The 72,089-nt window shown below is 42.3% G+C and overlaps 1 protein-coding gene and 2 long non-coding RNA genes across 3 annotated transcripts; 1 reads left to right on the plus strand and 2 right to left on the minus strand.

Moving 5' to 3' along the window:
- Positions 1-18,603: 18,603 nt before the first annotated feature.
- On the minus strand, positions 18,604-40,307 carry ccndbp1 (cyclin D1 binding protein 1). The gene is made up of 11 exons (XM_021568442.3): positions 39,249-40,307; positions 38,859-38,918; positions 38,631-38,710; positions 38,109-38,190; positions 36,792-36,888; positions 33,387-33,460; positions 30,989-31,065; positions 30,291-30,544; positions 21,585-21,645; positions 21,216-21,262; positions 18,604-19,281 (listed from the first exon to the last, which is right to left on the minus strand). Exons 1-11 carry the CDS (start codon positions 39,334-39,336, stop codon positions 19,173-19,175), a joined length of 1,029 nt encoding a protein of 342 aa, XP_021424117.3. The 5' UTR covers positions 39,337-40,307; the 3' UTR covers positions 18,604-19,172.
- LOC149975865 (uncharacterized) lies at positions 40,082-42,398 on the plus strand. The gene is made up of 2 exons (XR_016487816.1): positions 40,082-40,377; positions 40,992-42,398. It is a non-coding gene; the product is annotated as an uncharacterized LOC149975865 (long non-coding RNA).
- Positions 42,399-49,920: 7,522 nt separating this feature from the next.
- LOC149975866 (uncharacterized) lies at positions 49,921-52,617 on the minus strand. The gene is made up of 2 exons (XR_016487817.1): positions 51,612-52,617; positions 49,921-50,725 (listed from the first exon to the last, which is right to left on the minus strand). It is a non-coding gene; the product is annotated as an uncharacterized LOC149975866 (long non-coding RNA).
- Positions 52,618-72,089: the final 19,472 nt, after the last annotated feature.

A 72,089-nucleotide genomic window follows, 5' to 3' on the forward strand; every position in this document is an offset into this window, starting at 1 on the left:
CTATCACAGTGCCATCCGTGCCAAGCCCCATATACTTCCCACCACTGCGACCTGTATGCTCTCGTTAACTGGCCCTCGCTACCAAGTCTTTTCTAGGTAAAGTCCCGCCTTATCTTAGCTCACTGGTCACCATAGCAACACCCACCTGTAGCACGCGCTCCACCATTTATATTTCACTGGTCATCCCCAAAGCCAATACTTTCTTTGGCTGCTTTTCCATCCAGTTCTCTGCTGCCAATGACTGGAATGAATTGCAAAAATCACTGAAGCTGGAGACTTATATCTCCCTCTCTAACTTTAAGCATCAGCTGTCAGAGCAGCTTACCGATGGCTGTGTACAGGTACAGTGAATCTGTAAATAGCACACCCAACTACCTCATCCCCATATTGTTATTTATTTTTGCATTTTGCACCCCAGTACCTCTACTTGCACATCCATCACTCTAGTGTTAATGCTAAATTGAAATTATTTTGCATCTATTTATTGTCTTACCTCCCTAATCTTCTATATTTGCACACACTGTACATATAGATGTTTCTATTGTGTTATTGACTGTACCTTTGTTTATGCGTAACTCTGTGCTGTTGTTTTTGTCGCACTGCTTTGCTTTATCTTGGCCAGGTTGCAGTTGTAAATAAAAACTTGTTCTGGTTAAATAAAGGTGAAATCACATTTTTTTAAATGAAATAGGTCAAAACCTCAAAATTCTACCTAGTGTTAATAGGGTTAGTGTATATTTTCCAAGCTGCTAGAAGGAGAGACAGGAAAGATGTCTATCCTCAGCGTCGGATGGATACATCCTCCCCATCTCTACCCCCAGTAGATCGCACATACCATCCCTCACTCCATACCATTCTCCACCCTCAAAATACACCCCTCTTCCCAAGTCCATCATGGCGCAGGTGCCTCCGGACCCCTGGCTCCTCCCCTCTCCCTCCTTTCCAGTCTGCTGATTGCTGCAACCGCCGTTTCATGCCATTTCATGACCGACTCTACTTCGCTCTCGGATGCTTCCAGGCGGCACGGATGCTTCCAGACGGCAGCTGATGAACAAGAGCACAAATGGTTGCAAATTTGTGAAAATGCAGTTGCAACAGGGTGAATGGAATACTGTAAAATGTAATCTTTCAAAAAGAGTTTTAGATACAAAGTTGAATGAGACTTACCAGTATCAGTTTGAAATCAGCCCCCTGTTGTTTGATTTCTACTTGTCAAAACCAGAATGTAGGGGATCTAGTTTCAGGCGTTTATGTTATACCTGCTATTTTGGGTTAACGTCAATGCTACCATGAATATGCATTATGGTTAATTATGAATTAATTGTGAATGATCAACAGTGAGGAAGTTACTGAGGGACAAAGATCATATCCCTCCCAAAACATTTAAACAAACCATACTAATCTCCCTTGTCATTGGTAATGGTGAGAGGTCAGCATGTGTTGCAGCTTCTGACTTTCTCACTCATCATTATTCATACCTAATTTTTCTTAATCATGGCATTATCATGATTTAGAAGTGTTCAGAAACATCTTACTTTATAAACTCACTTAAAAATAAAATGAGTCTAGTCATCATTCAGTTCAATTGGACAAAACATATCATAACCCAAAACAAACTGCAAAAGTCGAGTGTGTAGTCACAAGCTGTAGTCATTGCGTGCCAGGAATATGGGACTTTATTAAACTTTGAGTGAATTTGTCCAAATATGTATGAGTTCTTCAAATAGGGTTACTATACTGAACAAAAATACAAACGCAACAATTTCAAAGATTTTACTGAGTTACAGTTCATATAAGGAAATCAGTCAATTGAAATGAATTCATCGGGCCCTAATTTATGGATTTCACATGACTGGGCAAAGGCACAGCCATGGGTGGGCCTGGGGAGCTGTTGGCAGCCAGGCCCTCCCACTGGGGAGCCAGGCCCATCCAATCAGAATGAGTTTTTCCCCACAAAAGGGCTTTATTACAGACAGAAATAATCCTCAGCACACAGTCAGGCGATCCCGCAGGTGAAGAAGCTGGCTGTGGAGGTCCTGGGCTGGTGTGGTTACACATGGTCTGCGGTTGTGAGGCCGGTTGGAGGCACTGCCAAATTCTCTAAACGACGTTGGAGGTGGCTTATGGTAGAGAAATTAATATTAAATTATCTGGCAACAGTTTTGATGGACATTCCTGCAGTCAGACTGCCAATTGCACGCTCCCTCAAAACTTGAGACGTCTGCGGTGTTGTGTGACAAAACTGCACATTTCAGAGTGCCTTTTATTGTCCCCCAGCACAAGGTGCACCTGTGTGATGATCATGCTGTTTAATCAGCTTATTGATATACCACATCTTGGCAAGAAGAAATGCTCACTAACAGGGATGTAAAAAAATTGTGCCCCAAATTTGTGAGAAATAAGCTTTTTATGCATATGGAAAATGTTGGATCTTTAATTTTAGCTCATGAAACATGGGACCAACACTTTACATGTTGCCTTTATGTTTTTCTTCAGAATAGATATGTAAAGTGCTTTCATATGTATATAGTGGATATGTACAAATTAATATGATATTTGAGGCTCTCTTTCCCCAATTGATAGTACAATGTACTACACACATACACTACCAAAAGTATGTGGACACCTGCTCGTCGAACATCTCATTCCAAAATCATGGGTTTGGAGTTTGTTCCCCCTTTGCTGATATAACAGCCTCCACTCTTCTGGGAAGGCTTTCCACTAGATGTTGGAACATTGCTGCGGGGACTTTCTTCTGTTTAGCCACAAGCATTAGTGAGGTCGGGCACTAATCTGCATTCCAATTCATCCCAAAGGTGTTCGATGGAGTTGAGGTCAGGGCTTTGTGCAGGCCAGTCTAGTTCTTCCACACCGATCCCGACAAACCATTTATGTATGGATCTTGCTTTGTGTACAGGGGTCTTTGTCATACTGAAACAAGAAAGGGCCTTCCCAAAATTGTTGCCACAAATTTGGAAGCACAAAATCATCTAGAATGTCATTTTTTGTTATAACGTTAAGATTTCCCTACAGTGAAACTAAGGGACCTAGCCCGAACCATGAAAAACAGCCCTAGACCATTATTCCTCTTCAACCAAACTTTACAGTTGGCACAATGCATTCGGGCACTTAGTGTTTTCCTGGCATCCGCCAAACCAAGATTCGTCCATCGGACTGCCAGATGGTGAAGCGTGATTCATCACTCCAAAGAACTGCTTCAGAGTCCAATGACGGTGAGCTTTACACAACTCCAGCTGACGCATGGCTTTGCACATGGTGATCCTAGGCTTGTGTGTGGCTGCTAGGCCATGGAAACCCATTTCGTGAAGCTCTCGACAAACAGTTATTGTGCTGATGTTTCTTCCAGAGGCAGTTTGGAACTCGTTAGTGAGTGTTGCAACTGAGGACAGGCAATTTTTACACGCTACGTGCTTCAGCACTAGACGGTCCCGTTATGTGAGCTTGTGTGGCCTACCATTTCGCGGCTGAGTCTTTGTTACTCTTAGACGTTTCCACAATAACAGTACTTACAGTTGCCCGGGGCAGCTCTTGCAGGGCAGAAATTTGACGAACTGACTTGTTGAAAAGTTGGCATCCTATGACGGTGCCACGTTGAATGTCACTGAGCTCTTCAGTAAGTTCATTCTACTGCCAATGTTTGTCTTTGGAAATTGCATGGGTGTGTGCTCGATTTTACACACCTGTCAGCAACGGGTGTGGCTGAAATAGCTGAATCTGCTAATTTGAAAGTGTGCATATCTGCACATCTGTAATCCCAGTCATGTGAAATCCATAGTGTTAGGTTCTAATTTTGAGTAAATAACTCACGGACACTAGAGAAGCTTAACCAAGTTGAATTCTTCCCAAAGGGTCGATACAGCTGTAAGTCAAATCAAATCAAATCTATTTGTCACATACACATGGTTAGCAGATGTTAATGCGAGTGTAGCGAAATGCTTGTGCATCTAGTTCCGACAATGCAGTAATAACCAACGAGTAATCTAACCTAACAATTCCAAAACTACTACCTTATACACACAAGTGTAAAGGGATAAAGAATATGTACATAAAGATATGAATGAGTGATGGTACAGAACAGTCAGACACAGACATGGCTTCCCCCGTGGTAGTATACATACCCCACTTGGGGTGGAGTCTCCTTATCGCTACACATTGCATCATTATTGCTAAGCAGGGAGTTAAGTGATATGAGCCTTCAACGGTTTCTCCCCTTATCAGTACTGCCACATGCAATCGTTTCCCTGCACTCAACACATTCCAAGCTTAATTGCACCCACTATATACCTTCCTCCTATAACACTTAACTTCTGGTGTAGACCCTCTAAACCTTAGCACTCCATCAGTGACATAAGTATATTTCATATTCTCAGAACCCAACAATAGATTAGGACCTAATGAATGTATTTCAATTGACTGATTTACTTATATGAACTTTAACTCAGTAAAATCATAGAAATTGTTGCATGTTGCGTTTATATTTTTGTTCAGTGTAGTTAGATTGCATCATATCAGCTTTCAAAATTAAATATCAACTTTTAATAATATGCACAGGTGTGATAGTTGTGTGAATTAATCACAATGCAAGCCTACTCCATTAGAAAAAAAACATTAGCAGTACTAATGCAATATTAGCTTCATAGTGAAACACCACTATTCTGACTATTAATCATTCTTAAACAGTCAGTAAAATAACTTATTTAGCTTAAAAAAATCATAGCCTGTATGATATCATGCATGCAAGCTTACCTGTCATGTCCACAACGATGGATGTATTCAATGTGATATGGCTTAGAGGAAAAACATAGAATAGTACATATATTGCATGCAGTCATATATAGAGGGAGACAAAAAAAAGAACCACCAGCAACAAAAATGGTAATAGCAATACTGTATTTCTAATACTGAAGACTTTCTGTTACCTCCTTATTTGACGTGATGTGGCTAGCCTATACTTTATTATACTGCACATCATAGTATCTAAACAACAGTTATTACAACCTGTTAACTTCACTATTACATTTTTTATTATTAACAAATTCCATAATTTATTTTAAACAAAATTACTTTTCACTATATCAAAATCAAATACAATTTTATTTGTCAGGCCTCCCGAGGGGCGCAGTGGTCTAAGGCACTGCATCGCAGTGCTAGCCGTGCCAGTAGAGATTCTGGGTTCGAGTCCAGACTCTTTTGCAACCGGGAGACCCATGAGACGGCGCACCAGCGTCGTCCGGGTTAGGGGAGGGTTTGGCTGGCAGGGATGTCCTTGTTCCATCGCGCACTAGCGACTCCTGTGGCGGGCCATGGCGCAGTGCACGCTGACACGGTCGCCAGGTGTACGGTGTTTCCTCCAATACATTGGTGCGGCTGGCTTCTGGTTTAAGTGGACATTGTGTCAAGAAGCAGTGCGGGCTTGTTTGGGTTGTGTTTCAGAGGACGCACGGTTCTCGACCTTCGCCTCTCCCGAGTCCGTACGGGAGTTGCAGCGATGAGACAAGACTGTAACTACCAATTGGATATTGGGGCGGAAAAGGGGTAAAAAAAAAAATCTTTGTTGCATGCTTCGTAAACAACTTGGCTATATACACAGGGTATCAGTACTGAGTTGATGTGCATGGTTACGAGATGTTTGAGATAGATATGTACATATATACAGTGCCTTGCGAAAGTATTCGGCCCCCTTGAACTTTGCGACCTTTTGCCACATTTCAGGCTTCCAACATAAAGATATAAAACTGTATTTTTTTGTGAAGAATCAACAACAAGTGGGACACAATCATGAAGTGGAACGACATTTATTGGATATTTCAAACTTTTTTAACAAATCAGAAACTGAAAAATTGGGCGTGCAAAATTATTCAGCCCCCTTAAGTTAATACTTTGTAGCGCCACCTTTTGCTGTGATTACAGCTGTAAGTCGCTTGGGGTATGTCTCTATCAGTTTTGCACATCGAGAGACTGAATTATTTTCCCATTCCTCCTTGCAAAACAGCTCGAGCTCAGTGAGGTTGGATGGAGAGCATTTGTGAACAGCAGTTTTCAGTTCTTTCCACAGATTCTCGATTGGATTCAGGTCTGGACTTTGACTTGGCCATTCTAACACCTGGATATGTTTATTTTTGAACCATTCCATTGTAGATTTTGCTTTATGTTTTGGATCATTGTCTTGTTGGAAGACAAATCTCCGTCCCAGTCTCAGGTCTTTTGCAGACTCCATCAGGTTTTCTTCCAGAATGGTCCTGTATTTGGCTCCATCCATCTTCCCATCAATTTTAACCATCTTCCCTGTCCCTGCTGAAGAAAAGCAGGCCCAAACCATGATGCTGCCACCACCATGTTTGACAGTGGGGATGGTGTGTTCAGCTGTGTTGCTTTTACGCCAAACATAACGTTTTGCATTGTTGCCAAAAAGTTCAATTTGGGTTTCATCTGACCAGAGCACCTTCTTCCACATGTTTGGTGTGTCTCCCAGGTGGCTTGTGGCAAACTTTAAATGACACTTTTTATGGATATCTTTAAGAAATGGCTTTCTTCTTGCCACTCTTCCATAAAGGCCAGATTTGTGCAATATACGACTGATTGTTGTCCTATGGACAGAGTCTCCCACCTCAGCTGTAGATCTCTGCAGTTCATCCAGAGTGATCATGGGCTTCTTGGCTGCATCTCTGATCAGTCTTGTCCTTGTATGAGCTGAAAGTTTAGAGGGACGGCCAGGTCTTGGTAGATTTGCAGTGGTCTGATACTCCTTTAATTTCAATATTATCGCTTGCACAGTGCTCCTTGGGATGTTTAAAGCTTGGGAAATCTTTTTGTATCCAAATCCGGCTTTAAACTTCTTCACAACAGTATCTTGGACCTGCCTGGTGTGTTCCTTGTTCTTCATGATGCTCTCTGCGCTTTTAACGGACCTCTGAGACTATCACAGTGCAGGTGCATTTATACGGAGACTTGATTACACACAGGTGGATTGTATTTATCATCATTAGTCATTTAGGTCAACATTGGATCATTCAGAGATCCTCACTGAACTTCTGGAGAGAGTTTGCTGCACTGAAAGTAAAGGGGCTGAATAATTTTGCACGCCCAATTTTTCAGTTTTTGATTTGCTAAAAAAGTTTTGAAATATCCAATAAATGTCGTTCCACTTCATGATTGTGTCCCACTTGTTTTTGATTCTTCACAAAAAAATACAGTTTTATATCTTTATGTTTGAAGCCTGAAATGTGGCAAAAGGTCGCAAAGTTCAAGGGGGCCGAATACTTTCGCAAGGCACTGTACATGGGTAGAGTGACTCGGCAACAGGATAAATAAGCACTAGCAGCAGCTTATATTGTTGGTTAAGGGCTTGTAAGTAAGTATTTCACTGTAAGGTCTACTACACCTGTTGTATTCGGGGCATGTAACAAATACAATTTGAATAGATTTGATTTGAAAAGGGGCTCAATGCAGATAGTCCGGGTAGCTATTCGTTGAACTATTTAGCAGTCTTATGGGTTGGGGGTAGAAGCTGTTCAGGGTCCTGTTGGTTCCTGACTTGGTGCATCGGTACCCCTTCATGTGCGGTATCAGAGAGAACAGTCTATGACTTGGGTGGCTGGAGTCTGACAATTTTTAGGTCCTTCCTCTGACACTGCCTGGTATAGATGCCCTGGATGGCCGTACGCACTACCCTCTGTAGCAGCTTGTGGTCAGATGCCAAGCAGTTGCCATACCAAGTGATGATGCAGCCAGTCAAGATACTCTCAATGGTACAGCTGTAGACCTTCTTGAGGATGGGAAAACATGTTGTCGTGCCTTCTTCACGACTATGTTGGTGTGTGGACTATGTTAATTCCTAGGTGATGGGGATACCTAGGAACTTGATGCTCTCGACCCGCTCCACTACAGTCCCATCAATGTGGATGGGGGATTGCTCAGCCCTCCGTTTCCTGTAGTCCACGATCAGCTGACGTTGAGGGAAAGTCTTGCTGACGTTGAGGGAAAGGTTGCCCCCTGGCACCACACTGCCCCTGGCACCACACTGCCAGGTCACTGACCTCTTCCCTGTAGGATGTCTCATAGTCTTCGGTGATCAGGCCTACCACCGTCGTATCGTCAGCAAACTTAATGATGGTGTTGGAGTCATGTGCCGCCATGCAGTTGTGGGTGAACAGGGAGTACAGGAGGGTACTAAGCACGCACCCATGAGGGGCGGTAGTGTGATACGAGGCAATAGTCATTTAGACAGGTTACCTTGGCCACAGAGACATTGGTGGTCTGCTTGAAACATGTAGGTATTACAGACTGGGTCAGGGAGAAGTTGAATATGTCAGAGAAGACACTTCTGTGCATGCTCTGACTACACGTACTGGTAATCCGTCTGGCCTTGTGAATATTAAAAGTCTTACAATGCCTATGGAGAGCTAGATCACACAGTCGTCCGGAACAGTTGGTGCTCTCATGCATGGTTCATTGTTGCTTGCTTCGACGTGAGCATACACGGCTGGTTTACCTATGAAATCTGGGATAGTTTGCAAGCCCTGCCACATCCAACAAGCATATTTTTTATGGTGGTGGGGGTAATTAAAGAAAAGAGAAACAAAGGAAGGTGGGCCTACACTCCCAACTCCCCATTCCATTCCCCCAGCCCAACACGTCTCCGTTCAACTCCCTGCATTTGCCAAAGGGAGGGTGAGGGAGAGCCTTGTATGTGTTTCTGTTGTGAAGTAAAGGTGATCAAGAGTTTTGTCACCTCTACTTGCACAGGTGACATAAATGAGGTAAAACAGATTTCAGTTTCCCTGCATTAAAATCACTGGCCACATGAAGCGCCGACTCTGCATGTGCATTTTCTCATTTGCTTAGTCTTAGTGCCAGCATCGAAAATATAGATGAAAACTCTCTTGGTAAATAGTATGGTATGCAGTTTATCATGAGGTATTCTAACTCTGCCGAGCAAAACCTTGAGACTTCTTTAACATTAAAGATTGTGCACAAGCTGTTGCTATCAAAAGAGACACACCCCTCCCCCCTACCAGAGGCTGCTGTCCGGTCTAGATGATGCATGGAATAACCAGAGAGATGTACCAGTCAAAAGTTTGGACACGCCTACTCATTCCAAGGTTTTCTTTATTTTTACTATTTGAGAATCTCATTCTGGATAATGTCTCTGCACTCAATCTAGGAATTATTTTCCACTGCCATAAATCCATGTTCAAATGATGCTGTTTACAACAGCAACAAAAATATGGATTTATGGAAGAGTGGACATATTTTTCTAAAATTGAGTGTGAACTTCCCCATTAATGTCTATCACTGACGTATGACTGAAATAATCAAAATTATGTTTTCTATTAGTGTACTTTAGGATCACCACCTCTGAACCTCAAGATGGCGCTCAATACCTTTTTTCTGCCTGGGGACATTTACACACGTTCATTCACATTACCTGAGGCCCTATGATAGTATAAGTTAGTATAAGTTATAAGTTAATGATCAAATAATGTATTGAACCATGAAATAAAACTAAAACCGTAAGGAGAGTCGTATACCTAAAGCAATTAAATCTCAATGCTGCACTTAAACTCACATCTCTGGTTTAATATGAATGCTGATGTGGTGATATTTAATATGTAGCCTACTGGACACCTCATCAAACCACTACCTGGTCACTGTCTTCAAGCAGAACAATATAAGCCAGAAGCTATTAGAAAATAATATCAATAAAAATGCAATTAAAAAGGGAGCCTATGTTGATTAATGCTCATAAACTGTACATTTAATGATCTAGGACCTAGGTCATGCTATGTCTTCAATATTGAGCGTAGCCAACTTGCCAAGGGCAAGACCATTCCTGTCCTGTTCTGCATGAGGACCATTTCCTGCAAGGTAAGAAAGGGTGTGTACATTTCTAACTCTATGACGTTAGAGACATTGTTGTGATATGGGTAGGGCTCATTTTAAAAGCTCTGGCATCCTTTCACTACAGTACTATGACAAGCAACTCGCTCCACTTGCAAACATAACCACGTGACAGATGGCTTGAATGGATTTTGGTAAATCAACTAGTACTGCTCTTCACAAGATTAAAAAAAAAATCTAATTCAGATAATGGAAAATGTGGATATTGAAATGTCAACGTAGTCTATATCATGTTAAGTGACAGAGGGTCATATAGTACAGTGGCTGGGCAATTGGGTGACATGAAAAACTAATACTGAGTATGGTAAAGGTGTAGAATGTCACATTTCCTTACACCAATAAGGATTTAAATATTTTGGATGTTCTGTTCATTTAATGATTTCTGACAGCAGTCATTTTAATGTTTTATTTATTTATTTATTTATTTACTGAGCCTTAAAAAAAAATGTTTTTAAAAGGCCTGTACAGTATATTGCAGAGAACTATATACTATTTACAGATATGGGCAGATCAGCAAATTATGTTACAGCAGGACATAACATGCGGATTTGTTCCTGTGTCTGTACATACTTTGTATAGTTACACTGTAGTTCATTATAAAATGTTATCAGTACAACCTTCCTTTTTTGAATGCTTCCTGCCGTTTAGGGCCGTTAATTTCCTCACTGCCATAATTTTTTATTTATTTTTTTAACTTGAATTAAATGTCATGGGCTACTCTGCAAATTTTTTTTACAAATAGATTGCTTTTTCATACTGTCCCAAGGTTCTCTTTCACCTATTTTTATGCATATTGTGCATGCATTAAGCATGATGAAAGGCGAAATGTTTCTCATTCCAATGGTCTCGACCAGCCTGACTGACAACCTGTTTCTGCTTTGCTGCTGTCAGGCAAAACTTTGACGTACCGATTATTGGAGGACCAAAAAAAAAGCCGATGCCGATTTTTAAAAAAAATGTATTTGTAATAATGACAATTACAATAATACTGAATGAACACTTATTATAAATTAATATAATACATCATCCATTTAGCCTCAAGTAAATAATGAAACATGTTCAATTTGGTTTAAATAATGCAAAAACAAAGTGTTGGAGAAGAAAGTAAAAGTGCAATATGTGCCATGTAAAAAAGCTAACGTTTAAGTCCCTCGCTCAGAACATGAGAACATATGAAAGTTGGTGGTTCCTTTTAACATGAGACTTCAATATTCCAAGGTAAAGGTTTTAGGTTGTAGTTAATATAGTATTTATAGGACTATTTCGCTCTATACCATTTGTATTTCATATACCTTTGACTATTGGATGTTCTTATAGGCACTTTAGTATTGCCAGTGTAACAGTATAGCTTCTGTCCCTCTCCTCGCCCCTACCTGGGCTCGAACCAGGAACACATCGACAATAGCCACCCTCGAAGCATTGTTACCCATGCAGAGCAAGGGGAACAACTACTCCAAGTCTCAGAGCGAGTGATGTTTGAAACGCTATTAGCGTGCTCCCCGCTAACTAGCTAGCCATTTCACATCGGTTACACCAGCCTAATCTCGGGAGTTGATCGGCTTGAAGTCATAAACAGCGCAATGCTTCAAGCACAACGAAGAGCTGCTAGCAAAACGCACGAAAGTGCTGTTTGAATGAATGCTTACGAGCCTGCTGCTGCCTACCATCGCCCAGTCAGACTACTCTATCAAATATCAAATCATAATAACACACAGAAATACGGTCATTAATATGGTCGAATCCGAAAACTATCATTTCGAAAACAAAACGTTTTATTATTTCAGTGAAATAATATTTTATCTAATATTTTATCTAACGGGTAGCATCCCTAAGTCTAAATATTCCTGTTACACTGTACAACCTTCAATGTTATGGCATAATTACGTAAAATTCTGGCAAATTAGTTCGCAACAAGCCAGGCTGCCCAAACTGTTGCATATACCCTGACTCTGCGTGCAATGAACGCAAGAGAAGTGACACAATTTCAACTGGTTAATATTGCCTGCTAACCTGAATTTATTTTAGCTAAATATGCAGGTTTAAAAATATATACTTCTGTGTATTGATTTTAAGAAAGGCATGGGTGTTTATGGTTAGGTACAGTCGTGCAACGATTGGGCTTTTTTCGCAAATGTGCTTTTGTTAAATCATCCCCCTGCGTTGCATCGATTATATGCAACGCAGGACACGCTAGATAACTACACATGGTTGATGATATTACTAGTTTAACAAGTGATTATGATTGATTGATTGTTTTTTATAAGATAGGTTTAATGCCTGCTAGCAACTTACCTTGGCTACTTACTGCATTCGCGTAACAGGCAGGCTCCTTGTGGAGTGCAATGAGAGGCAGGTGGTTAGAGCGTTGGAATCCCAGAGCTGACAAGGTAAAAATCTGTCGTTCTGCCCCTTAACAAGGCAGTTAACCCACCGTTCCTAGGCCGTTACTGAAAATAAGAAAGTGTCCTTAACTGACTTGCCTAGTTAAATAAAGGTGTAAAAAAAAAAGGGGAAAAAAAGAAAATCGGACAAATCTGTGTCCAAAAATACCGATTTCCGATTGTTATGAAAACTTGAAATCGGCCCTAATTAATCGGTGGACCTCTACAAGACAATGACAAAAACAGATTGATGTCCACAATGCACATTTTATGTGTTTGCAGACCACATTCATGTTAAACATTGCATTTGTTGGCTCAATCGGAAATTACCTTTAAATGGTGCATTGTCCAAATCAGCAATCGGATTGAATCCAGACCTACATTTTATGATCAGGACAATATAGAATCAGTATTTTGGCTAAGGGATACCTTTCAATTATATGGAGGATAAATGTCAGAAAAGCAGGAATTCATGATTAATTTCTACTTTGGTAGTTGCGACAAAAAAAATACTGATCTTTTTATTAATTTTCTTTTTTGAAGACTTTGGTAAAGTGGAGCTCCACTGTAAGAACACAACACCAAAAGCCCACAACACCAATGACATCTCAGTGGTCCTTCCTGGTCACCTTTGACCTCCATGGCCCTTTCAGGCCCCCTGTGTTGACCATGGAGACAGGTAGCAAGCTCTGCTATACTATATATAGTATTGCTGAGATCTAAGTAACGCGGACAGAAAATACTGTTTATTTTTGGACAGATAGTACCTCACCATTTCATCCATTTTTGAAAGTTTTCCATTTCGTGCCTACTGAGCACAACCTTAAACTAATCCCCCACCTCCATCCAGGGCCCCAGCCTTCAGAGACGTTGGGGAGCAAGTCTGTGTTCGGGCTCCCTGAGGCCGTGGGAAGTGTCAGTCACCTTAAGTGTAACCAGCCCAGCAAACACCCCAGTGGGAGAGTACAGCCTGTATTTAAAGACAGGGGCCACTGCCACAGAGGGCACAGAGGGCACCACCCTGTAATGGTTTTACTATTTAATACATTTGCAAAAATAAGAAATAAACTTTTTGCTTGGTCATTATGGGGTTATTGTGTGCAGCTTGATGAGCAAAAAAAAACATTCATCCATTTTAGAATAAGGCTGTAACGTAACAAAAATGTTGAAAAAGTCAAAGGGGCTGAATACTTTCCAAATGCATTGTAAGTAAAGTTTTACAGTATTAGCACGTTCAATGTCGATTCCCCACTGAGCATTTTAGAAACAAAACAGATTCTTAAGGAAACGTTATCATTTCAACATTATTTTCCTTGCCCAGATCAGCGCTAACGATGACAGAGGTGTCCTGATGGGGCGGTGGGATGGTCAGTACATTGGTGGCATATCTCCCACTCACTCGAACGGCAGTGTGGAGGTACTAAGGCGTTTGGCTCAAATATGGCGGCCATCCAGTCAAGTATGGCCAGTGTTGGGTGTTCGCAGGTGTAATGTGCACAGGTAGGCCAATCACTGTCTCTAAACCCTCTAGACATAGACATATCTGACAGTCAACTACTTTTGAATCTGATCCCATAAGGCCCATGATAATGTATGGTAAGTGCTATATGAGGTCATTATGGCTACTTAGAGAGGTGTCAATTGGATAAGGTCTTAAAGACTGTTGTGTTTCTGCTCAGGACATACCATGTGTGGATGGAGACTGCCTGATCTCTCTGGAGACTCCTTATGACGGCTGGCAAGCTGTAGCCTCCACCCCACTGAAGAAAAGCACTGGTACGCTCCAACTTCCATCTCATCTCACACTCCTGGGGTATTTTTTGTTTTTATTGCGCAGATTGACCTCAAGCTTGTACTGAAAAGCAACCACCGTGTGACTCAGATACTACTAATCCATGTCAACACATAAGGTACACTGGCATCCCATCCTTCCAGATAGACCGAATTGAAAGAACAGGAGATCCGTCCTAACCAAGGTAGAGTGACAATGTCGCCTGAACTCTTATGAGTAGGCCATTGGGAAACTCTTCTCAAAACCACATTACAGCTATTAACTTTTAGAAATCTTTGTCACCATCCTGGGTTTGATGCATGCATCAATCTAAATGATTGATTATGACAAAAAGGTGGTGTATTTCAGGAGGGCAAATAGTGAAGGTCTTGAAAAGGTCACTAACGTTGTCCTGTGACCTCCACAGTATGTTGGCCTGTGATACCATGACATTGAAATACATAATCTGTGGACAGATCTGACTATCCCCATCTCCTTCTGTGTACGGTGAGCACATGCTGGAGAACAACAGCATCAAGGTTTTGGCTGTGGTCACAGACAAGGTCAATAGTGAGAAAGTGTATATCACAGAGAAAGACATTGCGCTAGAGAGGCCTTCCCTCGCCATCAAAGAGAGTACAGTCCTGACATTTTGTAATTTCGCAATCTGTCAGATCCTTCAGCCACTCCAATAACTTCCCTAGAACAACAACATTCTCTGAGTGACATGGAACAAGCCCCAAGGCTCTTTACATACTCTTAGGTAACCATTTTAATTTGTAGGTGGCAAACATTCTAGTAGCGAGAATAACAATTTGCAAGGGAAATAAACTTGTTGCGAGACTGAAAAGACTGAAAATCAAAAGTGTGTTAGACTGTCATCTGAACAGTTGATCTAGTAAATACCATCCCAATATCAGTAACACCCACTAGATAAATGGTTTATTCAGTGTAAGTTTATTCAGTACTTTAAAAAAAAGTTGCAGGTGAAAGACATTGATTATCCCGGACCAGGGCTTAAATACTTGAAAAGGGCGCTATAGAAGGTTGCGTGCGGGCACCCTGATGAAATTACGGTGGCAAATGAATAAATCACCTCTATCCTCTGTTCTATTGCTGAATGTGCAATCACTAGAGAATAAACTGGACAAGTTCCATTCGAGACTATCCTATCAACAGGACATTAAGAACTGTAATACACTATGCTTCTCTGGACATGGCTAATATACATCTAGCTGGTTTTTCTATGCATCGGCAAGACCGCACTCAACGAGCTGTATAGGGCCATAAGAAAATAAGAAAATGCTCATCCAGAGGCAACGCTCCTAATGGCCAATAATTTTAATCAGCATGTCACCTGTGCAACTAGAGGGATAAAAACTATAGATCACCTTTACTCCGCATACAAAGCTGTCCCCACCCTCCATTTGGCAAATCGGACCATAACTCTATCCTCCTGATAAGCAAAAACTCAAACAGGAAGTACAAATGAAGCGCCAAATATGGAAGTGGTCCGATGAAGGGGATGCTAAGCTACAGGCCTGTTTTGCTAGCACAGACTGGAATATGTTAAGGGATCATCTGATGGCATTTAGTTCAGCACTACCAGTCTGTAATACTTACATGTTTCAAGCAAACCACCATAGTTCATGTGCCTAAAATTGCCAAAGGTAACCTGTATAAATGACTACCGCCCGGTAGTGCTCACATCTATAGCCATCAAAGGCTAGTCATGGCTCATATCTACACCATCATCCAAAAAAACATGGATCCACCCCAATTCGCATACCGGCCCAACAGACCGACAGATCACTCAATCGCTATTGCACTCCACACTGCCTTTTCCCACTTGGACAAAAGGAACACTTGCATGAGAATGCTGTTCGTTGACTGCAGCTCAACACTATAGTGCCCTCCAAGCTCATCACAATTCTGACTTGTGCTCGGATTTCTTCGCTCGTAAAAGCCTGGGTTTTCAATTGAAAGTGTGGGTTCACAGCTCCAATCTAGATGTTGGTCATTACTGAGACGTGGTTAAAGAAGAGAGCTTTAAATGTTGATCTTAACCTTTCTCGGCAAGATAGATCGTTAACAAAGATCATCTTCAGCGCTCGGTTGTCTCCACCAAGTCTGTCCAAACAATTTGATTTGCTGGTTTTAAGCGTTAAACTTTTAAATAGCTCTTTGTTGACTGTTGTTGGATGCTATTGTCCTCCATCAGAATCAGCCTATACCCTACCTCCAAACACCCAGAAAGTGCTACTTTCCTCAATGTTATCCACAAATAATCCTGATAGGTATCAGTCTGGTGTTTTATGTAATGATCTTAGTAATCACTGTTTTACAGCCTGTGTTCGTAATGGCTGCTCAGTGAAAGGACCTGTCAGACGCTTTAATGAGCAAGCCTTCATGAACAGGCCTCTGTAAAATGGTATAGAATTAGCTTGAAGTGGGGGAGATAAAGCTGATCCTTTATCAGGTCTATTTCTATTTGCCCTGTTTATCAAAAGTGTAGGAAAAACTTGTCAATAATCAACGGATTGGCTTTCTTGATGTCTTATAGTATTCTCTCTGGTATGCAATCTGGTTTTCACTCTGGTTATGGATGTGTCACTGCAAACTTAAAAAGGTCCTCAGTGTCACCACCATTGCCCTTGATTCTAAGCAATGTTGTGCTGATATTTTTATTGACTTGGCCAAAGCTTTTGATACGGTAGACCATTCCATTCTTGTGGGACAGCTAAGGAGTATTGGTGTCTCTGAGGGGTCTTTGCGCTGGCTTGCTAACTATCCCTGGAAGAGTGCAGTGTATAAAGTCAGAAATTGTTGTCTCAGCCACTGCCTGTATTCACCAAGGGAATACCCCAAGGCTTGATCCTAGGCCCCACGCTTTCAATTTACATCAACAACATAGCTCAAGCAGTAGGAAGCTCGCTCATCATTTATATGCAGGTGATAGTCTTACAGTGCCTTGCGAAAGTATTCGGCCCCCTTGAACTTTGCAACCTTTGGCCACATTTCAGGCTTCAAACAAAGATAAAACTGTATTTTTTTGTGAAGAATCAACAACAAGTGGGACAAAATCATGAAGTGGAACGACATTTATTGGATATTTCAAACTTTTTTAACAAATCAAAAACTGAAAAATTGGGCGTGCAAAATATTTATTATTAACTTGTAGATTCCATTTCAAAATCAACCAAAGCTTGAAACTCTAGGCCTATATGTGATCTATTTTTAGTGTAAACCTGGATTGAATTTAAAAAATGTTAATTACTTCCCAAATGCTATATCGGACAAATGGCATCCATCACTGATGCTAGACGATTGATAAAGTAAAGTTACATTTCACTTGCTCTGTTGAACCTACCCTTTGGAATAACTTCAATAGCAACAGTGAATCTATTAAGTGGAGATTCCTCAAATCATTCTCACAATAGCAGATTGGTAATAGTCAGTGACAATATCAAAGCTAAATAGTGCTGGGCTTAGTTAAATCCATGGATGGGACACTGAAGGAATAGCTGAAGAGAAAATCTCCAGTACGAGGTGCTGCACACCGTTTCTTTCCTTAACGTGGATATTACATTGAAGATCTGACGTTGTTTCAAAAATGTACACATAGAAACCTTGTAGAAAATTGGTTACCATGACAATCACAGATTAAATGTTACCCTCAAAACAGTTTACTTTCAAATCCAATGTATTTGCTACAGATTCTACATCACAATACATTGACAAATTGTGTTGATTTAACCAGTTTGTGCCCAGTGGGATGTGACACTTCTCTGCTGGCTTTACGAACTAGGTTTCAGTTTGTCATAAAACCTAAATATCCATGTGGAACCAATTTAGCTCTTAATCTTGGAAACACAGAACTAAAGTCTCACGGAATTTCCTCAGATGCTTGATTAGGTTCTGGCGGGAGAAATACTAAACGAGACTAGCGAAGTCTCCACCCCTCTAAACAGAAAATGTCAGCCAACACCCCCCCCCCCCCCCCTTCCAAAAACTTCCTGCTTGAAATCCCTTCACCCACTTTCAGCACTACCTTCACACAATCCTTGTGTCTAAATAACCAGTGACAGAAAACCAAAGCACCTGAACTACGATTGCTCATTAGTTGTCATATCTCAATCTTTTGACAATACCATTTATGTAGTCTGCCCATGAGAGATTATTGAGCTCTTGGCTAAACTTGAAAGGACATGCATTCATCCATGGATTGGTCATGTGGTTAAAGCTTTGAGTTCTCTCATCTGTGATATTTTACACACAACCTTGTGTGTTTGTAGTTTAGAAGTCTAGAAATGTTTTGGAGGTATAATTTGTACATGTCTCAGATTTTCTCTGCTAAAACCAGGGCATCAGGTACGTGTGCAGGTGCCCTTCACTCCAAAGAAGCTAGTGGCCAATTCACAGATATTAAGGCAAGCTGCAATGTGACCGGTGTCTACAGGCAGAGACCGTAAAGCCCTCGTGAAGAATAACGAAAACCACTTCTGAAAAAGAAATGTAATCCTGCTCATGTTTGAGTGCAAGGCGAGTTACTTTTATTTTGTATTTACAAAAGTGCCGGTCATTGTCATTTAATAAAATCATATTTTATAGCATGGTCTTCATTGTTGAACAATATTCAGCAAAAATTCTAATTTCCAAAAGTGGGCAGCAGAAGTACACAGAAATCGCTTTCCCTCAATGTATAATACTGTAGTTTGACTGTGTACAAATTCTATGCAAACGGCATCTTGTTATTGTTCTTTGCAAAGTCAAGCCTGTTGATTAAAGATCTCCAAACAGACTTATGCCACTGCAAAACATCCATCTAGATGAGTGGTAAAGCCAAAATTAATCTATAAATATTTATACACACATGAAGCAAGATTTTTACATTTTGCAAATATGTCTGCTGTCTTAATGATGTATAGAGTGTGTACACAAGGGGGAAGTAAACACACTTGCGTAACATTCAACAAAGTCCATTGAGCTCAGGGTCAGAGAGGATGGCCCCAGTCCTCTTCACACATCTTCCCTTTCTCCATAAACGTATACACACACCTTTGTCTCCATTCACCTCACGCACACCCTCCACTCATCATCTAGCTGGAGCCTTGAATCAGACCTTTGATCTTCTGTAGGTTGTGATCCAGGGCCCCGTTCAGAAACTGCACCCAGTTCAGGTCTGCTTCTAAACACACGTGACTCACCCTGAGGGAGGAGGACAAGAAGGCTGTGTCAAAGTAGAGTACACTAAAAAGCAATACTTTTCTTCCTTCCCTCATTCATCCACTTATCAAATCCTCTCAGACTGGTCCCCTTGATGAAAAACTAATAATATTGAGACAAAGAGTTTAAGTGAGATGTGATTTAAAGAGCAACTTAAGTCATTATTTCTCTCATGAAAGTGTGATGGCTGGCTTCCTCCCTACAACTATGATGCATCAGAAACTAGTGGTTCTCGGTAGACTGTAGCTCATCCGCTACCATTGTACAGTCGTGGCCAAAAGTTTTGAAAATGACACATTAATTTTCAAAGTCTGCTGCCTCAGTTTGTATGATGGGATTTTGCGAATACTCTAGAATGTTATGAAGAGTGATCAGATGAATTGCAAAGTCCCTCTTTGCCTTGCAAATGAACGAAATCCCCAAAAACATTTCCACTGCATTTCAGCACTGCCACAAAAGGTTACAGCTGACATGTCAGTGATTCTTTCATTAACACAGGTGTGAGTTGATGAAGACAAGGCTGAAGATCACTCCGTCATGCTGAGTGAGTTCGAATAACAGACTGGAAGTTTCAAAAGGAGGGTGGTGCTTGGAATCAATGTTCTTCCTCTGTCAACCATGGTTACCTACAAGGAAACACGTGCAGTCATCATTGCTTTGCACAAAAAGGGCTTCACAGGCAAGGATATTGCTGCAAGTAAGATTGCATCTAAATCAACCATTTATCAGATCATCAAGAACTTCAAATTGTTGTGAAGGCGGCTTCAGGGCACCCAAGTTCAGCAAGCGCCAGGACCGTCTCCTAAAGTTGATTCAGCTGCGGGATCGGGGCACCACCAGTACAGAGCTTGCTCAGGAATGGCAGCAGGCAGGTGTGAGTGTATCTGCATGCACAGTGAGGCGAAGACTTTTGGAGGATGGCCTGGTGTCAAGAAGGAAGCCACTTCTCTCCAGGAAAAACATCAAGGACAGACTGATATTCTGCAAAAGGTACAAGGATTGGACTGCTGAGGACTAGGGTAAAGTCATTTTCTCTGATGAATCCCCTTTCCGATTGTTTGGGGCATCCGAAAAAAAGCTTGTCCGGAGAAGACAAGGTGAGCGCTACCATCAGTCCTGTGTCATGCCAACAGTAAAGAGACCATTCATGTGTGGGGTTGCGTCTCAGCCAAAGGAGTGGGTTCACTCACAATTTCACCTAAGACACAGCCATGAATAAAGAATGGTACCAACACATCCTCCGAGAGCAACTTCTCCCAACCATCCAGGAACACTTTGAAGACGAACAATGCTTTTTCCAGCATGATGGAGCACCTTCCCATAAGGCAAATGTGATAACTAACTGGCTCGGGGAACAAAACATTGATATTTTGGGTCCATGGCAGGAAACTCCCCACACCTTAATTTCATTGAGAACTTGTGGTCAATCCTCAAGAGGTGGGTGGACAAACAAAAACCCACAAATTCTGAAACTCCAAGCATTGATTTTGCAAGAACGGGCTGCCATCAGTCAGAATGTGGCCCAGAAGTTAATTGACAGCATGCCAGGGCGGATTGCAGAGGTCTTGAAAATGAAGGGTCATCACTGCAAATATTGATTCTTTGCATCAACTTCATGTAATTGTCAATAAAAGCCTTTGACACTAATGAAATGCTTGTAATTATACTTCAGTATTCCATAGTAACATCTGACAAAAATATCTAAAAACACAAGCAGCAAACTTTGTGGAAATTAATATTTGTGTCATTCTCAAAACTTTTGGCCACGACTGTCATTAGAAGCCAGTTCTATCAGGTCTTTTCTTAAGAATAATTTATAGATAAGCCTTGCCAAGTGGATGTTTCAGTAGCCAACAGGTAAAAACATAACACTGTCTACGTGGCTCACACAGACAAACAGGCCCTTCTATACACACCTGATGATATCCAACACTTTCTTTAGCACCAAGGTCAGTTTACATGCCTGGAACGAAGACAGAGAGCGTTTGGAAGAAACATAAAAGTAAATGTTGCTTTAACAATACAAGCCATCCCAAACATACTTAAACAGAAAATAAATTAAGTGTATGTATACAACATGCCAAGTTGTCTGTCTCCTCCGCTATTGTGTTTCAACTACTTCAACAAAGCCTTTCAATAAGGAAATCCTAATAGCATTAACAAAGTAAAACATTTAAATAATGGTATTATTCATTTGGATCCACCACTTCCAATTAAACGTCATGACTGAGGTACAATCACTTAATTATATACACTGTCTGGCACAAATGATCCAAGCGCCTTACGTTTTGATCCACTCCTGAGTAATCCATGGGTGGGTAGAGACTGAGTACCAGGTCATCAACACTGGAAGCACACAGAGAGAGTCAGAGGTCAACCCCATAAACAAGCGTTGGTTCCTGAGTTAAGCGTATTTCAAAGATTACTAGATCGATCATATACTGTGACCTTGTCCCCAAGGTCAGTGTCTGGTGTGGGCATTATATACACTTTGGCTAATGATGCACAAGCATGAGAACAAACTATTCTCAGTCATTACATGAGCATATCTGGTATTCAGTGTAGTTGTATCAACCTGCTTCCTAATTGTGCACCAATTGGCTACCAATGTGCACTCTTTATTTAAAAATGACTTTTGCTGCTTCATGTACTTGATGGCAAGGGGCTTTGGAGGTACTAGGAACCAACAATTTATTAAACTTCTGCAGAGTAATGCCAAAACCCGGTTTCCTTGAATGTTGGTGTGTCTATGGTTGCAAAATTCCAGAAATTCACTCCAAATTCCCAGAAATCCTGCTCATTGGACTCCAGATTACTTGCTCCTGATTCTGGCAATATTCCAACCGGCATTTCTGGAAAACAGTGGAATTTTGGGAAAGTTACCACCGCTCCTGCACTTTTAATTTCTCCTTTATATAGATCTGTCAATAGCCCACGGATCTAATCTCTTGAGTCTTGAGTCTGATTGTAGTGGGACACTAGCTACACCACTGCATTCAGAAGAAACTACTCCTTTGATTTGGTAGACATATTTTATGCCACAAACAGCTTGTCTGTACTTGTTTTGGAGTATAAGTATATGGAGTAGCCAGCCAAATCGAAAAAAATAGCCAGCCAGGGAGTTCCGGGCTGGGGGGGGTGTAATTGGATTCCATCTGAAATAAACAGCAAAATTATTGAATACTTGAATTACTTTACCTCCCAGATTGGTCAAATTTGTTGTGTTATTGAGTAGAAAGACATGACAATTATTGAACATTTATTAATTGAGTGTTGTTTCAGATATTGTCTAGGCCAGGGGTCTCGAACCCTGTTCCAGGAGGGCTATCCTCCTGTAGGTTTTCGCTCCAACCCCAGTTGTAACTAACCTGGTTCAGTTTATCAACCAGCTAATTATTAGAATCAGGTGTGCGAGATTAGGGTTGGAGTGAAAACCTACAGGACCGTAGGTCTCCAGGAACAGGGTTGGAGAGCCCTAGTTTAGGCACAAAGTTGGTAAGGTTTCAGACCTGTCAAATCTCTGGTTGAGACTTTGAGGGAAGACGGTAGATAATTAATCTAGTCAGAAAAACTAGTCTACTGTTTCGATTTAGTTTGTGGCAAAAATGTAAGAAAACATTTGTTTTCTGTCAAGTAAACATGGATTCCCTGTTGAGAAACATAGAATTGCAGAACATTTGTGTTAAAAATGCAACCCCCCCCGCCAGATTGTAGAAAAGTGGGTGTGGACAAATCCAGGCGCCCATGAACTACAATTATGATTGAAGAATGAAGCAGGTGTTAAACATGGGCTTTGCTGCACAGAAAGCAGCAGTTAACTGCATTGTTGACACTAATCAAAATCAGTAGGCCTATATCATAATAAACTCGGCAAATTGAGTTTTTTTTCCAGAAAAAACTTAACATAACTTAACATGTGTAAATATTTGTATGAACATAAGATTCAACAAGAGACAAACTGAACAAGTTCCAGACATGTGACAGAAATGTGTCCCTGAACAAAGGGAGGGGGGGGGGGGGGGCACTTTGAGATATCAGATGATGTAAAAAGGGCTTTATAAAAAAATAAATAGATTTGATGTGGCCACAAGCTGTGTTAAGTACTGCAGTGCATCTCCTCCTCGTGGACTGCACTAGATTTGCCAGTTCTTGCTGTGAGATGTTACCCCACTCTTCCACCAAGGCACCTGCACGTTCCCAGACATTTCTGGTGGTATGGCCTTAGCACTCACCCTCCGATCCAACAGGTCCCAGACGTGCTCAATGGGATTGAGATCCGGGCTGCGTGAACATTGTCATTGCAGGCAATCTCAACGCAGTGCGTTACAGGGAAGACATCCTCCTCCCTCATGTGGTGCCCTCCCTGCAGGCTCATCCTGAGATGACCCTCCAGCATGTTCTGTGCGTGACTTCCTGCAAGACAGGAATGTCAGTGTTCTGCCATGGCCAGTGAAGAGCCCGGATCTCAATCCCATTGAACACGTCCAGCAACGGTGGGTTTGTGCCCATAGGCGAAGTTGTTGCCGATGATGTCTGGTGAGGACCTGCCTTACAACAGGCCTACAAGCCCTCAGTTCAGCCTCTCTCAGACAGTCTGAGCACCAGTGGAGGGATTGTGCATCCCTGGTGTAACTCGGGCAGTTGTTGTCATCCTGTACCTGTCCCGCAGGTGTGATGTTCGGATGTACCGATCCTGTGCAGGTGTTGTTACACGTGGTCTGCCACTGCGAGGATGATCGGCTATCCGTCCTGCCTCCCCTGTAGCGCTGTCTAGGCGTCTCAGTACGGACATTGTAATTTATTGCCCTGGCCACATCTGCAGTCCTCATGCCTCCTTGCAGCATGCCTAAGGCACGGTCACGCAGATGAGCAGGGACCCTGGGCATCTTTCTTTGTGTTTTTCAAAGTCAGTACAAAGGACTCCTTAGTGTCCTAAGTTTTCATAACTGTGACCTTAATTGCCTACCGTCTGTAAGCGTCTTAACGACCGTTCCACAGGTGCATGTTCATTAACTTCTTGGTGACAGGGGGCAGTATTTTCACATCCGGATGAAATACATGCCCAAATTCAACTGCCTGCTACTCATCCCCAGAAGATAAGATATGCATATTATTAGTAGTTTTGAATACAAAACTCTGAAGTTTCTAAAACTGTTTGAATCATGTCTGTGAGTATAACAGAACTTATTTAGCAGGCGAAACACCGAGGACAAACCATTCAGATTTTACATTTTTCTTTTGAGGTCACTCTTTTCAATGGGTTTTCATTGGGAATCCAGATTTTTAAGGGACCTTCTTGCAGGTCCTACCGCTTCCATTGGATGTCAGTCTTTGGAAATTGGTTGAGGTTTTTCCTTTGTTTAATGAAGAAGTCTTTATTTAAGTCGGCTGTTCAGAACGAGGGTAACTTGAAGTGTACTGTTAGAGGCGCGTGACCAGAAAGCTAGCTACAGTTTGTTTTCCTCCCGTATTGAACACAGATCACCCAGTCTTCAATTTTATTGATTATTTACGTTAAAAAAAAGTTGTAAAGTTGTATTACAAAAGTAGTTTGAAATGTTTTGGCAAAGTTTACAGGTAACTTTTGAGATATTTTGTAGTCACGTTGCGCAAGTTGAAACCGGTGTTTTTCTGGATCAAACGTGCCAAATAAATGGACATTTTGGATATATACCAACGGAATTAATTGAACAAAAGGACCATTGTGATGTTTATGGGACATATTGGCGTGCCAACAAAAGAAGCTCGTCAAAGTTAAGGCATGAATTATATTTTTATTTCAGCGTTTTGTGTCGTGCCTGCAGGGTTGAAATATGCTTATTTTTGTTTACTGGTGTGCTATCCTCAGATAATAGCATCTTTTGCTTTCGCCGAAAAGCCTTATTGAAATCTGACATGTTGGCTGGATTCACAACAAATGTAGCTTTAATTTGCTATCTTGCATGTGTGATTTAATGAAAGTTTGATATTTACGGTCATTTATTTGAATTTGGTGCTCTGCATTTTCCCTGGCTTTTGGCCAGGTGAGATGCGTCCCACATATCCCAGAGAGGTTAACTGTTTATGGTTCATTGAACAAGTATGGGAAACAAGGTTTAAACCCTTTACAATGAAGATATTTGGATATTTACAAATTCTTTGAAAGACAGGGTCCTGAAAAAGGTATGTTTCTTTTTTTTGCTGAGTTTGTAATAATACCATACAAGTAGCTTTTAAAACTTTCAATCTGCTTTATTTTACCATATTTTGGACCAGAATGAGGCTCTCTCCACTACCTATTGTTCCTGCAGTGATGATTCGTCATCGAATGTTTTCATAATTTATCTGCAGATAATCTCCAAAATCGCTTGCAACATGCAACAATATCAGTTCATTGCAAAGTTGATCAGGCTGTTGATTGTGGCCTTTGGAATGTTGTCCCACTCCTCTCCAATGGCTGTGCAAAGTTGCTGGATATTCGCGGGAACTGGAACACGCTTTTGTACACGATCCAGAGCATCCCAAACAACTGGGTTGTGTCCATAGAAAAATAACAAAAATTCTGGCAACGGAACCGATAGAAAGCTGGTTTGGGTAGCAACCCTAGATTTGTGTCTGGACTAATATGTATATATGTATATATATCTATCTTGTGGAATGATGAAATAGTATGAATAAATTCATCAAAACACTAATGAAAATATGCCAATCATTATTTGAATATGTTGGTAACCCATTGTATACTGCTCAAAAAAATAAAGGGAACACTAAAATAACACATCCTAGATCTGAATGAATGAAATATTCTTATTAAATACTTTTTTCTTTACATAGTTGAATGTGCTGACACCAAAATCACAAAAATTATCAATGGAAATCAAATTTATCAACCCATGGAGGTCTGTATTTGGAGTCACACTCAAAATTAAAGTGGAAAACCACACTACAGGCTGATCCAACTTTGATGTAATGTCCTTGAAACAAGTCAAAATGAGGCTCAGTAGTGTGTGGCCTCCACGTACCTGGATTAAAGCATCCGCCAACTCCTGGACAGTCTGTGGTGGATGGAGCGAGACATGATGGCCCAGATGTGCTCAATTGGATTCAGGTCTGGGGAACAGGCGGGCCAGTCCATACCATCAATGCCTTCCTCTTGCAGGAACTGCTGACACACTCCAGCCACATGAGGTCTAGCATTGTCTTGCATTAGGAGGAACCCAGGGCCAACCGCACCAGCATATGGTCTCACAAGGGGTCTGAGGATCTCATCTTGGTACCTAATGGCAGTCAGGCTACCTCTGGCGAGCACATTGAGGGCTGTGCGGCCCCCCAAAGAAATGCCACCCCACACCATGACTGACCCACCGCCAAACCGGTCATGCTGGAGGACGTTGCAGGCAGCAGGACGTTCTCCACGGCGTCTTCAGACTCTGTCACATGTGCTCAGTGTGAACCTGCTTTCATCTGTGAAGAGCACAGGGCGCCAGTGGCGAATTTGCCAATCTTGGTGTTCTCTGGCAAATGCCAAACGTCCTGCACGGTGTTGGGCTGTAAGCACAACCCCCACCTGTGGACGTCGGGCCCTCATACCACCCTCATGGAGTCTGTTTCTGACCGTTTGAGCAGACACATGCACATTTGTGGCCTGCTGGAGGTCATTTTGCAGGGCTCTGGCAGTGCTCCTCCTGCTCCTCCTTGCACAAAGGCGGAGGTAGCGGTCCTGCTGCTGGGTTGTTGCCTTCCTACGGCCTCCTCCACGTCTCCTGATGTACTGGCCTGTCTCCTGGTAGCGCCTCCATGCTATGGACACTATGCTGACAGACACATCAAACCTTCTTGCCACAGCTCACATTGATGTGCCATCCTGGATGAGCTGCACTACCGGAGCCACTTGTGTGGGTTGTAGACTCCGTCTCATGCTACCACTAGAGTGAAAGCACCAGCATTCAAAAGTGACCAAAACATCAGCCAGGAAGCATAGGAACTGAGAAGTGGTCTGTGGTCACCACCTGCAGAACCACTCCTTTATTGGGGGTGTCTTGCTAATTGCCTATAATTTCCACCTGTTGTCTATTCCATTTGCACAACAGCATGTGAACTTTATTGTCAATCAGTGTTGCTTCCTAAGTGGACAGTTTGATTTCACAGAAGTGTGATTGACTTGGAGTTACATTGTGTTGTTTATGTGTCCCCTTTATTTTTTTGAGCAGTGTATAAAAGTGATAATGCCCTCAAATGCGGTGTTGAGGATATATTGGCACGGGACTTTACCGGTAGGTGTGTGCCTGCATAAGTGTGTCCCCCGGTTTAATATGTGTGGGAGATTATGCATTTGCCTTATTTCTTTGATATTAATAGACAACTATATACACTTAATAAATAGTATGACCTTTCTATTCTGTTGAGTTGTGTGTTCCTGTAAAGGGATGGGTTCCACTTTAGCTTTCCGCAGTTAGCCTGGGCTATGGTCAAGGAAATGGGTTTTTGCCAGAGATACAGTTGAAGTCGGAAGTTTACATACACCTTAGCCAAATACATTTAAACTTTCAATTCCTGACATTTAATCCTAGTAAAAATTCTGTTTTAGGTCAGTTAGGATCACCACTTTATTTTAAGAATGTGAAATGTCAGAATAATAGTACAGAATGATTTATTTGTTTCATCACATTCCCAGTGGGTCAGAAGTTTACATACACTCAATTAGTATTTGTTAGCATTGCCATTCAATTGTTTAACTTGGGTCAAACGTTTTGGAAAGCCAAGCTTCCACAAGCTTCCCACAATAAGCTGGGTGAATTTAGGCCCATTCCTCCTGACAAAGCTGGTGTAACTGAGTCAAGTTTGTAGGCCTCCTTACTCACACATGCTTATTCAGTTCTGCCCACATATTTTCTATGGGATTAAGGTCCGGGCTTTGTGATGGCAACACCTCAACTCTGTTGTCCTTAAGCCATATTGCCACATATTTGGAAGTATGCTTGGTGTCATTGTCCATTTGGAAGACCCATTTGGAACCAAGCTTTAACTTCCTGACTGATGTCTTGAGATGTTGCTTCAATATATCCACATAATTATTCTTCCTCATGAAGCCATCTATTTCGTGAAGTGCACCAGTCCCTCCTGCAGCAAAGCACCCCCACAACATAATGCTGCCACACCCGTGCTTCACAGTTGGGATGGTGTTCTTCAGCTTGCAAGCCTCCCCCTTTTTCCTCCAAACATAATGATGGTTATTATAGCCAAACAGTTATACTTTTGTTTCATCAGACCAGAGAACATTTCTCCAAAAAGTAAGATTTTTGTCCACATGTGCAGTTGCAAACCGTAGTCTGGTTTATTTATGGCGGTTTTGGAGCAGTGGCTTCTTCCTTGCTGAGCAGCCTTTCAGGTGATGTTGATATAGGATTCATTTTACTGGATATAGATACTTTTGTACCTGTTTCCTCCAGCATCTTCACAAGGTCCTTTGGTGTTGTTCTGGGATTGATTTGCACTTTTCGCACCAAAGTATGTTCAATCTCTAGGAGACAGAACTTTCTGAAAGGTATGACGGCTGCATGGACCCATGGTGTTTATACTTGCGTACTATTGTTTGTACAGAGGAACATGGTACCTTCAGGCATTTGGAATTTTTTTCTGAGGTCTTGGCTGATTTCTTTTGGTTTTCCCATGATGTCAGCAAAGAGGCACTGAGTTTGAAGGTAGGCCTTGAAATATATCCTTAGGTCCACCTCCAATTGACTCAAATTATGTCAATTAGCCTATCAGATGCTTCTAAAGCCATGACATCATTTTCTGGAAGTTTCCAAGTTGTTTAATTAAAGGCGCAGTCAACTTAGTGTATGTAAACTTCTGACTCACTGGAATTGTGATAGTGAATAAGTGAAACAATCTGTCTGTAAACAATTGTTAGGAAAATTACTTGTGTCATGCACAAAGTAGATGTCCTAAACGACTTGCCAAAACTATAGTTTGTTAACAAGAAATTTGTGGAGTGGTTGAAAAAATATTTTTAATGACTCCAATCTAAGTGTGTGTAAACTTCTGACTTCAACTGTAGCTTGAGTTGACAATAACTGATAGAAACCTACAGACTGCATTCCATAGACAAGATGTGGTGTGTGACCTGAGATAGCCTGGAAGAGTTTAGAACAACGCCTCATTGTCTCATCATCCTGGCATCTGGGAAACTAAGCCAGGGTGGGTGGTAAAACAACATCCGGTGTAAATAATCAGGAGATGAACCACGGTGGCTTATGAGAGTACTGGAACCAGCGCTGACTAAGCACTTTTAAGTTCTACATAATGTCTATCATTATCAGTTATGCACTCGGCAACACACACTTCGGAGTGTGGGGTCGACGGTTTCATTATTGCAATAATTAATCGATATTGAATAAAGTTGATTGTTTGAAGAAATGACAGTCTCACTTGATTAGAATATTCCACAACATACAGGCGACATACAAACATAAAACTCTGTGGTGAGTGTAATTCAACCATTCTCTAATGGATGATTAATATGATGAGGGTGAATCAACTAGGCTAGGGGTAGAGTTTCCATGAAACGTTTTCATATTATAATCTACAGTACTTCTGACTAGTGCATTAGACTAGAATTGTTGTCAAAGTGAAATATTCTATAAAGTACTTTTCAGCAAGTGTTTTTATGGCATGTCAACGCATACTAGGTGTGGTAAAGTTACAAGCTAGAAATTGCACTGTACACTATTTTGTCCTGTCACACCAAAATGGAATAACTTGTTCTCAGACTAGCTTTTACTAGCATTCTAGCTGAGTGAAACACCCTTAGTAACAAACCAAAGTAGTAAAGAGCTGTTTTGATGACACCTTCAAGGTCATCTGCCAAACACCAAAATCAACCCTCTAACCTAGCTCTACACCCTAATAAGCACTTATGTAGACTAAACTGCCTTAACTTCTCTTTCCCTTTAAATGCATAGGTGAGGAAAGGGCTAGGAGTGGATTTGGAATTGACCATCCTCTTTTACCTGGGGCTGATCTCCTTGCTGATATCGGCCAGGTCGTCCAGCTGCGCCACAGTCTCTGGCATGCTTACGTTGCCATTGGCCTTGACGGCAGACAACAGCTTCCTCAGGCAGGCAGCAGATGCTTTCATCAGGCCCTGGCAAGGCGCCATGAGCTGGCGGTCCTCCTCGGACCAGTATGTGTCCTGGTTGCCCCGCGAGTCCTGGTCCTCGTCATCCAACACATCACTGAATGGGTCCTGGCTCTCAGCCTGTGCCTAGTGGGAGGGAGAGGGGATTTGAGTATATAAACTAGGGCTATGTCACAATTATTGTTCCTTCCTCCGAAAGCGTGCACTTGTTCACTTCCTTTCACTGATTTAAAAGGAAATTACTGGTACAAGACATATGGTCTCCCTTCAGCATCCACAAATCCAATACTTTGTAATGAACGAGTGTACACTTCAGGATAATTAAATAATATATATTATTGGGACACACCCAAGCGAACAAGTATAGGATACAAAAGGGACATGTGGAGACAGACATGGCAACATAAGGTGACATTACATTTTCAGCTCAATGAAAATGCTAATGTATTCATGGAAAATGTGTACAGCCATTTTTATTAAGTTAGCTACAACTATAAAAGGGTTATTTTCGTGAAGAAAATGTGGTGAGAAGTGAAATGAAGCCATCATTGGTGAAAGAGTAAAGGGCACCTGTTCCATCTCCTCTATGGCATCCTTTACCACCCCGATATAGGAGGCCAAGACCCCCAGCACTGCTGCCCGGTTATCTGCATGGACAAACACGACAGGCACATGCTCTTATGGCCCTATGGTTTTCGTAACAATCAGATTGTAGAAAGGGCTGTATAAAAACACCAGCAGTTGCATGCCTAACCATGTATATTTATGGCTCTGGGCCAGACATTATATACACTAGATTTTTTTTACAGGAATATACTGTATTAACATGAGAATGTACACAGTTGGGGATTGCTTTGGAATAGTTCTTCCTTGTACATAAAACACTTGATTACGTGGGTGCCAATCAAAATGTATCATCCTTTTCTTACACAGCTTATCTTTGTCAGAAAAATATGTTCTAGACTAGAGCCAAGTATTATGAAATGTTTGTTTTTCGCCAGACATAATAGGACCCGTTTCCCCAAAAAAGCACCTGGATGATCTTGGAAGAATGTTCCATGGACAGAGGAGTCAAATATATAACTTTTTGGACAAAATGGGTCCCATTATGCCTGCAGAAAACCAAACACTACATTCCTCAGTAAGAACCTTACACCAACGGTCAAGCACTGTGGTGGTAGTGTGATGCTTTGAGGATGCTTTGCTGCCTCAGGACCTGGGCAACTTGCCTTGATAGAAGGAACCGTGAATTTTGCTCTGAATCAGATAATTCTAAGGGAGAATGTCAGGCCATCCGTATGGGAGCTGAAGCGCAGCAAAACAATGATCCCAAACACACAATCAAGTCCACATGAAAATGTCTAAAAAGCAACAAATTTGAAGTTTTGGAATGGCCCAGTCAAAGTCCAGACCTAATCTCAATTGAGATGTGCAGGACTTGAAACGAGAAGTTCATGCTTGAAAACCCACAAATGTCGCCGTGTTAAAGCAGTTCTACATGGAAGACTGGGCCAAAATTCCTCCACAGCAACGCGAGACTGACCCACAACTACAGAAAGCATTTGGTTGGAGTCATTGCAGCTAAAGGTGGCACAACCAGTTAAGAGTAAGGGGGGAAATTACTTTTTCACACTGGGGCATTGGGTGTTAGATAACTTGGTTTATGAAATAAGTAAGTAATTGTTATTTGTTCACTCAGGTTCCATTGATCTAATATTAGGTTTTGGTTGAAGACCTGATAACATTCAGAATCAAAAAGAGAAAATTAGAAAGGGGGCAAATACTTTTTCACAGCACTGTATACTTAAATGCCTCATGAGCTTTGATCAACCCAAAATATCAGCTTGTTTGACTCCAATGTTTGTTTACAATGTAAATGTAAACAAACGTCTAAAACAGTACTTAAAACAGTCCTTCCTTCCATAGCTCTGTCTATGAATTTGAGAAGTGTTACATTTCTCCAGGCCCATCCCCTTTTAACTAAAACAGAAGCAGGGTGGCCACTTTGTTATTGCTACAATTAAGGATTCTTGCTTTAAAAGAGCCCTGTACTACAAATGTAAGTTGAGGAGTTAGCGAGACAACTTTAGTCAACTTTGAGTTCTATTTAGGATAACCGGTACCATGAAATTGGCTCATCTTTTATACAGGTACATTTCTATGGCAACAAATCATTCAGATCTAACCTGCTCCGGGGTAGGCTAACTTAGGGCTAACTACATTTAACCTGAATGAAGTGTCAAGAGGCACAAGTTGAGGACCAATGAAATCAGATTCCCTCCCTCTTACAAAGATTGCGTCATTATCCACTTGATTTGCGGAAGAGTGATTAAATATTTATTAAATCAAATGCGTTTGTGTGTGTTAAAAATAGTCATGTTAAAATACCTATCACATTACACCTTTAGTAATGATAAATGCATTGGAAACTTCACACAGTAAAACTTTAGAGGGGAAGAAAGCTGCTTGTACATTGATAAAGACACCAAAGTAATAAAATAAAGACGGCACTTCTAAAAGTCAATTTCACACGATAGCCTGCTGAATTTGCAAAACTTCTTAATTGATGTTTCAACATCGTCCTACTGAAGAGTTCGGCGTTCGACTAGCAAGTGTGGCATGCACACGCAGTTACAAGTCTGCTAGAGTTAGCAGCAGGCAGATGAGCAATTTCCACTGTTGTAGTACGTATGAAGCCTGAGCTGGAATGGAAGGTAACTGAAACTGACTAGCTTTAGAAAACCCTGAATAGATCTAGCTTGCTTCGTAGTATACTTTTCTGGACATGGAGGCTCAGGGCTGCGTTCAGCAGGGCAAACCGTTGTGGAACATTCAGATCGAAATAGACACGTCTTGTTCACACAATCTGACAGGTACAGTAAGCAATCATGCCAGCTCTATTCATGTCATTTTTATCTGCAACGTTCAGTACATGCTGAACTAGATGGATTCTGTAAAGTTTACTCACCTCTTGGTAAGTGTGCAAACTGGTCACACGCTGACCACACCCCACCTGTAGATTGGAGCTGTTCCTGTGATAAACTAAATACAAAAGCTTTAGTAAGTATTGTAGGTCCTTCAATAAAACTGTATAATTCTCCTGTCTGACACACTAGCTAGGATTCCATCCAATTGGCGACAGATTTTCATGCAAAAATCTGCATTAAAACAATACGCACATTTTTCACCAGAGATGTTTCTATGAAATTGACTTGTGCGGATAAAAGGCTGTGTGTGATGACGTAATGCACATTAAAAATAACTTTTCGGTTAAATTCTCATGTCCCGAATAAAAAAATACAAGTTAAGATGGTTTTCAATCGCATTTTCAACTATACGAATGGTTTTGTTACAAAAACTGTTGCGTTATATAGCAAATGTGCCCACTCCCGTATTTGCACATGCGCTCTGGTCAACAGCCCGCAGATACAGTGGAGGTAGGCTAGCCTAAATGATGACGCTATTAAGAGCGATTATTTTTGTCAAATGGCAGCCAAGCATCAATCGTCATGTCACCAGAACAGAACACTTTCCAATATTTATTGGAAAAGGGCATCAAGCTGATCACATGCACTTTTACCAAACTGTGAAGTTCATAACTTATTTTATCTGTTGCCTAATAAACCACATGCTTTCCCAAGTAGTAGTGGGAGAACCACAACATATCATTGTGTGATTTGCGCATAAAAAGCTGTTTCCAATCGCCATTTCACGCATAATTAATTTTACTGACACAAAAAGATTCCACCATGTTGAACAAACACATTTTGTTTCGGCATTTATGAAATTGTACTGACATTTCCTTTTTCCATCACCTACGCGTTGACTTTCCCACGTGTCAGGTAATTAATCTGCATTGAACTGTTTGGATCGAAACCTGCTAGTTGACATGCTAAAAAAGCAAAGTTCACCCAAGTGATTCCCAAACATTTTTATAGAAAAGCCAACGATAAAGGCTTACGTAATTTTTTATTTTATTGTGTTGCATTGTTGGTGGTAGCCACACCTGATTCAGAAGTCCTGCGCACCGCACCGGGTAGGCAAAGTGTTCCCATTGTGGACGATTTCATTTTTCTGAAAAGACAAACTTCGCCAACCCAGCATACTGGGAGATCTGTGGCTAGGTGTACATACTGCGCTGGCCAATCGGATAGCTAAAATCACTGTGCCTACAAGCTTCCACGACCTGGCCAGAGCAAAGTTTGATACCAGCCTAAGAGAATATCAAACTTTTAAAACCATGACCAGAGACTGTCAAATAATACCGCAAAGAGTTTGTTTTTATGAGTTCATGTTTAAGTTTTTAATCAACACTATTACAAAGCACACTTCTCCCACCTCCCACTTCAGCTGCAATGAATGAGTAGCCAAGTATATCGATATCCCTGCGTTTTTATTCATTATTAGCAGCTCGTCATGTCCTTTTTAGTATTGAGGAATATTTAACTTTCTCTGGTCATAGTAACAACATGAATTTGTGCATGAGGCAGATGCAGAGCGACTCAAGGTTTTCCATCAGGTGGAAGACTGTGTCCCCTCTCTGGTCAGTCCCACCGGATGAAAGGAAGGAGAGAGCAGGGACCATGAGCAGCCTCTGCTGCTCTATCCCTCCTTCCGCGGATACTAATGCCTTGTTCAAAACAAATGGGAACTCAGAAATCTCCGAATTCAGTGCATTCAACAGAACTGGAAACTCAAAAACGGTCATCCAACTAGGCATTCCAAGTCGGAAAATCTGGGCTCTTTCTAGAGCAGTTGTCTTCAAAGCATGACCATCAGTCCATTAAAATAAAAAAGCGAATTATTTCAATTTATGTTCAGCTGTACCTTGTAATTGCTACACCAACTGATCTATTTTGCATCAAAGCTCAAGTTCTGAAATAATATGGTCTGAGAAGAACAATATTGGCAGGTCAGACATATAGCCAAAATGCTATAACAATATTAGGCCTACTGCACAAACCTCATTCCTACAGAACTGTTTTTACTAGGGTAATGGTTTTTTTAAAAGATGAGTATAAGATCTCGGCTTGCTTTTTGACTGTGAAAGTGATATTGGGGCCTCCCGGGTGGCGCAGTGGTTAAGGGTGCTGTACTGCAGCGCCAGCTGTGCCATCAGAGTCCCTGGGTTCGCGCCCAGGCTCTGTCGTAACCGGCCGCGACCGGGAGGTCCGTGGGACGACGCACAATTGGCCTAGCGTCACCCGGGTTAGGGAGGGCTTGGTCGGTAGGGGTGTCCTTGTCTCATCGCGCACCAGCGACTCCTGTGGCGGGCTGGGCGCAGTGTGCGCTAGCCAGGTGCACGGTGTTTCCTCCGGCGCATTGGTGCGGCTGGCTTCCGGGTTGGATGTGCGCTGTGTTAAGAAGCAGTGTGGCTTGGTTGGGTTGTGTATCGGAGGACGCATGACTTTCAACCTTCGTCTCTCCCGAGCCCGTACCGGAGTTGTAGCGATGAGACAAGATAGTAGCTACTACAACAATTGGATACCACGAAATTGGGGAGAAAAAGGGGTAAAAAAAATAAATAATAATAATAATAATTTTTTTTAAAGTGATCTTGACTCATTTCTAAGTGACTATATTACCCCTTTTTCTCCCCAATTTCGTGGTATCCAATTGTTGTAGTAGCTACTATCTTGTCTCATCGCTACAACTCCGGTACGGGCTCAGGAGAGACGAAGGTTGAAAGTCATGCGTCCTCCGATACACAACCCAACCAAGCCACACTGCTTCTTAATATTTTATCCTCGCGTCTGTCTCCCAGGCCTTCGATTCCCACAATGCATTGCGGGCATGAAAACTGTCACTGGGTGCATATTACCTACAGCGATTACACATGCCTTAGTAACAAAATTATTGTTTGTGCAACTAAGCTTGAAGCAGCCTCCTCAACTTCAAAACTGGTCCACCAGCTTTACCCAAATGCTGTCAAAGCGAGCAAAGTTGGCTGCAAAGACTACAAGTTTTGAAGGCAATTGCCAAAGAAGAAACATTTTGCTTGACAGAGCTTCAAGTAAGATTTCTTAAATAAGTTGTCAATGACATTTTCTGAGAATATTAACAGTGGGTTGAATGAATACATGTGAGAAAAACAATTGGGAACCTTTTCCTTTAATAAGACTCTGCATCAATTCTACTAAGGACACCCTGAAAAATAGTTATTTTATTGTTTATGTTTTGTATCTGACTAAATATCTCCATAAAATTACTCTGTTCAATTCCAAACTCCTGCACTCCAAATGTAGGCAATAACAAATCCTACACAGTAAATAGCCATGTAAAAAAAGGTTTAGTTTAAATTCTAACTAATAACTAGCCTCAACATTGTAATGCATATCAATGTAGATTGTTTCAAGGCTGTGGGCAGTGTTACCTCTGTAGTGGGGAACTGACGATGACATCCACCAGTTGCACAATGCCATCTAGCACCTCAGCTGTGGCATCTCTCACCAGTCTCCTCAATGTGATACCTACACAAGGAGTAGGAGAGAATTTTAAGACAACTAGCTTCCGTAGAGTACAACTAAAAAACCAATAGGGTGCATCTGTTTGTTTTTTGGGGGGCGGCATATTCAGGGATTAAAGCAACAACAAAACATGACTGATAGTTAAGTCGATCTGAGATTGATTTTCTGAGGCCAGGTTAACCACACCTTTCATGTAAAAAAAGTAATGACCATCATGCTTGTAGAGAAAGAGGGTAATTTTGTACATGTATTAAACTGCGAGTTTGACCAATTCCAGTCCCCTTACATAGGATCCTCTCCGGGATCATGTTTATGTACAAGGACTGAGAATACTTTTTACACCTAAATTAATTCAAATTAAATGTTTCTGATGCCATCTAAAATAGAATTTGCACCTCCGGAAATGATCCCAATAACATATTGGTAAAAATGATATAATTTTTATATATTGGACCATGTGCCTATTATCATATACATCATTAGCAATAAGCACTATAATCTATAGCCCAACTGATGCTGCATAGTGGCTATAAATACATAGGCTGAAGAATGGGGTTTGTCCTTCTGCATTTACCTATTGGACACAACATACTGATTATTATTATTTACTCTAAGAATTTTTTGGGGACTTCTATTTTAAAGCATTTCATTGCCCTTGTTAGACACCATTGTCCCTTTATTAAGAGTGAGCCTCGAGAGGAATATTAATCTTGCATAGAACACACAAGCCGACTAGGTAAAAAGTTCTAACTATTCTAATATGGGGTTGTCTGATTTTGTTTTAATAACATGGCAAAAATAGTACCACTGGAAAATTACACCCCGAGTGATAAAGTGTGGGCTTTGAACCACTGAGTTGAGGGCTGCGGCAGTGCATATTATAGACTATTTAATTTCCTTCATCTGAATATCTGAGTGTCAGCAACAATCATGCATGTCAGTTCAATGCACAAAGCATATCAGAGAAAATAAAATATTGTAGAATACATTTGGGGATTTATTTCATAGGACAGACCTGATTCTGTAATCTTCAGTCCCCCCCACCACCTCCCCAGAGAATTGTATTGTGGATCTACACTGACCTCAAAGAGAACTCTTACCACCGCATATTATGTTGACTTCAAGCAATCGAGTATTTCCTTATTGATCAGGGTAATAATTCCAACAAGGCATGCATATATCAGTCCTACATGCAGACACTTTCTGCATTTTCTGTAGCTTACCATGGCTTTTGGGCAACCAGTAATACACAGTGGATAGTGCCAAAACGCTCTTCTGGATGGATTCAGCAAACTTCTCACCATCCTGATGAGGAGGAAGAAGAAGTGGAAACATTTACTAATGACAAAATGTTTACTAGCATTATGGTTATAACTCAATTAAAATTGAACTTCAAGCCCATGTTTTAGAGACGACGGGGAATGCAGCAGCAAAGTGTAAGAAGGGTTGAGGGGGATTGGTTAAGGTTTCAGACTTTCAGTTTTGGGATTTGTTTGACGTGTTTTAATCTACAGTTTGAGGCATGTACCACCACGATTGGGAGACTGACTGTCGTGGTCTTCCATGCCTGACTGCAGTGCCTGTCAGCAATCCCCCTGTCGCTGGTGGCAGCTTCCCAGTAGTTTGTGTCAATATTTTGGGCCAATAATTATGGATGAGGGATGATGACAACTATTGTACCCTTGAGTAACTGTCACCGAGGAGAACCATATTACTTAGCTAAACATTTGTAAATTCAGTTTTACCTCTTGTGTTGGCAAGGGAGGCTTAGAGAAGGCAAGGCTGAGTTTAGTGGCTTCCTGTGAGGCTGCTTTCACTGCTTGCACTGAGGATTGGAGGGTTAGCGTTATTCACAGCTTTTTTTTATTTTTTTATCACCGAAGCCTTAGAAAGATAACCAAAGGCAATATGAAAGGAAATGTCAGTGCAATTGAGTCACATCTTGATGTGTGTTAAAGAAAGCAAAACTCAACTCAGCGTATCCCAGAAGTTTGACAGGTTGAACACCCCATTGGACTCGTTGGACTCCCCATCTGAAGACAAACAACGTTACAACAATTTCTGAATATGCTAATTAGCTAGCTACTTATATAATTGATTATAGCTTTAGCAAACGTGAGCTAGCTAGGAAGACTTAAGAAGCTAAAACATCCTATCTTTAATTTAGCTCCCTCAGAAGGCACGCCATGTTTGCTATCTGCATCAAAACGGTGTTGTTAACGTTAGCGAAGCTAGCCTCCTAGCTAACGTTACCACCATGTTGCTAGCTAACAACAGCTATCACATGGCTCCAGATTGAAGCAAGCTATCTAAATGGTAAACATATCAATACAAAAAGCTGGAAACACCATTCACATAGCTACCCTTTACTCGGTCTCGAACACACTGGACCGAGTTTAGGAGATTCCGTAAAGGTACCGACACGTCCGCACAAGAATTATCAGCACTCATGGCACCATGTACACACGCACAACTTCATGCTATTCTGGAACTATTATTTAGAACATTTTTGTAATGGCAGTCGGAAGAAAACAAGTGACACACCATCATAGCTCGGTTTCTGACTCCACCTTGGGGCAGTCTCATGTTACTGCAATCAGATTAGTTTATTTCACTAACAGTAAACCAACAAATTAATTCAGATATGCCTAATTTCTCTGAAGTTCTGTCAATTAAAAAAACAAATGGTGGTGCTTCAATAAACATGTTGATGAACCAGATAACAATAAACGTAATTCAAATGAACAGTTGTGTCAAATATGTTTATAATTTATCCAAGATAGACCACGGCCTTGTCGTTTCAAATCGGAGCAAATAAATCATAGTGGGCAGAGCCTATTACTCGCTAACGAGATCCTATTGCCGCGTTCTAGCATATATTTGCATATTTCGGTTAGTACCTCATACTTGAGTAAAAGTAAAGATACCTTAATAGAACATGACTCAAGTAAAAGTCACCCAGTAAAATACTACTTTAGTAAAAGTCTTGAAAGTATCTGGTGTTAAATATACGTAAGTATCAAAAGTAAACATAATTGCTCAAATATACTTAAAAGAAAAATCCACCCAAAGCCACTCTTCCCTGTCCACATATTAGTGGTACATAACATTTTTGTGAACAAATGTTTAATTTTGTCGTAAGGTTGGTAGCAACACGTGGAAATCTGTTGCAGCTCAAATCGACTACAAAGTCCACAATGCAATGCTTTCTAGGGTATGGCTGGCTAGCTAGCTAGCAAACGTAGCTACACACAACAATACAAAAGTCAATAACAGCAGTCAGCTAGTTAGCTGTAAAATCACCTAAACAAGCTGCGCTATCAATTTAGGAGTTTACAATATCCCAATGTTCGACCTGCAGTACAGATCATTGTGCCTCAGAGTGGAGTCTGGCATTCGTACCGCACCATGCAATGCACTCTGGACTGAAGAGGCAGACAAATAGGAGAAATGTGTTTGACCCTCTGTTATTAAAAAGAAAACATTCTCGAGGTAGGAATCAATGGCTCCTTCGAGAGAAGACAACCTATTGCAATTGTATTGCAAGTATTGAAAATGTATGATAGAAGTTTTCACGATCTCTAAAACTCGTATTCCTATATTTTATTTGAAAAAAATATTAATACAAAATGAAATGGGGAACAAAAGTATATAAAGAATATACAAAGGACAGTTGGGCTAGGGTACAATATCACATTACATAAGGACGTTAAGGGACATACACACATTTGTCATTCTAACAGTATTTAATTGTCTTAAAATATCGTTCAATTTATTTTTGTACGGTAATACAATGTGGTGTTTTGTTTGAAAATGTACATTTGTGAATATGAAATTTGGCCAAAAGAATAATGAAATGAATTACGTAACATTGTTCTACTTATTTCTATCAAAAGTAAATCATCCAAGCAGCACATCTCTCTATAATAGTGTAAAATCTTCATAAATGTGTTCAATTATAAATCTACTTACACTAATAAAATGCCAAAAACGATGCAACCGTGTTGTTTCTGGGTGGTCATTACAAAAGGTTAAAAAAAAGTGTTATGTTATGTGCCACACTGTCACGTTCTGACCTTAGTTCTGTTATTATATCTTTGTTTTAGTATGGACGAAAACCCTTACAGAAACACCCACCAACCAAGGACCAAGCAGCGTGGTAACGGGCAGCAGCAGCAGCAGGACTCCTGGTCATGGGAGGAGATACTTGACGGCAAGGGACCCTGGGCACAGGCTGGGGAATATGAGGAGGCAGCGCGACAGGCACGAGAGGCAGACGGGGAGTGGGGCTGAGTCAGGTTGGAGACCTGATCCCACTCCTCGTGCTTATCGGAAGAAGCGCAGTACTGGTCAGGCACCGTATTATGCGGTCAAACGCACTGTGTCGCCAGTACGCGCTCATAGCCTGGTGGGCTATAGGCCAGCCTCCCCGCAAGTGCCATGCGAGAGTAGGAATCTAGCCAGGGCGTGTTGTGCCAGCCCAGCGTGTTTGGTCTCCAGTACGCCGTTTCGGTCCAGGATATCCTGCACTGCGTGCTGTGTCTCCAAGGCTCTGGGAGGGTGCAGTGCGTTCTATGCCTGCGCTCCTCCCGTGCCGGGCGAATGTGGGTATTGAGCCGAAGGGAGAGGTGCGAGTGGTATGCACCAGAGCTCCAGTGCTTACCCACAGCCTGGTTCAACCTGTGCCTGCACTCAGGAGGGTCCGGGCTAAAGTGGGCATTCAGCCTGGAGGAGCGGTGCCAAGGCTGCGCACCAGAGCTCCAGTGCTCCCCCACAGCCCGGTCCATCCGGTGCCTCCTCCATGCACCAGGCCTCCTGTAGGTCTCCACAGCCTGGTGGGCCCTGTGGCAGCCCCATGCACCAGGCTGTCTCTCTGTCTCCTCCCTACAGGTGGTCCCGCCTGTCCAGCGCTGCCAGAGTCTCCCGCCTGTCCGGCGCTGCCGGAGTCTGCCGCCTGTCCGGCGCTGCCGGAATCTCCCGTCCATTCGGGTCCCGTGGCTTGGGTCCCCAGTCCGAGGACGGCGGCGAGGGTCGCCGCTCTAAAGAGGCCACGGAGGCGGGCTAAGAGGCGGACAAGGACTATGGTGAAGTGGGGTCCACGTCCCGCGCCAGAGCCGCCACCGCGGTCAGACACCCACCCAGACCCTCCCCTATAGGTTCAGGTTTTGCGGCCGGAGTCCGCACCTTTGGGGGGGGGGGGGGGGGTACTGTCACATATCTTTTTTTTAGTATGGTCAGGGCGTGAGTTGGGTGGGCAGTCTATGTTTGTTTTTCTATGTTGGTTTTTGAGTTCGGCCTAGTATGGTTCTCAATCAGAGGCAGCTGTCAATTGTTGTCCCTGATTGAGAATCATACTTAGGTAGCCTGGGTTTCACTTTTGGGTTGTGGGTGTTTGTTTTCCGTGTGAGTGTTTGGTCCACACGGTACTGTTTTCAGTTTTGTATATTCACGTCATCATTTGTTGTTTTGTTCGAGTGTTCTATTGTCTTTATTAAAAAAACATTATGGATACTTACCACGCTGCGCATTGGTCCTCCGATCCTTCATACTACTCCTCTTCGTCAGATAGATCCATTCCAATAAGGTATAGATCCTGTTGAAACAAGGCTCGTATAGCTCTATTGTTGTTGAATGGACTAAAAGAAAAACAAATGTTTCCTACTGATGAGTCAACGGGGTTAATTGTAGGTATGTTCTGAGGGTCAGGTCTTGACACACATGGCATCTAAAAACAATTGCAAAATCTTTAGGTGTTACAGGGATCTTGTAAAGTGGTAAGAATTCCTTATAATTAAGTAAAAGACCCTCTGTATTTAAAAGTTGGCTAACCAAATAGGATATTATTTCGGAACCAACATTCTAAAAACAAAGTATTTTTATACAACTGTCCCGATTATTCCATATATGTATTTGTGTGGAGAAAAATTATGCTTATAAATTAAGGACCATGACAAGAGAACCTGCCAATGAAAAGTAGAGAGTTTCACTGGAACTTTGTCTGTCACACCCTGATCTGTTTCACCTGTCCTTGTGCTTGTCTCCACCCCCATCCAGGTGTCACCCATCTTCCCCACTTATCCCCTGGGTATTTATACCTGTGTTTTCTGTCTGTCTGTGCCAGTTTGTCTTGTTTGCCAAGTCAACCAGCAGTTTTCTCTCAGCGCCTGGTTTTCCCCAGTCTCTCTTTTTCTCGTCCTCCTGGTTTTGACCCCTTTTTTAAAGGGGTGGGTCAGCTTTAATATTGCGGTAAGACTGTTGCTTCCATTAGTCTGCATTTCCAATCCCACATATATATTTTTTGGGGAGTGTGTATTCATGTATTACACATACTTTTTTAGTGTATACCTTTATCATTCCCCTCAAACCCTACCACCCCTCCCCCAATTGGCGTAAACAATAACACTTATCAAATCAAATCAAATCAAATTTTATTTGTCACATACACATGGTTAGCAGATGTTAATGCGAGTGTAGCGAAATGCTTGTGCTTCTAGTTCCGACAATGCAGTAATAACAAGTAATCTAACTAACAATTCCAAAACTACTGTCTTGTACACAGTGTAAGGGGATAAAGAATATGTACATAAGGATATATGAATGAGTGATGGTACAGAGCAGCATAGGCAAGATACAGTAGATGGTATCGAGTACAGTATGTACAAATGAGATGAGTATGTAAACAAAGTGGCATAGTTTAAAGTGGCTAGTGATACATGTATTACATAAGGATACAGTCGATGATATAGAGTACAGTATATACGTATGCATATGAGATGAATAATGTAGGGTAAGTAACATTATATAAGGTAGCATTGTTTAAAGTGGCTAGTGATATATTTACATCATTTCCCATCAATTCCCATTATTAAAGTGGCTGGAGTTGAGTCAGTGTCAGTGTGTTGGCAGCAGCCACTCAGTGTTAGTGGTGGCTGTTTAACAGTCTGATGGCCTTGAGATAGAAGCTGTTTTTCAGTCTCTCGGTCCCAGCTTTGATGCACCTGTACTGACCTCGCCTTCTGGATGATAGCGGGGTGAACAGGCAGTGGCTCGGGTGGTTGATGTCCTTGATGATCTTTATGGCCTTCCTGTGACATCGGGTGGTGTAGGTGTCCTGGAGGGCAGGTAGTTTGCTCCCGGTGATGCGTTGTGCAGACCTCACTACCCTCTGGAGAGCCTTACGGTTGAGGGCGGTGCAGTTGCCATACCAGGCGGTGATATAGCCCGCCAGGATGCTCTCGATTGTGCATCTGTAGAAGTTTGAGTGCTTTTGGTGACAAGCCGAATTTCTTCAGCCTCCTGAGGTTGAAGAGGCGCTGCTGCGCCTTCTTCACGATGCTGTCTGTGTGAGTGGACCAATTCAGTTTGTCTGTGATGTGTATGCCGAGGAACTTAAAACTTGCTACCCTCTCCACTACTGTTCCATCGATGTGGATAGGGGGGTGTTCCCTCTGCTGTTTCCTGAAGTCCACAATCATCTCCTTAATTTTGTTGACGTTGAGTGTGAGGTTATTTTCCTGACACCACACTCCGAGGGCCCTCACCTCCTCCCTGTAGGCCGTCTCGTCGTTGTTGGTAATCAAGCCTACCACTGTTGTGTCGTCCGCAAACTTGATGATTGAGTTGGAGGCGTGCGTGGCCACGCAGTCGTGGGTGAACAGGGAGTACAGGAGAGGGCTCAGAACGCACCCTTGTGGGGCCCCAGTGTTGAGGATCAGCGGGGAGGAGATGTTGTTGCCTACCCTCACCACCTGGGGGCGACCCGTCAGGAAGTCCAGTACCCAGTTGCACAGGGCGGGGTCGAGACCCAGGGTCTCGAGCTTGATGACGAGCTTGGAGGGTACTATGGTGTTGAATGCCGAGCTGTAGTCGATGAACAGCATTCTCACATAGGTATTCCTCTTGTCCAGATGGGTTAGGGCAGTGTGCAGTGTGGTTGAGATTGCATCGTCTGTGGACCTATTTGGGCGGTAAGCAAATTGGAGTGGGTCTAGGGTGTCAGGTAGGGTGGAGGTGATATGGTCCTTGACTAGTCTCTCAAAGCACTTCATGATGACGGATGTGAGTGCTACGGGGCGGTAGTCGTTTAGCTCAATTACCTTAGCTTTCTTGGGAACAGGAACAATGGTGGCCCTCTTGAAGCATGTGGGAACAGCAGACTGGTATAGGGATTGATTGAATATGTCCGTAAACACACCGGCCAGCTGGTCTGCGCATGCTCTGAGGGCGCGGCTGGGGATGCCGTCTGGGCCTGCAGCCTTGCGAGGGTTAACACGTTTAAATGTCTTACTCACCTCGGCTGCAGTGAAGGAGAGACCGCATGTTTTCGTTGCAGGCCGTGTCAGTGGCACTGTATTGTCCTCAAAGCGGGCAAAAAAGTTAGTCTGCCTGGGAGCAGGACATCCTGGTCCGTGACTGGGCTGGATTTCTTCCTGTAGTCCGTGATTGACTGTAGACCCTGCCACATGCCTCTTGTGTCTGAGCCGTTGAATTGAGATTCTACTTTGTCTCTGTACTGACGCTTAGCTTGTTTGATAGCCTTGCGGAGGGAATAGCTGCACTGTTTGTATTCGGTCATGTTACCAGACACCTTGCCCTGATTAAAAGCAGTGGTTCGCGCTTTCAGTTTCACGCGAATGCTGCCATCAATCCACGGTTTCTGGTTAGGGAATGTTTTAATCGTTGCTATGGGAACGACATCTTCAACGCACGTTCTAATGAACTCGCACACCGAATCAGCGTATTCGTCAATGTTGTTGTCTGACGCAATACGAAACATGTCCCAGTCCACGTGGTGGAAGCAGTCTTGGAGTGTGGAGTCAGCTTGGTCGGACCAGCGTTGGACAGACCTCAGCGTGGGAGCCTCTTGTTTTAGTTTCTGTCTGTAGGCAGGGATCAACAAAATGGAGTCGTGGTCAGCTTTTCCGAAAGGGGGGCGGGGCAGGGCCTTATATGCGTCGCGGAAGTTAGAGTAACAATGATCCAAGGTCTTTCCTCCCCTGGTTGCGCAATCAATATGCTGATAAAATTTGGGGAGTCTTGTTTTCAGATTAGCCTTGTTAAAATCCCCAGCTACAATGAATGCAGCCTCCGGATAAATCGTTTCCAGTTTGCAGAGAGTTAAATAAAGTTCGTTCAGAGCCATCGATGTGTCTGCTTGGGGGGGGGATATATACGGCTGTGATTATAATCGAAGAGAATTCTCTTGGTAGACAATGCGGTCTACATTTGATTGTGAGGAATTCTAAATCAGGTGAACAGAAGGATTTGAGTTCCTGTATGTTTCTTTCATCACACCATGTCACGTTGGCCATGAGGCATACGCCCCCGCCCCTCTTCTTACCAGAAAGATGTTTGTTTCTGTCAGCGCGATGAGTGGAGAAACCCGTTGGCACCGCTTCGGATAGAGTCTCTCCAGTGAGCCATGTTTCAGTGAAGCAAAGGACGTTACAGTCTCTGATGTCCCTCTGGAATGCTACCCTTGCTCGGATTTCATCAACCTTGTTGTCAAGAGACTGGACATTGGCAAGAAGAATGCTAGGGAGTGGTGCGCGCTGTGCTGTACTTAGAAGCCTATCCTCAGTTTATACACATTTTATAGACACAATATATTTTACAATAGTCATATTATTTCTTTTTAGTCCTTCCTCTTTCTGATGTCCAGCCAGTTTGATTTCTATTTGTAACCGGTATTTCACCATTTCTGAACCTATATATACATTTTACAGACCCCATATCTTTTACAATGGTTGTTGTTAGTCCCACCCTTCAGCTCCATTCAACCCCTCCCATCTAAGGCTGCCGGAGCCTTCCTCCTCTCCAGCGCTGCCGGAGTCTCCCGCCTGTTCAGAACTGCCAGTCTGCAAGGAGCTGCCAGTCTGCAAGGAGCTGCCAGTCTGCAAGGAGCTGCCAGTCTGCAAGGAGCTGCCAGTCTGCATAGAGCTGCCAGTCAGCATAGAGCTGCCAGTCTGCAAGGAGCTGCCAGTCTGCAAGGAGCCGCCAGAGCTGCCAGTCTGCAGGATGCCGCCAGAGCCGCCAGTCTGCATGGAGCCGCCAGAGCCGCCAGTCTGCATGGAGCCGCCAGAGCCGCCAGTCTGCATGGAGCCGCCAGAGCCGCCAGTCTGCATGGAGCCGCCAGAGCCGCCAGTCTGCATGGAGCCGCCAGAGCCGCCAGTCTGCATGGAGCAGCCAGAGCCGCCAGTCTGCATGGAGCAGCCAGAGCCGCCAGTCTGCATGGAGCAGCCAGAGCCGCCAGTCAGCATGGAGCAGCCAGAGCCGCCAGTCAGCATGGAGCAGCCAGAGCCGCCAGTCAGCATGGAGCAGCCAGGGCCGCCATTCAGCATGGAGCAGCCAGAGCCGCCAGTCAGCATGGAGCAGCCAGTCTGCATGGAGCAGCCAGAGCTGCCAGTCAGCATGGAGCAGCCAGTCAGCATGGAGCATGGAGCAGCCAGTCAGCATGGAGCAGCCAGATCTGCCAGTCAGCCAGACTCTTCCAGATCTGCCAGTCAGCCAGACTCTTCCAGATCTGCCAGTCAGCCAGACTCTTCCAGATCTGCCAGTCAACCAGACTCTTCCAGATCTGCCAGAACTGCCAGTCAGCCAGACTCTTCCAGATCTGCCAGTCAGCCAGACTCTTCCAGATCTCCCAGTCAGCCAGACTCTTCCAGATCTGCCAGATCTGCCAGTCAACCAGACTCTTCCAGATCTGCCAGTCAACCAGACTCTTCCAGATCTGCCAGTCAACCAGACTCTTCCAGATCTGCCAGTCAACCAGACTCTTCCAGATCTGCCAGTCTACCAGACTCTTCCAGATCTGCCAGACAACCAGACTCTTCCAGATCTGCCAGTCTACCAGACTCTTCCAGATCTGCCAGTCAGCCAGACTCTTCCAGATCTGCCAGTCAACCAGACTCTTCCAGATCCGCCAGTCAGCCAGGATCTGCCAGATCTGCCAGTCAGCCAGGATCTGCCAGTCAGCCAGGATCTGCTAGATCCAACTACCTGCCTGGGCTTCCTCTCAGTGCTGAGCTTCCTCTCAGTGCTGAGCTTCCTCTCAGTGCTGAGCTACCCATCAGTCCCGAGCTACCTCTGTCCCGAGCTGCCCTTCTGTCCCGAGCTGCCCTTCTGTCCCGAGCTGCCCTTCTGTCCCGAGCTGCCCCTGTGTCCCGAGCTGCCCCTCTGTCCCAAAGTTTGCTTTGTATGTTTCTATGTTTTGGTTGGTCAGGGTGTGATCTGAGTGGGCATTCTATGTTACATACATGTTACGTCTAGTTTGTCCAGTTCTATGTTCGGCCTGATATGGTTCTCAATCAGAGGCAGGTGTTCGTCATTGTCTCTGATTGGGAACCATATTTAGGTAGCCTGGTTTTCACTGTGTGTTTGTGGGTGATTGTTCCTGTCTATTAGTTTTCACCAGATAGGGCTGTTTAAGTTTTCGTTACGTTCATTACGTTCTTTATTTTGTAGTGTTTGTATTGATTCGTGTTTTACGTTTGTTTATTAAAACATGGATCGAAATCGACACGCTGCATTTTGGTCCGACTCTCCTTCTCACCTAGAAAACCGTTACAATGTGTGGCATAACTCCACCAGTCCTATTTATGATATAATTTACAAAAATGATACCTTTTAAAAAGAAAATATTGAAAAAAACGTTTTTTTTATCAATTAGTATATTTAGGTTTAACCACAATATTTCTTGTACTATTTGTTCTGTCTTTTCAGGTGGATTTAACTGAAATTGCAACTAACTTTCTATGGCTTGTTTAAAAAATTACGATATGAAAAATCACAGAAAGTGAGCAGTTGTAATCTGAATAAAGGTGAAAAACCCCATTCTTGAATATGGAGTGAGACATTCCTACCAATTTACTAGAGAACCATTTCAGATTTAGGTATAACTTTTGTGTGACTGATGCCTTTAGTGAGAGGTCTAATGCTTTAATATTTAATCATTTCTGCCCTCCGAATTCATATTGTTATAAAAATTGTCCCTTTCAATTTTGTCTGGCTTGCCATTCCAAAAAGAAAAAAAAACAACATTTTGTTCATATAATTTAAAAAACAGGTCACTAGGGTGTAGGCGAAACCATAAGCAAATAGGTAAACTGTGATATGACTAAAGAGTTAATCAGGGTGATTTTTCCACCCATAAACAGGTATTTTCCTTTCCATGGTAGCAAGTTATCTATTTTTGCTAACTTTCTATAAAAATGTATTGGAGTGAGATCATTTCTTTCTGGATTTGTATACCGAGTATGTCGACATGCCTGTCAGACCATTTTTATTGGTAAACTACAAGGTAATGTAGAAGTTGCATTTTTTCAGTGATCCAATACATAATATTTATCATAATTTGGTTTTAATCCAGAGAGGTTAGCAAAAGTATCTAGATCCTCTATGAGGCTGTGGAGGGATTCTAATTGTTGTTTTAAAAGAACATGAATCAGCGTACCTGTCACACCCTGACCTTAGAGAGCCTTTTTATTTCTCTATTTGGTTAGGGCGGGGTGTGATTTGGGTGGGCATTCTATTTTTTCTATATCTTTGTTGGCCGGATATGGTTCCCAATCAGAGGCAGCTGTCTATCGTTGTCTCTGATTGGGGATCATACTTAGGCAACCTTTTTTACATCTTTAGTTGGTGGGATCTTGTTTGTGTGTAGTTGCTTTCTGCACTACATGTAGCTTTACGTTTGTTTTTGTATTTTGTTGTTTTTTCGGTGTCATTTAAATAAAATAAAATGTACGCCTACCACGCTGCACCTTGGTCCAATCCATCTCTAAACGATCGTGATAGTACCTTTGTTTTTAAGCCACAGATTTTGAATCCCTTAATATTGTTGTTGGATTTAATTTTAATTACAGCTACCCCCCTACTTTGTGCAATTTCCACCTGAAGACATACCCAAATCTAACAGCCTGTAGCTCAGGCACAGAACCAAGGATATGCTTATTCTTGGTACCATTTGAAAGAAAACACTCTGAAGTTTGTGTAAATGTGAATTGAATGTAAGAGAATATAACACAATAGATCTGGTTTAGATAAAACAATGAAAACATAATCTTTAAAATGAACAAGATAAAACAAACATTCAGATAGGATGATGGGGAAAATTTCAGTGAAAAATATAAGAGTGCAACAGTACTTGTGCATAGTTTCAGAATGATAACTTCCAAAATGAGTGCGCTACATGACATTTATCATGAAGTCACCCAGGTGTCCCACACAAGTAGCACAAATGTACCCAAGTGGCCAAATTGAAGGTGTACATTTTGAAACAAATAACTATGTACAAAATACCAAAATGGTATTCTAACACACCCCCCCCCAAAAAAAAAAAAATGAGAAAAAAAATGGGGAAAAAATAATTATTGATTATAAAATATACAAGAAAAAAAAAAAATATTTATATATATATACATTTACAAAATAACATGGGTAACTATTTACACACTTTCAATATTTGGAAGACCCTCAGTCCTCTATCAAATCAAATATATGTATATAGCCCCAGCCTAAAACCCCAAACAGCAAGCAATGCAGCTGTAGAAGCACGGTGGCTAGGAAAAACTCCCTAGAAAGGCAAAAACCTAGGAAGAAACCTAGAAAGGAACCAGGCTATGAGGGGTGGCCAGTCCTCTTCTGGCTGTGCCGGGTGGAGATCACAATGGTTGTAGAGGGTGCAACAGGACAGCACCTCAAGAGTAAAAATGAACAGTTTAGGGTTCCATAGCCGCAGGCAGAACAGTTGAAACTGGAAGAGCAGCAAGGCCAGGTGGACTGGGGACAGCAAGGAGTCATCATGCCAGTAGTCCTGACGCATGGTCCTAGGGATCAGGTCCTCCGAGAGAGAGAAAGAGAGAATTAGAGAGAGCATACTTAAATTCACACAGGACACCGGATAAGACTCCCATTCGGAGTCAGTGTCACTGTGTAAGAAAATGTTCAGTTAGAATAGTTTCACATATGAGCCCTGTATCAACAGGTATAATAAACATACATATATATATATATATATATATATATATGAGTACAGGGAACATAAGGTTGAATATATTATTATTACCTGCTAGATCTATTGTCTCTTTTATATTATGACATTTCAGCTAGATCTACTGTCTCTATTATATTATGACAGACCAGCTAGATGTACTGTCTTTATTATATTATGACAGACCAGCTAGATCTACTGTCTTTATTATATTACAACAGACCAGCTGTATCTACTGTCTCCATTTCACTTTGGCCATTGATGTGGTCCTGCCCTCCCCTCAACAGCCTCAAATAGGCTATTTCATGTGGGTTGGGGTGAGGCGGCAGACACACGCATCTCACATTTCATGACATTACATGTTTATATATTGCTTCTAAAATGTAAAGAAAATCACAAATAATATTTTATATTATTAAAACTTCTTGAATCTACTTGAGACGCACATGTCCCAAGTAGGCACCTGGAAATGCAAATGCGCTACGCTAAATGCTAAATGTACTCGTTAAAACTCAAACCTTGATCAAAATTCACAAGCAGGGTATTAAATTAAAGCTACACTCGTTGTGAACCTAGCCAGCAAGTCAGATTTTTAAAATGCTTTTCGGCGAAAGCATCAGAAGCTATTATCTGATAGCATGCACCCCCCAAAATGCCAGCTCGACACGTAAACAACAGATTTTGCGATAGACGGCGCTACCCAAAACGCAGAAATAAAATATAAAACATTCATTACCTTAGACGAGCTTCTTTCTTGGCACTCCTATATGCCCCATAAACATCACTATTGGGTCTTTTTTTCGTTTAAATCGGTCCATATATACCCAAAATAGCTTTGTATAGAAGTAGTGTCATTCAGAAAAATTCATCGTTTTTAAACGCTGCGTAATTTTTTAAAATTAAAAAAGTCGACGATAAACTTTCACAAAACACTTCGAAATCCTTTTGTAATCCAACTTTAGGTATTAGTAAACGTTTATAATCTATCAAAACGATTACAGGGCGATGTCTCTTCAATAGGTCCTCACTTCAAAAACAATGCAATCTGATCTCTCCTTGAACTGCATCCGGGTGAAGACTGGAAAACTTGGGGTCAGACAGATGGATTTTCCAACAATTAATTCGATTGAAAATTAGTACAATGGCGCCATCGTGCGGAATTTGTATGAAGTGCAGGCAAATTTCCATTAAATTCTGTTCTCCTTTAACAACTGGTGGAAGTGACTTATGGAAATTATTTTTTGCTTTCAGAGAGCAGTTTTTCTTGCGTTTTTCAATGAAACACACGCTCTGTTATAGTCACAGCCGTGATTTAACCAGTTTTATAAACTTCAGAGTGTTTTCTATCCACACATACTAATCATATGCATATACTATATTCCTGGCATGAGTAGCAGGACGCTGAAAAGTTGCGCGATTTTTAACAGAATTTTCAAAAAAGGGGGGGGTAGATCTAACAGGTTAATTTCAAACAAAGGCATTAGCATGATAAGAACTTACCAGTCCAAAACTATGTCCTCTCCTGTTCAAAAAATATTCCTCCACAATCGCTAAATGAATCGTCCTACAACAATCTCTGTCTCACTTTCCCAATCAATTTATTCTAAAATTGTGTGTACATATGTATATCTAGACTTAGATTTAGCTTTCCCTGACTTAGTCGCCATACTGATTGATATGTAAACAGCTGAATCTGCGCGTTTACCAAACAATGCAGTGCGTAATATGTGTTTCTCTTTCCGGTATGAAATTTCAATAGCGAATGACTCTCTTTACGCTGGAGCTTACTACATGGGTTGGTCTTGCAACACATAAACATGGCCTATTGCCGTTTACCTCAGCTCATTGGCTATCTACCCAGCTAGATTTCAAGATGATCAGTGGTCATTGGGTTAAAAGACAGTCATTTAACGAAACAGCGGGCAAATCATTGGTGCACAATGATGTCATGACTTGTTGTCTTCAAATCGGTTTCTTTCAGTCAATACGTCCCGCGAAATGGCCCATCAGGTTTGATTGTGTTACAAACAAACCAGTTGATTGCAGTGAAACCAAACATGACTGGAAAAGTCACGTATTGTGTGGGTTATTTACCTGGAATGTGTCGTCGAAAATGAAATGAGACGGAATTCACGACACAAGCGGTTCACAAAATGTTTAGTTTTAGGCTATAAAAAATGATTTTATCAAACAAAAGATCATTAATTGTGTAACAATGAGCATTGGAATTGCAAACAGACGAAGATCGTCAAAAGTAAACAATTTATTTTAATGCAGTTTGTGATTGTTACGCCTGTGCTGGTTAAAATGGTTGTTTTTTATGGGGCTCTATGCTTAGATAATCGCAGTAAATCCTTTTTTAAATCTGACAACGCAGTTGGATTAGCAAGATTCTAGGCTTTCGATACATGTGAGACACTTGTATTTTCATGAATGTTTAATATGACTATTTATGTAGCGATCACCGTATGTTGTGGAATTTCAGCCCGCTAGCGGGTTCCGTGCGCAGAGAGGTTAACAGCTAACATTTCGATGGCAATAATAAATAGATATGCCGATAGTGGACAACCTTGTTTCACTCCTCTTGACAGTTTAAAACTTTCTGAGATGTAGACATTATTTACTATTTTACATCTAGGGTTACTATACATAACTTTAACCCATTTTATAAGAGATTCTCCAAAACTGAAATATTCTAGGCATTTATATTTAAACTCCAGTCATACTTTACCAAAAGCCTTTTCAGGTAAAAAAAACCTATCTGATTAGGATGAATAATATTGTCAAATGGCGTGCGTTCTGGGAGCGGAGTCATGTGCAGGAGAGCAGAGAGTTGTGAACAGGCGCACACTTTATTTAGGCAGGAGAAACCAACAGACGGATGCCACTGCGTCAACCTCCAGCCAATGCAAAAGTGCAAACACGCAAACAGTCACAATAATATTGTATAAACACAAGAACATATTTTGAAATAAAATATGGAATAAACGCATACCAGCAAAGCGTGCAAACATTGACACATAACACAAAACAATCTCACACAAAGACATGAGGGGGAATAGAGGAATAAATACATGTTGTGTGATTGGGGAATGAAAACCAGGTGTGCAGGGAACAAGACAAAATTAATGGATAAATAAAAAATGGAGTGGCGATGGCTAGGAAGCCGGTGATGTCGACCGCCGAACGCCGCCTGAAAAAGGAGAGGGGCCTACTTTGGCGGAAGTCGTGACAAGTATCTGACAATACCTTTTTAATTATATGCGCCAAGCATTTAGATTTTTTGCATTACAACACTGAAGTGTAAGAGGCCTCCAATTTTTAAAAAATGGACTGGATCTTTATATATACCACTTGGATTCTGTTTCAGTAATAATAAAATCAGACCTTGTTGCGTGTCCGATAATCTACCGCTTATATAGTGGTAGATTGGTCAAAACATGCTCATAATGGTCCTCTGAGTATATAAAAAAAAAGTTTGATATTCTTCCACTGGTATGCTACCCAGCCCTGGAGTTTTCCCAGCCTTTATCACGTTCGTCATAACGAGGAGACCAAGGTGCAGCATGATATGAATGCATTCTTCTTTGTTTAAACAAAGAACACTAAACAAAATAACAAAATAACAAAACGAACGTGAAGTTATAACACGAGTGCTGACATGCAACTACACGTAGACAATAACCCACAAAACCAAAATGGAAAAATGGCAACCTAAATAGGATCCCCAATCAGAGACAACGATAAACAGCTGTTTCTGATTGGGAACCAATTCAGGCCACCATAGACCTACATATACCTAGACATACTAAAACCCCATAGATATACAAAAACACCTAGACAATTCAAAAACTAAACCAACCACCCTTGTCACACCCTGACCTAACCAAAATAATAAAGAAAACAAAGATAACTAAGGTCAGGGCGTGACAGCCTTAAAGGCTTTAATTGCATCAAGAAGTTCCTCCTCTGTAATTTGGCCTTCACATGAGTATTCCTGTACAGATGTTAATTTTACATTATTAATAGGGAAAAAATCCATGCAATTTGCTTCGGTTAGTGGAGATGGAGGAGACTGAAACGAAAACATATGCTTCAAGCACTTTACTTTCTCTTTCAAAATATCATTCAGTGACTCATGCGTGACTCCATTTGTAACAAGTTTCAATATATGTTTTTGGTAGCATTTCTATGTTGAAGATTGAAAAGGAATTTAGTGTATTTTCCCCCATATTCCATCCAGTTCGCTTTATTTTTTATAATATATTACACTGGATCTTTCTTGAATAAATTCCTCCATTTCTTTTAGTTTTTACTCTAACTTATTCTGTACCTCTATGTTTGTAATGAACATGATGGGAGACAGAGAGATGGTTTCAAGCGCAGAGCGCAGCAGGTGTTTATTGTAAAGGACCACAGGAGGAGGCAGGTAGCTGGGTCCAGGGGCAGGCAGAAGGTCATACACAGGGGGTCCAAAAAGGCAACAGTACAGGCAGGGAAAAGGCTAGTAATGTCATCCGGGAGATCAGCCAAAAGGTTGATAACAGAAAATCCGTCTAAAGTACAGGCAGGGAATAGGCAAAAAGCGTTGTTAGTGAGGCAGGTAAACTATCATACACAGGAGGATTAAATTAGGGGAAAGGGAGCTCTGAATAGAAGTGTCACAAAGCAAACAATACCTCACAATGATGGGGTGCAAGGAACTGAACTAAATAGTGTGATAATGACATACAGGTGATTGTGATCTGGAGAGTGAGCTGCGTTCAGGGGATCTACGTGTTTGAGAGTGTGTGTTGGAAGCAGACGTTAGTGGTACAGTTTTTATCTAACTGTACTGTTAGTCCTTCAACTTCCTTTTGTTAATATGGACTCTTTTGATCTAAATTGCTTTCGTTTTATAGATGAGGACTGAATTGCATAAAACTGTCCCATACAATAAGGGGATCTGCTGTACCTATGCTATGTCGGGGAAAAAGTCAGTTAGAAATTCTTCTGTCCTAGTTATAAACAAGTTATCATCCAGTAGGCTTTGATAAAATTTCCAATATCCTCGCCAATGTGGAAAGTCTGTAAGAGAAAAATTGTGCTTATAAATTAAGGACCGTGACAAGAAAACCTGCCAATGAAAAGCAGAGAGTTTCACTAGAACTTTGTCTGTCACACCCTGATCTGTTTCACCTGTCCTTGTGCTTGTCTCCACCCCCCTACAAGTAATCAAGACGACTAGCTTGATTAAGCTTCAGCCATGTATATCTCACTAGGTCAGGGTATTTAAGCCTCCATATATCCACTAATTCCAATATATCCATGACATTCATGATTTCCTTAAGTGCCTGGACCATAGAGGTACAGTGCCTTGCGAAAGTATTCGGCCCCCTTGAACTTTGCGACCTTTTGCCACATTTCAGGCTTCAAACATAAAGATATAAAACTGTATTTTTTTGTGAAGAATCAACAACAAGTGGGACACAATCATGAAGTGGAACGACATTTATTGGATATTTCAAACTTTTTTAACAAATCAAAAACTGAAAAATTGGGTGTGCAAAATTATTCAGCCCCTTTACTTTCAGTGCAGCAAACTCTCTCCAGAAGTTCAGTGAGGATCTCTGAATGATCCAATGTTGACCTAAATGACTAATGATGATAAATACAATCCACCTGTGTGTAATCAAGTCTCCGTATAAATGCACCTGCACTGTGATAGTCTCAGAGGTCCGTTAAAAGCGCAGAGAGCATCATGAAGAACAAGGAACACACCAGGCAGGTCCGAGATACTGTTGTGAAGAAGTTTAAAGCCGGATTTGGATACAAAAAGATTTCCCAAGCTTTAAACATCCCAAGGAGCACTGTGCAAGCGATAATATTGAAATGGAAGGAGTATCAGACCACTGCAAATCTACCAAGACCTGGCCGTCCCTCTAAACTTTCAGCTCATACAAGGAGAAGACTGATCAGAGATGCAGCCAAGAGGCCCATGATCACTCTGGATGAACTGCAGAGATCTACAGCTGAGGTGGGAGACTCTGTCCATAGGACAACAATCAGTCGTATATTGCACAAATCTGGCCTTTATGGAAGAGTGGCAAGAAGAAAGCCATTTCTTAAAGATATCCATAAAAAGTGTTGTTTAAAGTTTGCCACAAGCCACCTGGGAGACACACCAAACATGTGGAAGAAGGTGCTCTGGTCAGATGAAACCAAAATTGAACTTTTTGGCAACAATGCAAAACGTTATGTTTGGCGTAAAAGCAACACAGCTGAACACACCATCCCCACTGTCAAACATGGTGGTGGCAGCATCATGGTTTGGGCCTGCTTTTCTTCAGCAGGGACAGGGAAGATGGTTAAAATTGATGGGAAGATGGATGGAGCCAAATACAGGACCATTCTGGAAGAAAACCTGATGGAGTCTGCAAAAGACCTGAGACTGGGACGGAGATTTGTCTTCCAACAAGACAATGATCCAAAACATAAAGCAAAATCTACAATGGAATGGTTCAAAAATAAACATATCCAGGTGTTAGAATGGCCAAGTCAAAGTCCAGACCTGAATCCAATCGAGAATCTGTGGAAAGAACTGAAAACTGCTGTTCACAAATGCTCTCCATCCAGTCTCACTGAGCTCGAGCTGTTTTGCAAGGAGAAATGGGAAAAAATGTCAGTCTCTCGATGTGCAAAACTGATAGAGACATACCCCAAGCGACTTACAGCTGTAATCGCAGCAAAAGGTGGTGCTACAAAGTATTAACTTAAGGGGGCTGAATAATTTTGCACGCCCAATTTTTCAGTTTTTGATTTGTTAAAAAAGTTTGAAATATCCAATAAATGTCGTTCCACTTCATGATTGTGTCCCACTTGTTGTTGATTCTTCACAAAAAAATACAGTTTTATATCTTTATGTTTGAAGCCTGAAATGTGGCAAAAGGTTGCAAAGTTCAAGGGGGCCGAATACTTTCGCAAGGCACTGTATTTAAAACCATATTAAAATCCCCCACCATAATAATAGAGTCTAGTGTTGCTTGTGGAGTTGATAAATTCTTAAATATTTTCAAAGAAGCTTGGATCATCATTATTTGAACCATTATTAAGCCATATCTGTTTATTGTCCAATAATATATTTAAAATAATCCATCTACCTTGATGATCTGTTTGGACAATTTGCACATTTAGATCACCCCTTTTGAATTCCTTTGTCCATGGGAGAAATATATTTCGCCCCCCCAGTCCTTTTTCCACAACTTCATCTAAAATTGTTGAATGAGTTTCCTGTAAAAAATAAATATTATATTCCTTCTCTTTAAGCCAGGTAAATACTGATCGTCTTTTCTTATAATCTGCTAAGCCATTACAATTATAACTGGCTATACTTATTTCACCACTTACCATAATGAGACACAAGTTTCAATTCTATTTATCAAAATATGTTTGTAAACGTACCATTAAAAAGTAACATTCTGATTGAGTGTCTATGTAGCGGTACCATGATATTTGCATTGCTACTAAGTAAACCTCAAATTGGTCCCCACTATTCCACCCGCTAAAATCCCTCGTCATCCCAAATTGGTTTGTCAAATTGGGTGCCACCCATAGAACAGATGCAGATCAACCGCCAAATGCATTTCCATCGCCCTCACATACTAGATGATGGAGGTCAGATATACCCCCTTCCCCTGAAACACCCACAACATGGTCTCCCGTATTGGCCATCTTCCAAAACATCTCCGTGCAGTCAGACCTTTGATTTTGTGCCACCAGGGCCACAATAATATGCCCCCTCTCTGAATGTCTGAGTGTGACGCCCTCCCTATCTGCATTTAAAAGTTGTATTTCGGAACCAATATTCTGCCAATGAAAAGCAGAGAGTTTCACTGGAAATTTGTCTTCACCTGTCCTTGTGCTTGTCTCCACCCCCCTCCAGGTGTCACCCATCTTCTCCACTTATCCCCTGGGCATTTATACCTGTTTTCTGTCTTGTTTGCCAAGTCAACCAGCAGTTTTCTCTGAGCTCCTGTTTTTCCCAGTGTCTTTTTCTTTTCCTCCTGGTTTTGACCCTTGCCTGTCCTGACTCTGAGCCTGCCTACCTGCCCCTGACCTCGAGTCTGCCTGCCGCCCTGTATCGTTTTGGACTCTGCCCTGACTATGAACGCTTGCCTGTCTCCGACCTGCCTTTTGTTTATCCCTTGGATTATAATAAATACCCGAACTCAAACCATCTGCCTCCTGTGTCTGCATCTGGGTCTCGCCTTGTGTCGTAATATTGTCAATATTATAACTGCAAACCAACATGAGGTTAAGGCCACCAAAAGTAAAGACATGATGAGGAATAAAGTTCCACATAGAAGTGGGTCTTCTTAGGAATTGTTTTATCCAATTAATCTTAAAAGTATTATTTAAGTTAGTAAACTCCAGAAAATTTACCCCACCATACTCATAAGTGTTCATTTCAACAATGTTCCTAATGTAATTGGTACGGTTCTCCACAGAATGTTGAAAGCATCTGTTCTCTCTTTGCTTATTTTATCAACAAGATATAAAGAAATAGCTGCATATGTTTGTCTAGAGATACCTTCAGCCTTGGTTATTAGGACTCTGCCCTTTTAAAGATTAACTTAACTTCCAGTGTTGTGAGAGCGACTTTCTCAATGCTATGTCATACCGGCTGAATTTCTGCCTGCTTGAACAGCAATATCTCAGATGCACATTAAAACATGAATTGACCCAGGAAATCGATAGAACATTGCTCAGAGTGTCAAGGCTGTGGGTAACTGGTAAAGGAGTCAGGCGCAGGAGAGCTGAGATGTGTGGACAAGGTATTTAATTCAAGAAAACACCAATATAAACACAATACTATGGTGCTGGAAAAATACCGGTACCACGAAATAAACTTGCGTAATAACAAAACCAGGCAGCAATATACTAGCCGTCAGATACAGCCTTACAATAAAACAAACACGCACACAAACATGGGGGAAACCAGAGGGTTAAATAATGAACATGTAATGGGGAAATTGAAACCAGGTGTGTAAAAAAACAAAGACAAAACAAATGGAAAATGGAAAGTGGATCGGTGATGGCTAAAAGGCCGGTGACATCGACCGCCGCTCGACCAAGGAGAGGGACCGACTCCGGCGGAAGTCGTGACACAGAGATGCACAAAAACAATAACATTCAAAATGGGTGAATCTTTACTTTAAAAGTATCAAAAGTAAAAGTATTAAACAAATCAAATTCCTTATATTAAGCAAACCAGACAGCACACCTTTTGTAATTTTTTTTCTTTCAATTTACGGATAGCCAGGGGCACACTCCAACACTCAGACATCATTTGTGTGTTTAGTGAGTCCATCAGATCAGAGAAAGTACAGATGACCAGGGATGTTCTCATGATACGTGTGTGAATTGGACCCTTTTCCTGTCCTGCTAACCATTCAAAATGTAATGACTACTTTTGGGTGTACATTATTTTTTTAAGGAATGTAGTAAATTATCAGTTGTAAAAAATATAAATAGTAAAGTAAAGATACCCAACAAAAAATGACTGAAGTAGTACTTTAAAGTATTTTACTAAAGTACTTCACACCACTGACTCCTAAACAATACCATTTTTTAAAAACGGTTAGTAACAGATTCTAGTTTTGGGAACAGGAAACAGTATTGAGATCAAATGTTTCATCAATGAGAAAATGTGCAGAATGTCGGCCAAAATCCATCTTGCTCCATCTTCTCCCACTGCAGGCCAGTGGGCTTCTCTCATCACCATATTTGGTGGTGAGAGGAAATGTCAACCGGATGCTTCAGATGTCTGCATCCGGTGAAACATGTAGCTCATTGTTCTATCTGTGGTTGTGTCTTTCAGGAGTTCTACCTGAAGCTTCATTAATACTTTTTTTACTTTTTATTTGACCTTTATCAGGCATCATGGGCAATTAAACATAAAATGATGTAGTTTAAAGAGAGTTTTACTTTTGACAATTGAAATTAGTAGAATATTATATTATATTCATGCTATCGTAACGGATTGCATGTAACGTTCACATGTTGCACACTATCAACCTTCATCATTAACTTTCCACACCATCGATCATCACAATACAACACTTTCATGTGTCTCCCTTACATATTTGTAAATATAGATACGTAAGTAATATTATTAGTATCCCAGGCTTTTAAGACTAAGACTGAACTTGGCATAACCAGAGGTGATGCTTTTGTGAGTTGCAAAGCCCAGACCTACGTCATCGCTGACACTTGACACTTTGACTCCAGCCTTCTATCAAAGGGCATGTTTGCTGTTTGAGGTGCTCTTCCATGACGTACATGCTCAATACCTCACTTCTGTCCAGTTACACAAACCCAAACTCTCAGGTCAAAAAAAACGCGTTTTAATCGCAAAACACCCTCAAGGTGTTTGTTTAACCTGTGGAACAAAGAGATAATAGACACAGAGATTCTCAAAGAACAGTTAATGTTTACTGCTGCGCTTCAAATTCAAGCCCATATACTTATCCTCCTGGATATCTTTACTTTGCAGAGTCCGTAAAGTTCTTCAACCATAAACTTTAGGAGGAAAATAATTTACTGAGATGATATGGATAACATGTACTTTATGTAATAAACAAATAACTAAAAGCACTGCATTGAATACTGTTGGACGTTCCTCTGCAATGTTTGTTCTTGTTGCAATGACAACGAAGTTGATGATAGGTGAAAGAAAAAGCTAGATTTTTTATGTGAATTCAGAATCGGTTTGTAAAGAGATGATCAAACAGTCAAGAGATTATTTGTTTATATATGATATATATATGTTATATTGTAGGCCTACTTGATGTACACCATACACAGTATTGCTAGTGTGGTTGTGTATGGGTCACTCTTACTTTTAAGCAAAACAGTTTAATTTTTGGTCATGTTACAATCCACAGGCTAAATTTGACTTGGGTTAAAAATGTTGACACCGGGGCCTCCCGGGTGGCGCAGTGGTTGTAGTGCTGTACTGCAGCGCCAGCTGTGCCATCAGAGTCCTTGGGTTCGCGCCCAGGCTCTGTCGTAACCGGCCGCGACCGGGAGGTCCGTGGGGCGACGCACAATTGGCCTAGCGTCGCCCGGGTTAGGGAGGGCTTGGTCGGTAGGGGTGTCCTTGTCTCATCGCGCACCAGCGACTCCTGTGGCGGGCTGGGCGCAGTGTGCGCTAACCAAGGTGGCCAGGTGCACGGTGTTTCCTCCGGTGCATTGGTGCGGCTGGCTTCCGGGTTGGATGCGTGCTGTGGTTGTGTGCTGTGGTTGTGTATCATGACTTTCAACCTTCGTCTCTCCCGAGCCCGTACGGGAGTTGTAGCGATGAGACAAGATAGTAGCTACTACAACAATTGGATACCACGAAATTGGGGAGAAAAAGGGGTAAAATTTAAAAAAATAAAAATAAAATGTTGACACCTAAAAAGAAGAAGAAAACTATGCTTCCAGCACACAAACAATACATAATCGCCTCCCCACCACTAAACTTGCTGACCATTTGCAAGAATCAGATAACTTATCAGTAGTTGTTGAGCAACGTAGTCATGAAACCCATCCGGTTAACTTATTATCAGCTGTTTATGTTCTATCTGTAACACAAGGATGAGTAAGGTAATGTCCCTTTCCGACGGATAACAATAGGGTTCCTTGTTTTTAGCGTAGCCTATTTTCTTGTTTGCACAGCATTGTGAGTTTGAAATAAATATGTTGTGTAGGTTTTAATGTCAGATAACTGTTTCTGGAAATCTAATGTCAACATGTACATGTAGTGGAGCAGCTGAGATGAAATTTCCAGGACAATTGTTGTTTTGTGATAAAATCATCAAATTTGGCAGATGTAGATTTAGATGTCATGAAAAGATTTAGATATCAGGCCATCACAGATTTGGCTCATGGAGGGTGTGGCACCCATTTCACAAAATAAAGGTCGAACAAAATAAATACAAGTTTAATAAAATAAACACTTCCAGGAAGGAGCAGCATTACCCTTGATGCACAGGACTGACAGGAATGACTCCTAGTTAAATGTTTTGAAATGTGGAATGTTTTGATGGTATGTGAAGAAGACAATGGCACTGCACTAGCTAAAGCATGGGAGCTGCTAGATAAAGACACCGATACACTTCACTTAGCACATGCTGCAAATATTGTTAATTTGTAACAGAGTCAGATTGTGTCGTAGAAACTTACCCACAGCTTTAAATGGCACAAGTGAATAGTATCCTTTTCAGTGTCACAACTGGTTAGTACATTGTCAAGCAGGGTGGTCATGTGTGTTGGTTAGACTGAGGGTACTATATCAAGTACTGTAGGGTAACAATGTTGTGAGTGCGGAAGCAGTGCTAAGCAGCACATTGGCACCTGTTGTAGTGGTGCCGTAAAGACCCAGATTAATTCATCTACATCTGTGCCAAATTTGGTACAAATATAAAAAAATAGTATGTTAAAACACATAAATAATATGACAGACTCATTTTCTTTCATTTTAGAATAAATCAACTTCATTTTCAGAATAGTCATGGGGCATAGTTTTCTCAAGATACTGACTTGTTAGCATTTTGTGATATGTACAATTTACCTAGTTGACATCAAATCATGGAAATGACTCCGGTACCATAAATGCCAAGAATAATCATCTTTAATCATGATGCAATTGGTGCAGAATAAATGTACAAAATGTCTGGTTACCACATTTGTTTGTTTTTAATTGTGAACAATTTGATTGATCCACATTAGCTGTACAGGCAACATTTCCCTATTTTATTTATTCCGACCAAAATCATAATTTTTAACAAGAATAGGCCCAACGGCAGGGCACTGATGCAAAAACAGACACATCTGGGTGAATAACCTGGGTTATAAAACATATACAGATTTTTATACTGTACTTGATGTTAAACATAAAACTCTCTCAGATATTCACTCAGATAGTTTGCCTACCAATTCCTTTGAAATATATATAAAATAAATATTTATATCAATATAAAATAAAAGTATCATCTACTATTCTTAAAACATATATTATCCTAAAAAGAAATTGTTCAGCTGTTGTCTAGCCTAGTGTATATTCTCAAGATTGGCAAGATGCCTAAATTCATCGAGCCTTTTTTTCATTACGTCGAGAGCTTCAAGTTCCTCGGTGTCCACATCATTAAGGACCTATAATGGTCCAAACACACCAGAACAGTTGTTAAGAGGGCACGGCAACGTCTCTTCCCCCTCAGGAGGCTGAAAATATTTGGCACAGTGTCACGCCCTGACCTTAGATATCTCTGTTTTCTTTATATTTTGGTTAGGTCAGGGCGTGACTAGGGTGGGTACGCTAGTTTTTGTATTGTCTACAGTAGCTTCACGTTTCGTTTGGTTGTTTGTTGTTTTGTTTAGGTGAATTTCAGTTGATAAAAAAATATGTGGAACTCTATTCAAGCTGCGCCTTGGTCTCATCTCTACGACGACCTTGACACACGGGCCCTCAGATCCTCAAAAGGTACTACAGCTGCACCACTACAGCTGCACCAAAGTTTCAAAGTTTCAAGTTTAAATGTCATGTACACAAGTACAGTGAAATTCCTTTATCGCAAGCTCTAAACCCAACAATGCAGTAATCAATATCAATGTAGTACTAAAAATGACATAAGGTAGAACAAAATCACACAAGAAAATGTTAATAAGAAATCATAAGAACACGAAAAGGTAAGAAGCTATGTACAGGGTCAGTTACAATAACATGTTTACAATGTCCAGGATACTGGAGTGATATAGGTAAGATGTAAAGGGGTAAGGTGACTAGGCATCAGGATGTATGATAAAAAGAGTAGCAGCAGCGTAAATGAAGATTGTGAAAGTGTGCATGACTGTAGATTCAATATAAATCTGTGTGCATGTTACAGTGGGGCAAAAAAGTATTTAGTCAGCCACCAATTGTGCAAGTTCTCCCACTTAAAAAGATGAGAGAGGCCTGTAATTTTCATCAGAGGTACACTTCAACTATGACAGACAAAATTAGAAAAAAAAATCCAGAAAATACATTGTAGGATTTTTAATGAATTTATTTGCAAATTATGGTGGAAAAATAAGTATTTGGTCACCAACAAACAAGCAAGATTTCTGGCACTCACAGACCTGTAACTTCTTCTTTAAGAGGCTCCTCTATCCTCCACTCGTTACCTGTATTAATGGCACCTGTTTGAACTTGTTATCAGTATAAAAGATACCTGTTCACAACCTCAAACAGTCACACTCCAAACTCCACTATGGCCAAGACCAAAGAGCTGTCAAAGGACACCAGAAACAAAATTGTAGACCTGCACCAGGCTGGGAAGACTGAATCTGCAATAGGTAAGCAGCTTGGTTTGAAGAAATCAACTGTGGGAGCAATTATTAGGAAATGGAAGACATACAAGACCACTGATAATCTCCCTCGATCTGGGGCTCTACGCAAGATCTCACCCCGTGGGGTCAAAATGATCACAAGAATGGTGAGCAAAAATCCCAGAACCACACAGGGGGACCTAGTGAATGACCTGCAGAGAGCTGGGACCAAAGTAACAAAGCCTACCATCAGTAACACACTACGCCGCCAGGGACTCAAATCCTGCAGTGCCAGACGTGTCCCCCTGCTTAAGCCAGTACATGTCCAGGTCCGTCTGAAGTTTGCTAGAGAGCATTTGGATGATCCAGAAGAAGATTGGGAGAATGTCATATGGTCAGATGAAACCAAAATAGAACTTTTTGGTAAAAACTCAACTCGTCGTGTTTGGAGGACAAAGAATGCTGAGTTGCATCCAAAGAACACCATACCTACTGTGAAGCATGGGGGTGGAAACATCATGCTTTGGGGCTGTTTTTCTGCAAAGGGACCAGGACAACTGATCCGTGTAAAGGAAAGAATGAATGGGGCCATGTATTGTGAGATTTTGAGTGAAAACCTCCTTCCATCAGCAAGGGCATTGAAGATGAAACGTGGCTGGGTCTTTCAGCATGATAATGATCCCAAACACACCGCCCGGGCAACGAAGGAGTGGCTTCGTAAGAAGCATTTCAAGGTCCTGGAGTGGCCTAGCCAGTCTCCAGATCTCAACCCCATAGAAAATCTTTGGAGGGAGTTGAAAGTCCGTGTTGCCCAGCAACAGCCCCAAAACGTCACTGCTCTAGAGGAGATCAGCATGGAGGAATGGGCTAAAATACCAGCAACAGTGTGTGAAAAACTTGTGAAAAAAAAAAAAAAAAAGATAAACTTGTTTAAACTTGTTATTGACCAAATACTTATTTTCCACCGTAGGCCAGTTGAGAACAAGTTCTCATTTACAACTGTGACCTGGCCAAGATAAAGCAAAGCAGTTCCACAAAAACAACAACACAGAGTAACATGTGGGATAAACAAATACAAGTACAGTCAATAACACAATAGAAACATCTATATACAGTGTGTGCACATGTAGTAAGATTAGGGGAGTAAGGCAATAAATATGCCATAGTGGCAAAATAATTACAATTTAGCATTAACACTGGAGTGATAGACGTGCAGATGATGATGTGCAAGTAGGGATACCGGGGTGCAAAAGAGCAATAACAATATGGGGATGAGGTAGTTCGGTGGGCAATTTATAGATGGGCTGTGTACAGTTTCAGTGATTGGTAAGCTGCACTGACAGCTGACGCTTAAAGTTAGTGAGTGAGATATACAGTGGGGAGAACAAGTATTTGATACACTGCCGATTTTGCAGATTTTCCTACTTACAAAGCATGTAGAGGTCTGTAATTTGGTAAAAATGATGGTAAAAATCATACAATGTGATTTTCTGGATTTTTGTTTTAGATTCCGTCTCTCACAGTTGAAGTGTACCTATGATAAAAATTACAGACCTCTACATGCTTTGTAAGTAGGAAAACCTGCAAAATCGTCAGTGTATCAACTACTTGTTCTCCCCACTGTAAGTCTCCAGCTTCAGTGATTTTTGCAACTCGTTCCACTGATTGGGAGTAGAGAACTGGAAGGAAAGGCAGCCAAAGTAGGTGTTGGCTTTGGGGATGACCAGTAAAATATACCTGCTGGAGCACGTGCTACGGGTGGGTGTTGCTATGGTGACCAGTGAGCTAAGATAAGGCGGGGCTTTGCCTAGCAAAGACTTATAGATGACCTAGAGCCAGTGGGTTTGGCGATGAATATGAAGCGAGGGCCAGCCCACGAGAGCATACAGGTCACAGTGATCGGTAGTATATTGGGCTTTGGTGACAAAAGGTATGGCACTGTGATAGACTACATCCAATTTACTGAGTAGAGTGTTGGAGGCTATTTTGTAAATGACTTTTGCCAAAGTCAAAGATACCCTCGTAAAACTGACGATGTTTAGCAGCATGAGTGAAGGAGTGTCACGTTCTGACCTTTATTTCCTTTGTTTTGTATTTATTTAGTATGGTCAGGGCGTGAGTTGGGTGGGTAGTTTATGTTTGTTTTTCTATGTTTTGGGGTATTTCTATGTTTCGGCCTAGTATGTTTCTCAATCAGAGGCAGGTGTCATTAGTTGTCTCTGATTGAGAATCATACTTAGGTAGCCTGGGTTTCACTGTGTGTTTGTGGGTGATTGTTCCTGTCTCTGTGTTTTGCACCAGATAGGTCTGTTTTTGGTTTTCCACGTTTTTTGTTTTGTAGTGTTCGTGTTTATCTTTTGTTATTAAACATGAATCAAAGAAACCACGCTGCATTTTGGTCCGCCTCTCCTTCACCACTAGAGAACCGTTACAGAATCACCCACCACAACAGGACCAAGCGGCGTGGTAACGGGCAACAGCAACAGCAGCGAAAAGAGGAATGGACATGGGAGGATGAGTTGGATGGAAAAGGACCCTGGGCACAGCCTGGAGAATATCGCCGCCCCAAAGAAGAGCTGGAGGGGGCGAAGGCGGAGAGGCGCTGGTATGAGGAGGCAGCACGGCGGCGTGGATGGAAGCTCGAGAGTCAGCCCCAAAAATGTCTTGGGGGGTGGCACACAGGAAGTGTGGCGAAGCCAGGTGGAGACCTGCGCCAACTTCCTGTGCTTACCGGGGGGCTGGAGAGACCGGGCAGGCACCGTGTTATGCTGTGGAGCGCACAGTGTCCCCAGTGCGGTTGCATAGCCCGGTGCGGTACATTCCAGCTCCGCGTATCGGCCGGGCTAGAGTGGGCATCGAGCCAAGTGCCATGAAGCCGGCTCTACGCATCTGGTCTCCAGTGCGTCTCCTTGGGCCGGCTTACATGGCACCAGCCTTGCGCACGGTGTCCCCGGTTCGCCTGCATAGCCCAGTGCGGGCTCTTCCACCTCGCCGCACTGGCAGGGCGACCGGGACCATTCAACCGGGTAAGGTTGGGCAGGCTCGGTGCTCAAGAGCTCCAGTGCGCCTGCACGGTCCGGTCTATCCGTCACCACCTCCACGCACCAGCCCTCCGGTGGCAGCCCCCCGCACCAGGCTGGCTCATCCTTACAGGGGCCCCCGCCTGTCCAGCGCTGCCGGAGCCTTCCTCCTCTCCAGCGCTGCCGGAGTCTCCCGCCTCTCCAGCGCTGCCACAGCCTTCCTCCTCTCCAGCGCAGCCGGAGTCTCCCGCCTGTTCGGCGCAACCAGAGCTACTCAGTCCAGCACTGCCAGAGCCTTCCTCTCCAGCGTTGCCGGAGCTTCCCGTCTGCCCAGCGCCATCTGAGCTATCCGTCTGCCCAGCGCCGCCTGAGCCACCCGTCTGCCCAGCGCCGCCTGAGCCACCTGAGCCACCCATCTGCCCAGCGCCGCCTGAGCCACCCGTCTGCCCAGCGCCGCCTGAGCCACCTGAGTCACCTGTCTGCCCAGCGCCGCCTGAGCCACCCGTCTGCCCAGCGCCGCCTGAGCCGCCCGTCTGCCTAGCGCCGCCAGTTCCGCCAGTCTGCCCAGCGCCGCCAGTGCCGCCAGTCTGCCCTGCGCCGCCAGTGCCGCCCGTCTGCAAGGGGCTGCCAGTGCCGCCCGTCTGCAAGGGGCCGCCAGTGCCACCAGTCAGCCAGGGGCCGCCAGTGCCGCCAGTCAGCCAGGGGCCGCCAGTGCCGCCAGTCAGCCAGGGGCCGCCAGTCAGCCCAGAGGCGCCAGTGCCGCCAGTCAGCCCAGAGGCGCCAGAGCCCCTCAGCCCAGAGGCGCCAGTGCCCCTCAGCCCCGAGCAGCCGCCCCTCTGTCCCGAGCTGCCGCCCCTCTGTCCCGAGCTGCCGCCCCTCTGTCCCGAGCTGCTGCCCCTCTGTCCCGAGCTGCCCCTCTGTCCCGAGCTGCCCCTCTGTCCATTGAGAAGGGTCGCCGTGGTTAGGAGGCCACGGAAGCGGACAATAAGTCAGACTAAGACTATGGTGAAGTGGGGGCCACGTCCAGCACCAGAGCCGCCACCGCGGGGGGGGGGGGAGGGAGGGGGGGGGTACTGTCACGTTCTGACCTTTATTTCCTTTGTTTTGTATTTATTTAGTATGGTCAGGGCGTGAGTTGGGTGGGTAGTCTATGTTTGTTTTTCTATGTTTTGGGGTATTTCTATGTTTCGGCCTAGTATGGTTCTCAATCAGAGGCAGGTGTCATTAGTTGTCTCTGATTGAGAATCATACTTAGGTAGCCTGGGTTTCACTGTGTGTTTGTGGGTGATTGTTCCTGTCTCTGTGTTTTGCACCAGATAGGTCTGTTTTTGGTTTTCCACGTTTATTGTTTTGTAGTTTTCGTGTTTATCTTTTGTTATTAAACATGAATCAAAGAAACCACGCTGCATTTTGGTCCGCCTCTCCTTCACCACTAGAGAACCATTACTAGGAGGCTTTTTTGCCAAAATAGGAAGCCGATTCTAGATTTAATTTTGGATTGGAGATGCTTAATGATATAGAGGTCCTGGATGGCAGGGAGCTCTACACCAGTGATGTACTGGGCTGTCCGCACCACCCTCTGTAGTGCCATGCAATCGAGGTTTGTGATGTTACCATACCAAGCTGCACCATTGAGAGAATCTTGACTGGCTGCATCACTGCCTGGGTATGGTAACAGCACAGCCCTCGACCACTTGGCGCTATAGAGGGTAGTGGGTACGGCCCAGTACTCCAGAACTATACCAGGCAGTGTCAGAGGAAGGCCCTAAAAAGACGCAGGCAGCCAAGTCATACACTGTTCTCTCTGCTACCGCACAGCAAGAGGTACCGGAGCGCCAAGTCTGGGACCAAGAAGGCCCCTGAACAGCTTTTACCCCCAAGCCATAAGAATGCTGAGCAGGGAATAAAATGGCTACCCAGACTATCTGCATTGACCTCCTTTTTTTGCACTGACGCTCTTGCCCACACACACTCTCTACACACACACACATATACACACACACACACATATATATACACACAAGCCTAGTGATTAGAGAGTTGGGCCAGTAACCGAAAGGTTGCTAGATCGAATCCCCGAGCTGACAAGGTAAAAATGTGCGTTCTGCCCCTGAACAAGGCAGTTAACTCACTGTTCCTAGGCCGTCATTGTAAATACGAATTTATTCTTAAATGACTTGCCTAAAGGTAAAATGTTAAAAATTGACAGCACATATTCACATACGCTGCTGCTACTGTTTATCTTTCCTGATTGCCTACACGCTTACGTTTTTTTGTTATAGAACCAAAAAGGTTTATATTGCTTGATTCATATATGAAACTCCTAAAAGTTCTATAGGGAACCCTTGTAGAGGGTTCTTTGATCAGAGCCCTAGAGGTTCTTCTTCACTGAATCAAAATGGTTCCATATAGAACCCTGCATGGTGCCATTTATGATGTATGGCTATTACTATTAAATAGTCCTATTTTGAGCTAAGAATATACACTGAACAAAAATATAAACGCAACATGCAACAATTGTAAAGATTTTACTGTTACAGTTCATATAAGGAAATCAGTCTATTGAAATAAATAAATTAGTCCCTAATCTATGGTTTTCAAATGACTGCAAATACAGATATGCATCTGTTGGATCAGTCTGTTGACTATGGCCTGTGGAATGTTATCCCATCGACCCAGAGTATCCCAAACATGCTCAATGGGTGACGTGTCTGGTGAGTATGCAGACCACAGAAGAACTGGGACATTTTCAGCTTCCAGGAATTGTGTACAGATCCTTGCGACATGGGTCTGTGCATTATCATGCTGAAACGTGAGATGATGGCGGTGGATGAATGGTACAACAATGGGCCTCAGGATTTCCTCACAGTATATCTGGGCATTCAAATTGACATCAATAAATTGCAATTGTGTTTCTTTTTATGTGTTCTATTTACAGCTTATAACCACTGGTATAGGCTATGTGTGTGCACTGCTGAGGCCCGTTGGAGGCTTGACCACTTTGGCCAATCAGAACGTAGAAAATAAATCTAATTTCACAGTGTGTCTGACTTGATGTTTATAAAACTTCATGGACTAACTCCTTCTTGTGGAGTGGATCCCAGAACTAGTCTATTCAGACCCCTTGACTTTTTCCACATTTTGATACATTACAGCCTTATTCTAAAATGTATTAAATAGTTGTTTTCCCTCATCAATCTACAAACAATACCACATAATGACATTTAGAAAAGTTGGCAAAATAAATAAATAAATAACGGAAATATCACATTTACATAGGTATTCAGGCCGTTTACTCAGTACTTTGTTGAATCACATTTGGCAACGATTACAGCCTTGAGTCCTCTTGGGTATGAGCTTGGCAGACCTGTATTTGGGGAGTTTCTCCCATTCTTCTCTTCAGATCCTCTAGAGCTGCACAGCTATTTTCAGGTCACACCAGAGATGTTTGATCGGGTTTAAGTCCAGGCTCTGGCTTGGTCACTCAAGGACATTCAGAGATTTGTCCCAAAGCCACTCCTGCGTTGTCTTCGCTGTGTGCGTAGGGTCGTTGTGCTGATGGAAGGTGAACCTTCACCCCATTCTGAGGTCCTGAGTGTTCTGGAGCAGGTTTTCATCAAAGATCTTTCTGTACTTGCTCCGTTCATCTTTCCCTCATTCCTGACTAGTCTGCCAGTCCCTGCTGCTGAAAAACATCCCCACAGCATGATGCTGCCACCACCATGCTTCACCGTTGGGATGGTGCCAGATTTCCTCTAGATGTGATGCTTGGCGATCACGCCAAAGAGTTCAATCTTTGTTTCATCTGACCAGAGAATCTTGTTTTTCATGGTCTGAAAGTCCTTTAGATGCCTTTTGGCCAACTC

This window comes from Oncorhynchus mykiss, chromosome 17 (assembly GCF_057628025.1).
Source record: "Oncorhynchus mykiss isolate SJ-2025 chromosome 17, ASM5762802v1, whole genome shotgun sequence".
Lineage (NCBI taxonomy): Eukaryota > Metazoa > Chordata > Actinopteri > Salmoniformes > Salmonidae > Oncorhynchus > Oncorhynchus mykiss.

Coding starts and splice junctions, on each gene's coding strand:
- ccndbp1 (XM_021568442.3), bottom strand. CDS start 39,336: ATGAGTGCTGATAATTCTTGTGCGGACGTGTCGGTACCTTTACGGAAT. Junction 38,711..38,858: donor AAACTTCTGGGATACGCTGA/GTTGAGTTTTGC, acceptor TCCAATCCTCAG/TGCAAGCAGTGAAAGCAGCC. Junction 19,282..21,215: donor AAAGTGTTGGATATCATCAG/GTGTGTATAGAA, acceptor CTCCTCCCTCAG/GGTGAGTCACGTGTGTTTAG.